At 32.0% G+C, this 72089-nt stretch overlaps 6 protein-coding genes and 1 long non-coding RNA gene across 39 annotated transcripts in view; 2 read left to right on the forward strand and 5 right to left on the reverse strand.

Annotated features, from left to right (window-relative positions):
• LOC112710613 (uncharacterized) overlaps positions 1-2778 on the forward strand; it is a 7600-nt gene extending 4822 nt beyond the window's left edge. For all 16 annotated transcript variants that reach the window (XM_072202684.1, XM_072202692.1, XM_072202696.1 and 13 more), the window contains 2 exons: positions 8-133; positions 208-2778. In XM_072202684.1, coding sequence (XP_072058785.1) covers positions 8-133; positions 208-1788 — 1707 coding nt within the window. In that variant the 3' untranslated portion in view covers positions 1789-2778. The remainder of the gene's footprint in view (positions 1-7; positions 134-207) is intronic.
• Positions 2779-10430: 7652 nt separating this feature from the next.
• LOC112710614 (L-cysteine desulfhydrase-like) lies at positions 10431-12229 on the reverse strand. Its single transcript, XM_025762899.3, has one exon. It carries the CDS (start codon positions 11968-11970, stop codon positions 10549-10551), a length of 1422 nt encoding a protein of 473 aa, XP_025618684.1. The 5' UTR covers positions 11971-12229; the 3' UTR covers positions 10431-10548.
• A 1778-nt stretch (positions 12230-14007) lies between these two features.
• LOC112710616 (uncharacterized) lies at positions 14008-17252 on the forward strand. 2 transcript variants are annotated; one of them, XM_025762901.3, is made up of 7 exons: positions 14008-14101; positions 14648-14713; positions 14913-14960; positions 15353-15413; positions 15496-15630; positions 16473-16640; positions 16758-17252. In XM_025762901.3, the coding sequence occupies exons 2-7, from the start codon at positions 14685-14687 to the stop codon at positions 16800-16802; spliced, it is 486 nt and encodes a 161-aa protein (XP_025618686.1). In that variant the 5' UTR covers positions 14008-14101; positions 14648-14684; the 3' UTR covers positions 16803-17252. The 2 variants fall into 2 exon arrangements, with proteins under 2 accessions (XP_025618686.1, XP_025618687.1); XM_025762902.3 differs by having other exon boundaries at positions 14013-14101; positions 14613-14713.
• Positions 16814-32632, reverse strand: LOC112710615 (protein translocase subunit SecA, chloroplastic). Its single transcript, XM_025762900.2, has 20 exons — positions 31968-32632; positions 31543-31615; positions 31230-31436; positions 30817-30920; positions 30532-30711; positions 29349-29567; positions 23164-23277; positions 22967-23080; positions 21907-22074; positions 21487-21662; positions 20848-20914; positions 19527-19673; positions 19265-19360; positions 19118-19186; positions 18858-18959; positions 18528-18779; positions 18375-18442; positions 17689-17806; positions 17314-17553; positions 16814-17215 (listed from the first exon to the last, which is right to left on the reverse strand). The coding sequence occupies exons 1-20, from the start codon at positions 32385-32387 to the stop codon at positions 17078-17080; spliced, it is 3072 nt and encodes a 1023-aa protein (XP_025618685.1). The 5' UTR covers positions 32388-32632; the 3' UTR covers positions 16814-17077.
• Positions 32633-36520: 3888 nt separating this feature from the next.
• LOC112710617 (uncharacterized) lies at positions 36521-42952 on the reverse strand. Of its 16 annotated transcripts, none has more exons than XM_072202702.1 (6): positions 42522-42952; positions 42011-42076; positions 39863-40018; positions 38771-39032; positions 38453-38521; positions 36521-38315 (listed from the first exon to the last, which is right to left on the reverse strand). In XM_072202702.1, exon 6 carries the CDS (start codon positions 38267-38269, stop codon positions 36827-36829), a length of 1443 nt encoding a protein of 480 aa, XP_072058803.1. In that variant the 5' UTR covers positions 38270-38315; positions 38453-38521; positions 38771-39032; positions 39863-40018; positions 42011-42076; positions 42522-42952; the 3' UTR covers positions 36521-36826. The 16 variants fall into 16 exon arrangements, with proteins under 16 accessions (XP_072058803.1, XP_072058807.1, XP_029144774.1 ...); XM_072202706.1 differs by having other exon boundaries at positions 39957-40018; positions 42522-42942; XM_029288941.2 differs by having other exon boundaries at positions 41987-42076; positions 42522-42942.
• A 7254-nt stretch (positions 42953-50206) lies between these two features.
• LOC140175079 (uncharacterized) lies at positions 50207-50533 on the reverse strand. The gene has a single exon (XM_072201990.1). The coding sequence runs from the start codon at positions 50531-50533 to the stop codon at positions 50207-50209; it is 327 nt and encodes a 108-aa protein (XP_072058091.1).
• Positions 50534-53955: 3422 nt separating this feature from the next.
• LOC112710619 (uncharacterized) lies at positions 53956-56599 on the reverse strand. 2 transcript variants are annotated; one of them, XR_003811659.2, is made up of 4 exons: positions 56210-56599; positions 55304-55337; positions 55000-55184; positions 53956-54908 (listed from the first exon to the last, which is right to left on the reverse strand). It is a non-coding gene; the product is annotated as an uncharacterized lncRNA (long non-coding RNA). The 2 variants fall into 2 exon arrangements; XR_003811658.2 differs by having other exon boundaries at positions 55304-55579; positions 56210-56592.
• Between the last annotated feature and the right edge of the window lie 15490 nt (positions 56600-72089).

Raw genomic sequence — 72089 nt, forward strand, 5'->3', positions numbered from 1 at the left:
TTGGTAGACCCAAGAGTTGTTAGTTCTTGGAAAGCAGCCTTTAACTGATTTAAGGGAGAAGATCCATTGCTCAATGGACCAGGTGATGCAAAAAGCTGGGCAGTATGATCCTTCTGGATATTTTCTCATTGAAGTAAGCATCTCTTTTACACTGGTATTAAGGTGATTTTTTATTCATTACATGACAAAAAGGTCACTTTTTTGTAGGATGTATTTTACACTGATTTGAGAGACCCATCTGCTATTAATTATGCCAAACCTATACTGGATTGGCTCCGAAACTCAAAGGAGGAGGTGCAAAAAAAATGGGAATATATTATAAGTGGCAGACTACACCAGAAACATAAAGCAATTATGGGTGAAGTATCTGCATCAAACTTGCCTCGCTTTGCATCGATTGAGATGCAAAAGATACGTTTTTGTGACTTACTATTTCGACTTGGTGCTGGATACCTCAATAGGTCAAAGAAGATGCCTGATGAGTGGAGAAAGAGCACCTTGGTACCTATCTACAAGAATAAGGGGGATATACAAAGTTGCGGAAATTATAGAGGGATTAAGCTTATGAGTCATACTATGAAGTTATGGGAAAGGGTGATAGAACGGAGGTTGAGAAAAGAGACACAAGTAACAGAGAACCAATTTGGATTTATGCCAGGCAGATCTACCACTGAAGCGATATACCTATTAAGAAGGATGATGGAGAGGTATCGTAGTAATAAAAGGGATCTACACATGGTGTTTATTGATTTGGAAAAAGCGTATGATAGGGTACCAAGGGAGGTCTTATGGAAGGTTTTAGAAAAGAGGAGAGTAAGAATCGCATATATTCGGGCAATTAAAGACATGTATGATGGGGCCACAACTAGTGTGAAGACTCAAGGTGGTGTGACAGAGGAATTCCCTATTGGTATAGGATTACACCAGGGATCATCCTTAAGTCCATACCTTTTCACATTAGTCTTGGAAGTACTCACAGAGCACATCCAAGAGCCTGTGCCATGGTGCATGCTTTTTGCCGATGATATCGTCCTTATGGGAGAGTCAAGGGAAGACCTAAATAAGAAGTTGGAGTTATGGAGAGAAGCTCTAGAAGTGTATGGTCTGCGCATAAGCCGTAGCAAGACGGAATATATGGAATGTAAGTTCAGTCTGAGAAGGGAAAACTCCAATATAGAGGTGAAAATTGGAGAGAACACCCTACGAAAAGTTAAAAGTTTTAAGTATCTCGGGTGCATCATACAGGATAATGGAGAGATTGAACATGATGTAAATCATAGGATCCAAGCAGGTTGGTCAAAATGGCGGAGTGCATCTAGTTTTATATGCGACAAAAAAGTGCCTTTAAAACTTAAAGGTAAATTCTATCGCACCGCTATAAGACCGGCGATGCTGTATGGTACGGAGTGTTGGGCGGCTAAAGGGGAGCACGAACATAAGCTGAGTGTGGCAGAGGTGAAGATGTTGAGATGGATGAGTGGTCATACGCGATTGGATAAAATAAGGAATGAAGATATAAGGGAGAGAGTTGGAGTAGCACCCATTGTGGAAAAGATGGTTGAATCGCGTCTCAGGTGGTTTGGACATGTGAGAAGAAGACCGATAGAACATCCAGTCAGGAGGGTGGATGAGATGGAAGATGGACAAAGGGCGAAAGGCAGAGGAAGACCTAAGAAGACCATCCATGAGGTGGTCAGACGAGATCTACATGTAAACGGTCTCACTGTAGACATGATACATGACAGAGCACAATGGCGTCGTTTGATTCATGTAGCCGACCCCACTTAGTGGGACAAGGCTTTGTTGTTGTTGTTGTTGTCGTCTCGGAATTAATGTTTGGTTATTACCTTCTTCCCATAGACACGTATGGTAAATCAAAGGGAAGTGTAGCTTAGGTTTTGCAATTTTAAATCAGAGAGGGTAAAAGGGCTAACTACAGATACTTGAATACCATGATTTTTCTTATGCATAGAATGTTAGATGTGCATCTAATTTTTGCTCAAAATATATTAGAAGAAATCACGACACAGTTGCTTTCTTTTTTGTACGAGCAATACTATGTGACCAACAAAATTTATCATTTTTGGCCAACACTAAAATCCTAAGTACTATATTCTAAATCATAAACTTTAAACCCTAGTTAAAAATAAGGTGTCGGCTAATATTAACAAAAGATGTTGGCCTCCCTGACATTTCTCTTTTTGTATATCTGCAGGGCGATTGCACGCATACCTTAGTGATTCGAGATATGAGGTTATTTCATACGGATGATGTGCATAATCGGACGGTTTATCCAATAGTCACCTTTCAACTGAAAATGGTTTTCAAGAAATGCAGTGCTTGCAAAATATTCAGAGCTACAAAGGTAACAGCTGATGACAAATGGACACCACAAAACCCTTGTTACTTTTGTGATGGATGTTTTTCGCTCCTCCACTTCAACGACGATGGCTTGCCATATTATAACAGCTTCCTAGAATATGATTATAATCACGATTAGTTCCTTTTGGTTTGAAGAACACTTTCACGAGGATGTTATCAAAAAACAAAAATTGCATTTGGTGGTGCATTTAGTTTGGTATCTACGGAAGCGCTAAAATCTCCGGAGCCAAGAGGATAATATAGAGCGTAGTGTTAGATTAGATGGGCACTTGCATCTTTTAGAGACTTGTTTGCAAATTTTATGAACTAGATTTAGAGTCCCACAATGTACGAAAAATGAACGGTATAAATTTTTTGTACAAAATTTTTTAGATAACTAAAATATTACTGGAGAAATTTTGTATTTTATAGTTATAACATAATTAACCAATAGAAAAGAGACACAAGTAACAGAGAACCAATTTGGATTTATGCTAGACAGATCTACCACTGAAGCGATATACCTATTAAGAAGGATGATGGGGAGGTATCGTATTAATAAAAGGGATCTACATATGGTGTTTATTGATTTGGAAAAAGCGTATGATAGGGTACCAAGAAAGGTCTTATGGAAGGTTTTAGAAAAGAGGAGAATAAGGATCGCATATATTCGGGCAATTAAAGACATGTATGATGGGGCCACAACTAGTGTGAAGACTTAAGGTGGTGTGACAGAGGAATTTCCTATTGGTATAGGATTGCACCAGGGATCATCCTTAAGTCTATACCTTTTCACATTAGTCTTGGAAGTACTTACAGAGCACATCCAAGAGCCTGTGCTATGGTGCATGCTTTTTGCTGATGATATCGTCCTTATGAGATAGTCAAGGGAAGATCTAAATAAGAAGTTGGAGTTATGGAGAGAAGCTTTAAAAGTGTATGGTCTGCGCATAAGCCGTAGCAAAACGGAATATATGGAATGTAAGTTCAGTCTGAGAAGGGAAAACCCCAATATAGAGGTGAAGATTGGAGAAAACATCCTACGAAAAGTTAAAAGTTTTAAGTATATTGGGTGCATCATACAGGATAATGGAGAAATTGAACAGGATGTAAATCATAGGATCCAAGCAGGTTGGTCAAAATGGCGGAGTGCATCTGATTTTATATGCGACAAAAAAGTGCCTCTAAAACTTAAAGGTAAATTCTATCGCACAGCTATAAGACCGGCTATGCTGTATGGTACGAAGTGTTGGGCGGCTAAAGGGGAGCACGAACATAAGATGAGTGTGACAGAGATAAAGATGTTGAGATGGATGAGTGGTCATACGCAATTGGATAAAATAAGGAATGAAGATATAAGAGAGAGAGTTGGAGTAGCACTCATTGTGGAAAAGATGGTTGAATCGCGTCTCAGGTGATTTGGACATGTGAGAAGAAGACCGATAGAACATCCAATCAGGAAGGTGGATGAGATGGAAGATTGTCAAAGGGCGAAAGACAGAGCAAGACCTAAGAAGACCATCCATGAGGTGGTTAAACGAGATCTACATGTAAACGGTCTCTCTGTAGACATGATACATGACAGAGCACAATGACGTCGTTTGATTCATGTAGCCGACCCCACTTAGTGGAACAAGGCTTTGTTGTTGTTGTTTGTTGTTGAAGTATTTGCTTAAATAAAAAATTATATCATAATTTTATAGTATAATAAAATTTAATTATGTAAATCTATGTCGTATATATAATGAAGTATTTGTTTAAATATAGTTTTTTGATAAAGTGTAATGAAAAGAAAACTGAAAAGCTTAATTCTTTTCTCTATTTGGTTTTGACAAGTCCAAGTATTTTTGTAAAATTTTTTTAATATCATTGAATATCTATTGGCTTTTGCAATTTATAATTTTATTTTATAAATTAAAAAATTTATAAAATATAATAAATAAAGTGATAAATGTTCAAAAGGATTTTAATTAAGTTATTTTTAGGAGATTTAAATTTAAATTAGATATATAAAAAAATTGACTTATTTTTAAACTGAAGAGATAAATATATCTTTAATTATTTTTTATTTATTTTTTATAATTTTTATATTAACAATTTTTTTCCTAAAATTTTAGTAGTTTATTTATTTTTTTACTTTTATGATCTTTTGTCTTTTTTTTCGTTGGGTAAATATCACAAAAATAAAAAATAAATAAATAATTAATTAAAATTACTAAAATTTTAAGAGAAATAAATTTATCAACATAAAGATTATTATAAAAAATAAATAAAAAATAATTAAAGATATATTTGTTTTTTTATAAAAAAATTTAATTCTTTTTTTTAAATATTATAAAAAAATTTGGTCCTTCTTAATAATTTTAATATTAAAGGTCATTTTTAATAATTAAATCTTTCTAACGATTCTTTACAATAATTTTTCCTAAAAGTTAATTATGAATGCAAACACGAGTGACCTAATCTAAATATCATCATCATACATCATAAGAAATCAGTGTGTGTTATTATTATACCACGAGTTTCTTGAAAAGTTTCGTCAGTTGACACAAGATTCAAGATCAGTAAAAAAATATCACAAAGAGTTATTGTATTTGATGTGCAAGGCTAACGTTGAAAAGAGTCCTAAAATTCTTATATAAATTTTTTTTTATTGGATTAAACAAAAAAATTGCAGATAAGGTCGAATTTTATCATTATGCAACAATGGAGGATTTAATCCATTTGACAATTAAGGTGGAGGCACAACAATAATTTATGGCAATTTGATGCTCTTCAAACTCCAATTCCCCATAGTATTCTAAAGGAGCAAAGTTTGAGGATACAACAAAATTTACTGTTGTAAATTTTAAAAGAGTGAGTGTTTGAGTGAAAAGAGTCAATATTTGAGTGAAAGAGAGAATTTCGAGAAACAGTCAGAGAATAATGAGAGAGAGAAGTCATTGAGAAAAAAAACGAAAAGAAATAAACACACTTGTGAGAGAAATCTTGAAAGTTATAGTTTAGACAACAGTGCATTAGTGTCTATGATATCCAAAAAGTCTTCAGTGTCTCATATATCTAGCCATGCCTTACCTAGTATTTACATGTCCGATTTTAAAGGTATTACTGATCTATTGGTGAATTTTGAAGGAATTAATATGGATGAAAGGAGTGAAAGACAACTAATTCTATTTTATAGTGAGCGGCAACATAGAACATGTCTTAAGTATTCAACATATGACAAAGTGCATTTTATTTTGTATTGATAGTTTAGACGATCTTGAACAAAAGGCATGCATAGTAGACTCCGTTGCTAGATTATTTTTCAAAAGTGATTGATCAAGATTCGAGAATGAATATTTTTGCAGAGGGAGAGAATGATACGTGTTTATTGTTTAAAAGGATTTTTTAGTGTATTTTAGTTTGTTTTGTTGTTAGGGTTTGTTAAAAGATTTGATTTAGTTCTGATTTGCTTAATAGTATTTTTAAAAAATTTAAATTAAAATCAAATCTGATCTAATCTAATAAAGATCAAATTTGATTAAATTAAGTTATTTTTAGGAGATTTAAATTCAAATTAGATATTTAAAAAATTTGGTCCATTTTTGGACTAATCTACTATAGATTTATTTAAAGATTCTTTGTTATTCTCTCTTAATCAATTTTTATTAATGAAATTTTTTTGAATTTCTTTAAAAGAAATTTGGGTGTGAACAGAAAAGATAGAATGATTTCTTTAACGGGTGCATCACAAAATTAAATTGAGGTAGAGAAATTCTTTTCTTTAATTTTTCATATTATTTTAAATTTCATTCCATATCATAAAGTGTTTGGTCTATAATATAATAAAAATAGACTAATATTTTAATTCATAGAATTAATGATAAATAAATAATATGATAATTTTTTTAGAAAATAGCCTAATAATAAATTTTAATGATAGTAAACACTATTAAATAAGAAGAGATATCAGAAAAAACAAATTCAAAAATCTATAAAAATTATAAACTTCGCAAAAAAATTAATGCAGCAATAGATAAGATGAGATGACAATTTTTAGTTTAATTTATTTTATATCTCACAAAATGTACATCAATATTTGTGAGATTATATATTATAGAAAATATTTTAATTTATTAAATTTGTAGAAGATGACAAAATTTAATTGATTATCCATAAAAATAAAATTGTCTCTAAAAAATGAGAGCGATTTTATTGAGAAGTGAAATTTGGAACTATTTTACTTTATGTAATGTCATATTTAAAATTCTAAACAACACTTCATTACAATTGCTTTAAGAAAACATGATATTTATTTTTATATATATAAAATAGATTTATCTGTTTACTCCTTTGTAAAAAACGTCTAAAGTATACCTACAATAAATTTCTTGAAAGATGCACGTGTAAGTTAATATCACAATAGTTTTTGATATCGAATATAATGTTTTTCTTACATATGTAGTATTGAATAATGAATAGTGAATATTCAATAGGAAAAGTATTAGGAGTCAATAAAATATTTATATAACGTGAATAATGGAGATTTATGGAGTATTAGAGATATAATCATTAGTGTTACATTTTCCCATTAGCTAAAGTTTTTGGGATGAATGATATCATGACATAGTATTAAAGCGCTAGATTCGAAAGGTCAAGAGTTCGATTCTTGGTGAACCCAAAAATTAAACTAATTTTTCGAGAAGATGTTTATTATCCCTTGTACTCGGATGGTTATTCTAAATAGTATAGGTGGTGTGTATTTCATAACTCAATAGCCATTGTACACATTGTACAAATAGTCCATTGTCTCCGGATCCTATTCAATAAAGTTTGAAAAATTCTTAAATTTTTATTTACTCCAGGATATAAAATTATTTTTTTCCCATCAGTTGCATTTATTTGAAATGAATGAATGAGAATATTCTATGGAGCAAAATAAAATTTATTCCATGGAGTATGAAAGAACATTAACATATAGTTTTTCTGAGTTACATTCTGCAAGAAAAAATGATACATTGAGGTTTTAAAAATAAAATGCTAGACATGTCAAATTTATCAACTACTATTTATATCATGTTATATCCATGAAAGTTAAAAACGCTAATATATCTATCTATAGAAGATAGAAACTACTATTTATACCTATAAAAAATAAATTTTTGCAGGTAAAATTATTTAAATCCTAAAAAATTAAATAAAATTTTTAAACTACTATTCTTTCCACCACTAATACCATCATCTATCCATTCTCTCTCTCTCTAAATATTCTTAGCACTACAATTCCAAACTCTGCCATCACTCATTCCCAACTACCACCATCACTACCTCCATTACCATCACCACCACCACCATCACCACCCTTCCTCTTCCTTTTACCTCTTCGACTCCGATCTCAACCGCAGGTTCCACTTTCTCCTCACCTTCCGAAACTCCAACCCCGTCGCCTCCCCCTCTATTGTTTCATCCATCAAATTCAGCAACACAATAAACTACACAAAAAGATTCAAACACACTCTTACACTCAAAACAACACAACAAATTTCAAAATTTTCTTTTTTTCACAAAAAAGGCTTTCTCCCACCTGTCTAAATTACTAATGTTCCAGCTAATCATATGCTTCGTTCATCTAATGTTAATTTGATTTAAATAAATCTATGAAAATGATAACATAATAATGAAAAGAGGAATCTTTATTTACTTAAGGAGGCAAAGATCTGAGAGGGTGCGTGGGAGCTTGATGCGGTCGAACTCGGAGGCGGGCATGGTGAGGTAGATGTAGAAAAGGCCGGTTGATGACTTTAAAACAAATTGCAAATCATGTATATTCAATTTCTTAATCCACATTTCCCCTAGACGTGCTAAGAGAGTTATGTCAGGCAGGCCGCAAGGAAGAATAGATTTATGGTCTTTATTATTTCTATTAGGGAGAAGTACTATTTTGGTCTCTAAGGTTTAGAGTTAAAAACAAATTCGTCCCCAACGTTATTTTGGATTAAAAATCACCCCCAACGTTTCATTTGGTATTAAAATCGTCCTTTTGACTTTTTACGGACAAAAATACCCTCCACCACCACCTCCCTTACTCCCAGCAAATACCAATAATCAAATTCAAGAACACAATATTCAACACTAACAATAATACATTATTCAAATTCAGAAAAACATCAAATTCAACAACAAAATCAATACACAACAACAATGAAATCAGAAAAATAACACATTAAAATCAGAATCAGAAACAAAAGTAGAAGCAGATGCAGAAGCAGAAGCGGAAGAAGCAGAAGCAGGAGCCGAATCGGAAGAAGCCGAATTGGAAGCAGAAGCCGATGCAGAAGCAGAATCGGAAGAAGAATTAGAAGCAAAAGCCGAAGCAGAAGCAGAAGCAGAATCGGCAAGGTGCAGTGGCAGCGAGGTCAGTAGCAGCGGCGGCAGTGGCGGAGCACGACGGCAAACTCTCTCCCTGGCAATGGTAGTGGCCGGCGCCGTCCCCCTTCCCCCTCTTCTTCTTTCAGAATCGGCGAGGTGTAGCGGCGGCGAGGTCAATAGCAGCGGCGGCAGCGGCGGAGCGCGACGGCGAGCTCTCTCCCTGGCAGTGGCAGTGGCCGGCACCATCCCCCCTCCCCCTCTTCTCTTTCCCCTCATCTTCCCTTCCCCCCTTCCCCCTCTTCCTCCCCCCACCCCTTTGGCGTTCTTTCCTTTTTTATTTTATAATTTTTTTTATTAGGGAAATTTAGTAATAAAATTAAAAATTTTATTAAAAAAGACGATTTTAATACCAAATGAAACGTTGGGAACGACTTTAAATCCAAAATGACTTTAAATCCAAAATAACGTTGGGGACGAATTTGATTTTGACCCTAAACCTTAGGCACCAAAACAATACTTAAAAAACCATCTATTATGAAGCATGTTATATAATTTTAATGGTCTTTGTTGTTGAGATTATACCATGAGAAAAAATGAATTATCCTAGTGCATCCACCAAATAAAAAATTTTGCATGAAGTATTGAAAAAGGTATTTTGCACACATGTTGCTCTTCTTGATAGAAAGTCATGATCATTCTACAAGGGAACATATCATCAACAAGCAAGCAAGTTGCATTAAACAAGTAATCATCAACATACAAACCCACCATGTGAATGTGGGTGCAACAACAGGAACCACTTATAGACTGTAATTCATTCCACCATGGTAACTATTTCTTCCATTTAAAAACACATATTCTCATAGTCCTAGAAACAGACACTAATTTAAACATTTCTATTTTAAACGCAGATACATGATGTCTAAAGAAAGTAGATAAATGCAAATTTATATAATAACTAGGTAAACACCAATTCATATGTTTCTTTATTTCTCGATTTACAATGTAAATGCAGTTCACCTGTAGCACAGAGGACCCATATCCAAAAAATTTTGAGCTTCAATGAACTATAAAGTAGCCAAAGTGAATGCATCCATCAAAATTTTGAGTCATAAATCGACATCGTATATTGCTATCGTTGTTGCTGTGGCTAAATTTATGAGCTCCAATGAACTATAAAGTAGTCAAAGTGAATACATCCATAATTTTGAGTCATAAATTGTGGCCGTGGCTCTCACTGTGGCTATGGCTCTCGCTTTCTCTATCGCTATTGCTATCATTATCACTATCCCTATCCCTATCACTATTACTATTATGTAGTTATGTGGCAATTTTATCACAATTCTATTCCTTATACTAATGGTTCATTAGAAAGACCAAATTCAACTGAATTTAAACTGAAATTTTGGTTCAGTTTCTTAAAATAAAATTGCTTGAAGACAACCAAACTAGTTCTGAACTGGTTAAAAACCCAATGGCCAGTGGATCCTTGAATGCAAATGGTTCTTTGACGGGAAAGTTTCTCAAACAGCACATGATCATTAAAGGATGTTGATCATTTGTACACTCCAACAACAGCTTGGTTTAATGGTTTCTTTTAACAATTTCAATCATAGGTACAATCAATTATAGACATACAGAGATCAGAAGCTATCAAGCTATGCTACATGTTAAATTGCAAAGCAACTAGGTGGAATAAATGTTTAACTCCAAGCACAACAGGAAAATTGGGTATACTCATAAAATGTGCTCTTCAAGCATATGTTAGTTTAAAATCGAACAATTCAAAAGCGGGTGAAGTTGTCATGGAAAAAATACCTATTCGCTCTTTTTGGATCACTCAACAGGAAGCATGCTGCAAATTTTCCCATCCTCCAAAATCTGATTAATTGCATTCTTAAGCCTATGATAATCCTCATCTGTGTTATAAATTTGACGAGATATCCTAACATAACCAGTTATAAATCCGTCCTTGTCCTTGGGATCCCTATCTTCATTCCTCAAAGCCTGGTAATATGTAGGAACTTCAATCCTGTGATACACCCTCAGGTGCGTCCTTAAACTCATGGCATCATCATCACTCGTCACACATAGCCTAGAAGGCAATCCAACCATGATCATGCTTGCGCACATCTCTGGCGGCGACCCCAGCATTGTTCCCCATGATTCAGCCAGCATAGTCCCCATCTTCACAACCCCATCATGGTTCCTCTTCATGATCCCCTTAATACCACCTTCGAACCGGTTCACAAACTCCAAAATCGACGGCACCACGAGCTGGGGAGTATAGTCTCTGTTCCCAACCCAGGAGCTCTCTAACGCCAACCCCTTCCCATACTCTTGGGACACGACTGGGTGGTGCAAATCCACCAAACCTTTCGAATTCTTGCAGTGTAAGAAAGCCACAGCAGGCGGTGCAAAGAACCATTTATACAAATTGCTCACGTAGAAATCAGCATCAATTTCCTTCACGTCGACAGGCACGCTCCCTATGGAGTGGGCGCCATCGACGAAGACCTGGTCCACACCTTCCTCCCTGCAAACCCTAATCAATTCCCGAACGGGAAGAACAACCGAAGGCATCGAAGTTATGTGATCAATCATCGCAAACCTAACCCTTCCGCCATTAATCTTACCTCGCTCAAGCCCCTTCTTGAACTCCGCAATAATCTCCTCATCGCTGCGAACTGGAAAGGGAAGCCGAACCTCCACGACGGAGCCACCAGCGGGGCCGATGTATGCGCCGATGGATTTCTTCACCGCCGGGAACGCGCAGTGGAACATGATGACGGCGTCGTTCTTGCGGAAGCTTCCGTCAGCGAACTGGCGGCCGACCTGCTGGAGGACGATAGCGGCGGCGGTTGTAGCATTGTCGACGAGTGACACGTCATCAACGTCGTCGGCGTTGATTAAAGCCTTCACGGCGGCGCGTGACTCGAGGATCCCCTTTCGGAGCGAGTTGAAGAAAAACTCATCGGGTTGCTGCAGGAATCGGAGATGCCACGTATTCTGGGCAGAGAGAACTGACCGCGGGCAGCTCCCAAAGCTGCCGTTGTTAATTCTGGCAAAGCCCTGTTGGTGGTGGGAGAACTCTTGCAGAATGTCGGGTTCAGAAATGGGTCGGGTCAGTCTGGGCTTCTTTAAGGGGCTTTGGTGGGCGTGGTCGTTTGCCTCTACGGCGCCGTTTCGAGGGTCTTCATCGTCGTCCTGAGGCATTGGTACTGGGTTTAAGGTAGGGTTATTGGAAAGTGTGATCATCGGTGATATTTTTAAAGCTAGGGCTTTTTATGTAAAGAAGTGAGTGTCCAAAAGCAAGAGCTGGAAAAATAAAATAGTGGCGAGAACTGAGATGGGAAGTTATCAGCCTAGTGTTTGTCATTATTCTGTAATCCGTATGAATTGACGACTATGACCGTATCGGATGAAACACCTGTATTTTTTGTTTTTTGGACTTGAACACGTGTATTTTCCGGTTTACTTTTTTATTGGCAAATGAATCTTGGGCCAAAAACAGAAAAAAAACCCGGAAAAAGTAATTATACCTGACCAAAAAAACTACAAAAAAAAGAGGAAAGAGGAAACTAGGGTAGGGTTCATTTTCTGGCCTTAAGGACTTATTCGATAGCCAATCATAAAGGTGCACATGGATCGGGTAAAACTAGGTTTAATGGAATTCAGATCCGACTTGAAATATACACCAGGTCTATTTATTAAACCCGAACCCGACTTTAGACCCGATGAAACTAATACACTTTCGGGCCACAATTATATCGGGTGAAAATCCGGTGAAAACCGGACGGTTAACATTACATTACATTGATACCTTCTTGTAAGCTAGCATGTAAAAATATCCAAATTTTCAAGACTCCAACCATTATTTAACATGGTAAAATTCACTTAGAAAAATATAACAAGAACCAACCCTTCTTTAAAATTAAAGTATAACCACAATTGTCTAATAATACCAAATATTTAAATCAATACAAATAACACAATATTATGCATTAGTCTAAAGTCTTATGCATTCTAAAGATAAAACATTAACTTATAGTCTTATAATGACTAATAACACAAAATATTAAGGTTTACAATACTTAAATTCCATATAAGAATAGTCATGATATATCACTAATAACACAAAATATTAATTGTGTATGATGACCGGGCCATCAGGCCGATTTCAGGTGACCCGAACTATGACCCGGACCCGACCCGAAATAATGACCGGGTCTATTTTTGAGACCCTTATCCGGCCTTAAACCCAATAAAATCACACCAAATTAGCCCATAAAGTGTTCGAAACCGGGCCGGACCTTCGAACCGGATCGGGTCTATGCACTCCTAGAGTCAATCATACATGTCTTGCAATAAGTACATTTATATTCGAAATTTGACTAAATCAACTTATGGTAACTCTTTAGAGCGACTTTAATAGAATTAATTTTAGGTATTATTTTTTATTTTAAAATATTATTACATCAAAATTAGCCACTAAAATCAGTCACTATTATATTTGTATATAAATACATGTATAATTTATTTTATTTTCAATATTTATTTGTATTCTATCATATATTTTATACTGATGACTAATTTTAGTGGCTAATTTTAATTTCTACGTAACATAACTTTTTTATTTTTATTGTAATTAAAATAATTTAAAATTAAAACATATACCATCTTTAAAATTATAAAAGAAAGATGAGTAAAATAGTACTACTTATATAATTTATTAAACCTCCGTTAAATAAACATTATAACTTTATAACAAAAAATCTCACATTGAATTTTCAGGTTAAAATGAGACAAAACATTAGAGTAATATAATTATTGGAGATACTCTTAAGCATCGTATGTTTATATAATATCCGACCTAAATTTGAGAATTATCCCATTCATGTGACAAAAATGAAATTATATAGGCCTTTTTGGTGAGTTTTTAAAAAAAAAAATTTTTTTTTGAATTATCTTTTTTAAAAATTAAAAGATCTTATGAAAAATAAAAATAATTTTATATTTAGATATTTTATAAAAAAAAATTTTTATTTATTAATTATGTTTAAATATAATTATATAAAAATATTTTTTATTTATTACATAAAAAATATTTTTTTAATAAAAAAGATTTTTTAAAAAAAATATAATTTACAGTTTTTTTAAAAAAATATTTTTTTGTTTTTTTAATATTTTTATTTTTTATTAAAAATTTTTTTTTATCAAAATAATGGCGCACAAACAAACTTTATATTAGCAATTAATGTTATTAATTAAGGAAAATTATATAAATATTACTCTGCCCAGTGCTTTGTGCCTCACTATCTCTGTTGTTCATATTGTCGCTGCTCTCTCAACCTTGGCTTCGGCCGATTGCTGTTGTCGCGTAGTTCAGGTAGGCTCCTCCATCTCAGCCTAGTCTTCGGTGGATTGAATCTGTTTTGAATGAATGAATCTGTTCGAAGCTCTTTCTTTCTCTGCGCTGCTCATGTAGTCATGGCTGTTTCTGTCTTATGAACTTGTGACTTGTGACTGGGGTGGCTTTTGAGTTAGACTTGTTATGATTCAACATCATTTATGTGTTAATTGGTTTATTTGAGACTTATGAAAATACGAGTATATTTACTTTCCTTCTACACCAGCTTTCTGAATCTGAGGTAGAAACTACGAGTTTACAACCTTGCACTCTTGCTTCCTTCTTTATTTTCTTTCCAGCGTATTTGTACAGTTTTAATTAAGATATTTATATTTTCAGATCTTTCCCCCTGTTTTGCTTCTTCTCTTCGTGTTTATTTCGTTAATATTATTGAGGAATTTACCCGCATTGGTGTGTTATTGGAAAGCAATGAAAATTCTTTTAGCTATTTACACGTTTTGTGAATTGATTAATTTTTCTTTGTTGTTAGTTTCCTTTTCTGAATATAGTTTCCTGTTACTGAAGGCACTCAATTTGAGTCTGAAAATTCTGAGAGTAGAAAATGCCCAGTAAAGCCAGTACCGAAAATATGTATGCAGCACTCCTTTTTCTTGGTATATTATATTATATTATATAAGTATCATTTTCCTATTGTATATGTTCAGCCTGTAAGTTGTAAAAAAATTATAGCTAGTATATTTTAACTCATAATTCTATTATTGTTAAATGTCCTTATGCATCAACGTTTTCTTGGACTAAACTGTAATTTAATCTTTGTTGTAATCTGCAGCTGCTATGAAGGAGAGCAACTTGCCAGTCTGCTGAAATCAACTAAGAGGTAGAATTCATCGATTTTCTAGTGCTTTGATTTAAAATTTCTGTCCATCTTTGTGTTCTGTGGATTAAGGAGAATGTCTAATGGTAAGAAAGCAATCAGTACAAAGTCACTCACAAAAACACATACAAAACTGGTACAGGCGCTATGTGGTTTTATCCTTACTGCTTTATTCGTCTATTTAGTCTTTGTACTTTGTATTTAAATAGCAAAGCTTTCTTCCAGCATGATTTGCTCGACAATACTGTTTAGTGAAGCCAAGGTTATAAAACCACCGATGATTTAATGTTATAATGTGTGAAGTACTGAATTGCTTCCTGCTTATCGCGGAACTAATCAATAATAGTACATATATTCTCTCAGCTATTCTGACATGTGGTTACTCCAATGAGCAGGGGGATCAAATTAGCGAGACGCACGGATGGAAATTCGTTGCCAGAAAAGATATGGCTAAAGGTTTGTCTTTAAATTTGTCAATGGGACCTTGAAATGTATGACAAATTTAGCATGAAGGTTACATGCCTATGGTTCCTTGCAGCAACAGTTTTCTATTGGGGTTAATGACGTAACCCGGGTCCTTGAACGAATGAGACCATGCACTGAGCTGGAAAAGTCTGCTCAACTTCCCCCTTTAATCAGCAGCACTCATAAATCACCTTCGGTTAAACTTCAGGTTGAGTTTCTGTATTCTGCTATGTAGATCATATGAATGGTTAACTTTTTCTTTTGGGAAACGAAAGTTGAAGCAAAACCCATAGGAGCTGTATCCCAATTGATGATCGGTTTGACATGATGTCACCCTTTCTCTATGTTAGATTTACTCCACAAAAAGACTTGGTAGCTTTATCAACCTCATCACAAATTGATCTAGGCACCGAGTGAATAGGAAGGCATGACATAAATTGGAAGAGATGATACAAGATATTTAGCAAGAGTCAATTTTCCAGCCTTGTTAAGTAATTTGCCTTTCCAAATGATTAATCTTTAATTTTGTCAACAATGAAAGAAAAATTACTTTTATTAGGCCTCCTGGTTAATGAAGGGAATCCAAGATGGTCTGTTGCAAAGAGAATTGAAGAGATAGATATAAACAATCTTTTTCTGTGCCTGGAAACGACAGCAGAGCACATGCTCTAGAGTTCTGCAATTGAATTCTAAGTCCTGCTGTTTTGCAAAATAAATCTCAAAAGCATCATCCACAACCTTCACTTGATTAGCAGAAGCACCCAAAAAACCAAAATATGTTAATCATTTATTAATGATGATAACCACTTAGTGACTAATGCACATATGGAAGTGGCAACCTTGTTTTCCATATTCAAATTCGATTAGTTCTTATTTTAAATAAAATAGAATATCGAATGAGATAATTGTAATACATAATGTTTAGCATGAATGAATGCTGTGGTTTGTATTGTGTACCTCCTGGTTCCTTGAGGGTGTGGTTAAGTACTTCAGTAGTTTTGTTTTGTTTCCCTGAATTGACATTATTTACATTCTTGGTTACTTATGCAGGCTGTCCTTGTAGCTTCCGATACTAAGCCAAATTGGTTGACTAAGCATCTGCCAGGTTTGGCTTCATCAAGAGGGGTGCCCTTAATCTTTGTTAAAGATAACAAAGGTGGTTCTTTGAGATTAGGTGAACTTGTTAAATTGAAAACTGCCATTGCTATTGGAATTAAGGTGAGGTCTTTTTCTCGCAATAGATTGCAGAGTTTTGTTCTTATGTTCACATAGTTTCTCGCAATAGATTCCATATTTTGAGGCTTGATTCACTTATTGATCTTTCAACGATTTCAGGAAAAAGGGAACCCTATCAATAAAATTTATGAAGATATACTTTAAAAGGCACTGAATTTAAACATGGAAAAGACAGGCCAGATTTCACTGCTACATTTGGCGAACAAATTGAGGAGAGTGACATGCCCCAGCCATCTAAATGAATGGCTATAAGTTTATAACCCATTCTTGAACTTGTATTCTAATGTAGTTCTTTATATCTAGACTAGATACATGTTACATCTTTGTCATTTTCAGTCATGGTCTATTGTACATTAAACTTTACATGCAAGCAAATCAGCGCCAGATCTTTAGTTATATAACTTTGTGGCGTGCTGGAATTATGCGCTAGCACTTGATGTTGAAGGTTCAACACTACCAACTGGATCGGCATTGGTATTAGCTTTCCGTGCATTTGGTTTCTCTGATTTCTGATTCCCCTTTTTGTCCTGATCTTGTTTTACCCGCACGGGTTGGAACTGCCAAATGCAATAATATAAATAACGGTTTAAATCATGTATATTTCAAATGCTGCAACTAAAACAAAGAATGTATATGATGGAGGTCTGATGCAAACCTGATATATGGAATAGATAACATTTCTTCTAATCTGTGCCATCATCTCCAAGAAAAGGTTATATCCTTCAAGCTTATATTCAATAAGTGGATCCCTCTGTGCATACCCTCGCAAGCCTACAGCTTGCTGAACAAATTTTAGTGCTTGAAGATGTTCTTTCCACAAGCGATCAATATTGCTCAGAATCAAGAATCTCTCAGCTTCTTTCATCAAACCGGGTTCTTGTTGCTCCACAATATCCTACGGCAACATTTGTAATAATGAGATGCAAAATGAAAAAATAAAAAAAGAATTATGTCTCATCCAAATTGAATCCTATGTATGATGATAGACATCTTTGGACTAGTCAGGAAGATTTAATGTTAAGTAGCTGACCCTTTTCTGCAAATATGCTTCACGACCACGGAGACGGAGATAATTTTTCAGCTCTTCATAATCTGAGCAATTGTTCCTCAGCAAATCAGGGGTTAGATCACTCAGAAAGTAGCAATACCTGAGAGAGAGAGAGAGAGAGAGGATCATCCAAATGTCTATTGTCAGCAAAATGAATAGATCTGGACTACACAAAGTCATGCACAGGTTATGAAACATATCAAAGATAACCCATGATATCCCCCCCCCCCTTCTCTCTCTCTCTCCCCCCTTTTCTCTCTCTCTTCCCCCCCCCCCCCCCTCCTCTTTCCTCCTCCCACCACAAGTAAAAGGGATCTTCTAAGTTTTGCATGCACTTGCGAAAATTTAATCCTTTATATGCATCAACACACTGAATGATATGCTCCATAACCTTGAAAAGATGTTGCATCATTAAGCTAGGTAGTCATAGTACAATTACCCTGCAATTGCTAATCCAGTGCAATTCAATTGAGCACTATACGATCATAATATACCAGGCAGAATGAAACAAATGACAGGTAAGTTGCTTTTGGCAGTACCAGGTTCTAGAAACATACTAGTAAAAAACAAAGATATTTCATGAATGCGCTATATGAACAAGATTAAATTCCAGCTCATGACTTAACCAAACACCGCATCAAGCAAGAGGATTAGATTATTTCACTTACTGCTGAATTTTTGCAATTAAGCTTTCAAGATCCCAGCTGTCTCTTGGAGTATCAGAACCAATATTTGCCTAATTCAAAATTCAATTCATCATCATATTGCCCAAGAAGGCAAGAGGTCACAATATAAATGAAATTGTTATTAATTAAACTTACCTCTATAATATCATCCATTGTCAATTCAGCATATTCAATAAGAAGAGACTGAAGATTCTCAGATTCAAGTGCTCGTCTTCTCTCTGTATAAACACGATCTCTTTGGCTGTTGAGCACTTCATCATACTCAAACAACTGTTTCCGAATGTCAAAGAAGTAGTTCTCCACTTTCCTTTGGGCTTCATCTAATGCTTTAGTCAACATCTTTGACTCAATAGGTAGGTCCTCAACTCTGAAAGCTCGCATGAGACCCTACACATTCACACTGTTACTAATAATATTTCTGGTGATCAATGACCCTGCACAGCAGCTGCACATCAAATAGATTACCTGAATTCGGTCTCCACCAAATATACGAAAAATGTTATCTTCAAGACTTAAGAAAAAGCGTGAGCCTCCTGGATCTCCTTGTCTGCCACTTCGACCACGCAACTTAACAAATAGAAATTGAAGTTTCAAGTATAACTACTTATTCAACAATATATCCATGAAAGGAGTTGTGAATAGGGGCTATGATAGCTGAGAATTATAAAAGGCATTTGGCTGTGTAATGCCAGAAGCTATTCCCAAGAAAGGGAAAGAATGCAAACCTGATTATCAATTCTCCGGGACTCATGACGCTCTGTGCCAACTACATGCAGTCCACCAGCTGCCACAACCTAAAGTCACAATTATTATTAAAACTTTGCTAAGGGCAATAGATTTAGTATAGAGGTAGTCAAGTGTAAAACATTAACCTTCTTCCTCTCCTCCTCAGTAAAGACTTTATATTCCTTAACAATTTCCAGAAATGCATTTCTCAGCTCAGCAATGACTTCATCTTGAGCAGGCCCCTACATAACATACATGATTTAATGACACAAGATTAAAACTTTGCTCAAGTGATATCAAGAAAGAAGAAAACACCACTTAAGATATTCTTTTGGGAAAATTCATTAATAACGCATTCTCAATTATAGTGTTAATTCGATAAAAGCATGATCATCATCATCGTGTCACCTTCTCACATGAATAGGATAGGCGCTCCTCTGCTTCAAGCTCAGTTAATGATCTCTGTCCCCACGTTTTAACTGCTAACTGCACCGCCTTCTCAGCCAACTCAGTATTTTTAGTTGATAGTTGACATGGAAACAACTTTTCATTCACCTGGATATTGATATGTTCATGGGTTTCAGACCAGTTATTGCTGGATAAAATATAAGAAAAATAAAATTCAAACAAACCCTTTTAACTTCGAGTGTTTTTGAACCTTCACCCTCTCAACTTATGAAAGTAGGTATTAAATACTCAACTTTAAAAGTTACAATTTTCATCCAATATATTTGACTGTAATTGGTGAATATGCATGTGGAACTTTAACATTTTATTTATATATTCATATAAATCCTCAACTAAAATATTTCGAATAAAAACTTTCTAATTTGAAAATAAATTAACTGATCCTTTTACAAATTTGGGAATAGAGCTGACCAAAAATTGGATCTCTTTCCCCACCGTATATATTTCGCCTTCATCATTCAAACTTCATCAGCAATTGCTTTGTTTGATTTGTTAGTAACAACTTTTCTCTAGGTTCCCCTCATTGAATTTCACTGCACATGGAGAGACAGAGAGTGGCACACTGCAGTAGGTTATAAACCTAAGCTGAGCTGGCTGTTTCGATCATAGATAGATTTAATAAGCTAACCTTAAAGTTCTGATTAAATTCCACCAGAAATGAAATTGCCTAACTGCAGTTGCATTTGATTTGCCTAAAGATTCTCAGTGATGATTACTCTTTTGGGGCACTAACAGATGGAAGTGTTGACAATAATCTCAATCACATTTCAGTCCAATTTCTTTCATTTGTACTAGGGTTGTGATTTCCTATTGACGATGAGTTTTAGTACATCTTTTATTTGATTATTCAAGAACATGTTATTTTCAGTTATAACATACAAAAGAATTAAAATGCACATGCCTAACATATGAAAGTTAACAAAATATTGACTGGAAAGTTAACTGCAATAAATTTTAAGAGTTTGAGTATCTAATGGCCAATAACTGGAAAAGTGGGTGTTAATGCAATTCATTCGAAGTTGCAGGGTATGTTTGCATTTAGATCAAGCTCCTCTAAAGTGAAGAAGTTGGTAAAGTGAGAAAGTGAGAGCCTAATCACCCTTGAGTCAAGGGAGTGGGGTCACACGATAGAAATTACAAATTCAATAGTAATTAACCCCTTACTTTGTCACTTTACAATTTTCCTCACTAGAAGATCTTTTTCCTTGCATGTCACTCCTATATTACAATTCAATTTAGTCATAACAAGGACAGCACCTACCTTCCAAGTCTTTTTGGGAAGAGGTTTCTTTATTGATACATAGACTCCATCATCTGGCTTGACAACTCTGCAATCATATATTACGAAAAAGAATGAAATGCATGCTTGCAAGGACTTCCAGTTGTTTGAAGAGGAACTTTCAGTTCTAATGCATGATACGTTGATTCTTTCTAACTTGCTTGTTGGTTGTATCAATGCAATGTAAATACAAAATTCCGCAAAGTTTATGAGTCTAATGGATCTAACTTGGGAGAAACCAAGAGATGCCAAGAGAGTTAATGGTTGGTAGGCCACAGGGAAGACAAATTTAAGGTCTTTATAGTTATTATTCCTATTCCTATAATGGTAAGAACATCTACATAGACCATTTTATATAATTTTAATTGTCTTTGTCATTGAGATTGTACCTTGAGAAAGTTTAAATCATCCTAGAACATACATCAAATGAAATAGTTTTGCATGAAGCATTGATAAAAAAAGGTATTTTGCACAAGTGTTGCTCTTCTGGATCATTCTATGAACTTTTCATCAACTGGCATAAAATTGCATAGGACAAGTAATCAACATACAACCTTCCACCTAAAGACCCTAAGCCATTCCACTAAACTAATTCTTCTTTCATTTAGAAATAGAAAATACCTAGGCATCAGTATCTCACGAAGCTTTAATCTTGCCATAAATTCAGCATTACCGCCAAGAATTATATCTGTCCCACGACCAGCCATGTTGGTAGCAATTGTCACGGCCCCAAGCCGACCACTCTGAGCTACAATCTCTGCTTCTCTCTCAACATTTTCTGGTTTTGCATTAAGAACCTTAAACAATACAGGGACAGGGTTCATTATATTATATCCAAAAAACTATCGGATTAAAAAGAACAGTTTCTATCATTATGTATAACTCTACTCTTTCAACTAGAAGAACAATTATTAATAGCGGCATCCGATCGGGCAAAGAATACACTACCCTTCTCCATTAAAGACATTCAACACAGGTAAGATTAAGAAAATAATGTGCGCTCACATCTTCCAACATCCCCATTAAAACGAAAAAGACTACCTCATGTGGAATTCCAGCTTCTTTCAATTGCTCTGACAAAGAATCGCTCTGCTCCACACTGGTGGTGCCAACAAGTACTGGACGACCAGTTTTATGCATTCTAGAGATTTCCACTACAACTGCTCGCCATTTCCCACTAGTTGCCCTAAAAACTACATCAGATTCATCCTGAGAAGAAAATAAAGGCTCATTAGACATGATTAAACTCTTCAAGTTTTTTTATCAAGAAATATATTGCTAACATGAAGAGAAGAATGGCAGTACATGGGAGGGTAAGTGATACTCCCTACAAAAGGGGAAAACAAGCATACTATCAAATAAACAGTTGAGAGGACAAGATACTCCTTAAATAAGCAAAAAGCAAGCAAACAAAAAATACTATCAATGAAGCATAACTTTTGAATTACTAATGAAGGGAATGATGATTAAAGACGAGAGGACAAGATATACACCTTATAGAAGCAAAAACAAACAAAATAAAATACTACCATTGAAGCATAACTTTCCGATCTCTAAGCATTTAAGGGAAATGCCTCTAAATATATCATGGGCTTTACACCAAATAGAGACAAAAATCTACAGTACACCTATCCTGCAAAGTTGTTTGTCTGAAAAATCTATCAACGACAGTGCAGAAGTTAGACACCAATTAAATACTCCAAACAACGGCTTATATAGCACATTGTAACAAAGAGCCTCCTCGCTTTCCCCGAAACCAGAAAAACTAGTAAATGGGAACTAATCTAGAATAGCAACGCACACCTAACACTCACCAAAGATATCAAAACACAATATTCAAACAAAAGCATCATATTCAATGTGTGTAGTAATAATAAATGTGGGATTGGTCAAGATAGTAAGTACATTGGTTTCTTATCCAATGGTCTTGAATTCAAGTCTTAGGAAAGGCAAAAATATTTTATGGTATTTTAATATATAAAAAACAGTATCTTGACAACTACTTCATCTTGCGAAACTCTAATAAGTAAAAGCCAATACTCCATGTTTCACATTGCAAAAGCCATGATAGTGGTCTATGATTGACAAGCAAGATTTAAACCTTTCTTATCATAGGTTTATTTGTTGGAACGATTGTAACTTTAAGCTTGTAAATGCTCTCAAATTCTGTGCTTTCTGTTGCTGCTGTACCAGTCATACCACAAAGCTTAGGAAACTGCAAAAACACAGATTAAAAAGCATCAAGGTAGTTTCTTAGGTAAATGAATTCCTGATTTCTGAAAATGAAACATTTCCAACCTGCAGAAAGAAATTCTGATAACTAATGGAAGCCAGTGTAACTGTTTCATTTTGAATTGGTAGCCCTTCCTTTGCTTCAACTGCTTGGTGAAGTCCATCACTCCACCTTCTCCCCTATCAATAAAGAAAAATTGAATTTACAGAAGAAAAAAATGTAAATAAAAATTACTTAATGCTTGAGATGTCAACAAAATTTACTACTAAAAATTTTGAAGATAAGATATTGTGTCTTCATATTAGTTTCGTTCTTTGTTTAAATAGTGACGTCCATTGAAATAGTACATTTGATTTGCTATTAGCAAGAGAGAACATATAACAATCATGTTGACTAGATCAAATCAAAATCAGATTCCTAATTCCTTTCATGTAAATAGAATTAGTTATAAATCTTTTCCTTTTTTGGTTTAGCTTAATTTTAGAGATTTTATGATTAGAAATCTTTCTTTTATTTTAGACAAGTATTTTTTCCTTTTTTCCCATTTTCTAGTTATTTCTATTTCTGTAATTCCTCAATAAAGAGGATGATTCCCTGTACATTTGAAATAACATTATATTCAAACACTTCAACTTGGTATCAGAGCAGAATCTCCGCACTGTGCCTCTAATTTATAACTATGGCTTACAGTTCCTCAGTCATTAATCTTGAACAGAAGGAGAACACCACTCTTACTCCATCAAATTTAAAATCTAAGCAACGGGTACTAGTTAGTGGTGACTCCCATTCAGTTCAGATCACCACATTTCGACTCAATGGGTCAAACTATCTTAGGTGGTCTCAATCGGTTCAGATGAACATCCGTGAAAGATGGAAGATTAGATATCTCACCGGTGAATGAAGCCAGCCTAATATCACTGACCCACAATATAATGTGTGGGATACCAAAAATTCCATGGTGATGACATGGCTGGTGAACTCAATGGAGGAGGGTATCAGTAGTAACTATAAAGAATTGTGGGATAGTGTCAAGGAAATGTATTTTGATGTTGGGAATAAAACTTAGATTTATGAACTTACTCTAAAAGCTACAGAAATTCAACAAGGGAGTGACATTAAATATTTTCACACATTGGAGCGGGTGTGACACAGTGGCAGGATCTTGACTACTTCAATAACTATAAGTGGAATTCAGCCGCTGATGCTAAACACCACCAACAAACAGTGGAAGAAGGGAGGATATTCCAATTTCTTGCAGGCCTCAACGTGGAACTAGATGAAGTTCGTGGCAGAATTATTGGAAGAGCAATCCTACCCTCAATTGGAGAAGTATTTACTGAAGTTAGAAGAGAGAAAACTCGTAGAGCTGTGATGATGGAAAAAGACAAGACTGAACAGACTTCTTTAGAGTCTAATGCACTCTTAGTGACACTTGCTACACTTAAAAATTCATCAAATCAGAAGCACCCCTCCAATCTTTGGTGTGACCACTATAATAAACCTCGTCACATCCGAAAAACCTGCTGGAAGATTCATGGAAAACCAGCACATCTTAAAGGCAGCAAACCTGGTCTCAAAATACGTTCTACCCCAACTGCTCATGAGGCTGAAAAATCATCATTGAGTAAGGAACAGGTTGAGCAGCTTATAAGGCTATTGAATTCCAGTTTTGTGTCTAGTACTCTGAGTGGTTCTTTGGCTCAAACAGGTAATTTTAGTATTCCTATGTCCCTTAACTTCACCTCAAACTTGAATGCACCATGGATTGTCGATTCAGGTGCATCTGACCATATCTGACCATATGACCAGTCTCTCTCCTTTATTTAAAACTTATTCTCCTTGCTTTGAAAATGGCGGAGTGCATCTGGTTTTATATGCGACAAAAAAGTACCTTTAAAACTTAAAGGTAAATTCTATCGCACCGCTATAAGACCGGCTATGCTTTATGATACGGAGTGTTGGACGGCCAAAAGGGAGCACGAATATAAACTGAGTGTGACAGAGATGAAGATGTTGAGATGGATGAGTGGTCATACACGATTGGATAAAATAAGGAACGAAGATATAAGGGAGAGAGTTGAAATAGCACCCATTGTGGAAAAGACGGTTGAATCGTATCTCAGGTGATTTGGACATGTGAGAAGAAAACCGATAGAACACCCAGTTAGGAGGGTGGATGAAATGGAAGATGGACAAGGGGCGAAAGACAGAGGAAAACCTAAGAAGACCATCCATGAGGTGGTCAAACGAGATCTATATGTAAACAGTCTCTCTGTAGACATGATACATGACAGAGCACAATGGCAACGTTTGATTCATGTAGCCAACCCTACCTAGTGAGACAAAGCTTTGTTGTTGTTGTATTTTCCTTGCTTTGAAAATGAGAAAATTAGAGTTGCTGATGGTAGTTTTTCATCTATTCCTGGAAAAAGTACAATTAAATTGTCCAAAAACATTAACCTAAGAAATGTTCTACATGTACCAAAGCTTTCTTGTAATCTTCTCTCTATTAGTAAAATCTGCAAGTATTCCAATTGTGCTGTGACATTCTTTGATACTCATGGTATTTTTCAGGAACGGACATCGAAGAAAATGATTGGCAGTGCTAAGATGATGGATGGACTCTATCATTTTGAGGATATTTCGGAGTATAAAATTTAGTGGTATAAGTTATATGCCTATAAAGGACCAAATAATGCTCTGACACAATAGACTAGGATACTCTAGTTTCCCATATCTCAAACATTTGTTTCTAAGTTTGTTTAATAATATTGATTCTTCCTTACTTAAATGTGAAAGTTGTATTCGTTCAAAGAGCCATAAAGTTTCTTATTATTCTCAACCTTATCATGCATCTAAATCTTTCCACTTGATTCATAATGATGTATAGGGTCCATCGAAAATAACAACTCAATCACACACGATTATGTTGGATCTATCTCATGCATGAAAAATTTGAGGTTTCTAAAATTTTTCAGTATTTTTCAACAATGGAAGAAACACAATTTGACACAAATTTCAATATTAAAAAGTGATAATGACACTAAATACTTTAATAAAAATCTTGGTGAATTTCTTCAAAAGAAAGGTATTCAACATCAATCTGCATGCCCCAATACACCCCAACAAAATGGCATTGCTGAAAGGAAGAATAAACATCTTGAAGTAGCACGTGCCATTATGTTTGAGGGTAATGTTCCAAAGTATTTATAGGGAGATGCTGTCCTAGCAATAGCCTATCTCATAAATCGAATGCCCACACGTGTTAAATTACTGCACACCGTTGGATGTTTTCAAAAAGAATTTTTTAGCATGTAAATTGCATTTTGACTTACCTTTAAAAGAATTTGGTCGCACTGTGTTTTTGCATACACCTTCATATCAAAGTAAACTTGATCCAAGGACAAAAAAAAAACATTTTTATTGGCTATTCCCCAAGTTAAAAGGGTTATAAATGTTTCAATCCACACAGAAATTTCATATAAGCATGGATGTTACTTTTTTGGAACATGAAACCTTTTTTCAGAAAAATTCTCTTCAGGAGAATAGTCTAAGTGAAAAAATTTTTTTGCATGAACCTTTACCCTCTCCTATCTTACATATTGAGGACAACTTTTACTGATCAAGTAAATTCTAAAACAATTGCAAAAAACAATGTGGAAACCAATTCTGAAATTGAGCCAGAATTAGCTGGAACCCAAACAAGAAAAGAAATACCAGAATCAGAAAAGGAGCTTTGATGTTATATTCGGAAATAAGAAGACTAGAGACCAACCCATCATATCTGTACCAACCCAATCTGAAAACCCGGAAGCCGACCCCACTGTAGTACTTTAGGAACTTCCAGGTAAATCTAAAATTGTCACTTCTAATAATAACTTGCCAATAACCCTTAGGAAAGAAACCAGAACCTACACCAAAAAGGTACTCAAAACCAACACCACCTATTTCGAATTATGTCTCTTACCAAAATCTCTCAAAAACATCGAGCTTTTACTTCTAAAATTACAAATCTGTTTGAGCCTAGGAACATAGAGGAAGCACTAGATGATAATTAGCAGTGATGGAAGAGTGACATGCACTCAAGAAAAATAAAAAACTTGGGAGATTGTAGATTTGCCACAGAATACAAAATTGGTTGGCTGCAGGTGGGTTTTTACCATCAAGTACAATGCTGCTGGAAGCATAGAGAGGTATAAAGCTAGGTTAGTAGCTAGGGGATTTACACAAATCTATGGAGTAGACTATCGAGAGACTTTTGCTCCAGTTGCTAAACTCAACTCTGTACAGATTCTCTTATCTCTTACTGCGAATTACAATTGACCTTTACATCAATTGGATGTAAAGAATGATTTCCTGAATGGGGAGCTAGAGGAAGAGCTGTTCATGAAACTTCCACCTGGATTTGAGACTGAACTAGAGAGGAATAAATTGTGCAAACTAAGAAATCTCTCTATGGATTTAAACAATCCCCAATAGCTTGGTTTGAACGACTTGGAATGGTGGTGAAGGGAATTGGTCATACTCAAAGTCAAGCTGACCATACACTTTTCTATAAACATTTAGCAGCTAATAAAACTACCATCTTAATTGTATATGTGGATGACATTATTCTGACAGGTGATGATATCTTGGAGCTAAAAGACTTGAAGGGAAAGCTTGCCAAAGCATTTGAAATCAAAGAACTTGGTTCATTAAAATACTTTCTTGGAATTGAATTTGCAAGGTCTAAGAAAGACATTTTTATAAACCAACGAAAGTACATCCTAGATCTTTTAAAAGAGACGGGATTACTTAGTTGTAAAGCTGCTAAAACACCTATAGAACCTAACTTAAAATTGAAGCCAGCTGAACCAAAAAATGTAATGGACAAAGGGAGATATCAGCGGTTGGTAGGAAGGCTAATCTATTTATCCCATACACGTTCGGATATAGCCTTTGCTGTGAGCATGGTAAGCCAGTTTATGCCTTCACCTGGTCGAGAACACATGGATGCTGTCTTTGGAATCCTAAGGTACTTGAAGAGGTCGCCTGGGAAAGGGTTACTCTACAAAAAGCATGGACATCTTCAAGTAGAAGCCTATACAGATGATAATTAGGCTGGAAATGTCATGGATAGGTGGTCAACATCTAGGTATTGTACTTTTGTTGGAGGAAACGTGACTAGTTGGAAGAGCAAAATACAGAGTGTTGTGGCACGAAGTAGTGCAGAAGCTTAGTTTAGAGCAGTGGCTCATGGAATATGTGAAGCATTGTGGGTAGAGAAAATCCTACAAGAACTAAAAGTTCCCATTTCTCCATCAATGAGGTTATATTGTGACAACAGATCTGCAATTTCTATTTCTCATAATCCAATTCTGCACGATAGAACTAAACATGTTGAAGTTGACAAACATTTTATCAGGGAAAAGATTGAGAGAGGACAGATTTGCATCTCATATATTCCAAGCACGGAACAATTAACAGATGTTCTAACTAAAGGATTACCCAAGAAGACCTTTGATAGCATAATAAATAAGCTGTCAATGAAAGATATCTTTAAGCCAGCTTGAGAAAGAGTGTTGACTAGATCAAATTAAAATCAGATTCCTAATTTCTTTCATGAATCTTTTATGTAAATAGAATTAGTTATAAATCTTTTCCTTTTTTGGTTTAGCTTAATTTTAGGGATTTTATGATTAGATTTCTTTTATTTTAGGCTAATATTTTTTCCTTTTTCCCTATTTTCTAGTTATTTCTATTTCTGTAATTCCTCATTCCTCTATAAAGAGGATGATTCCTTGTACGTTTGAAATAACATTTTATTCAAACACTTCAACTATCAGAATGTAATATAAATACCAAGCTCTTGGCATTATATTCACAAGCAAGTACGACATATTAAGAAGGAGGAAGCTCCATTATGGCATTACCAATTAATTTGAAGATATGGTAAAATATAAAATGTATCGAAACTCAGAAGGGAGGAAGCTCCATTAATAATTTGTATTTTAGAAAGGTATGGTGGATCGGTTTATAATGTAGACTAATATAAAATGTGTGTCAAAACTTCAACTCAGTCTCAAACTAGTTAATTTTCATAACAACTATTGTTACCACAACAAATAGTTCAAAACGAAGAGATAATAATTACCACGTGCAATAAATCAAATAATACTAAGAAAATGTTATAGGTGCTACTATGCTATTGTCTTTCCCTGGCAAATTATAGAATGTACTGTCATAAGAGAGTGTTAGAATGTCTGAATACCTGCATAACTCGACCAGTGAACTCATCGACAATTAGGACCTCTTTTCCACGAGTTATGTAATTTACATCTCGGAGAAATAGTTCTTTCGCTTTTATTGCATTTAGGATATATGAAGCCCACTGTTCTCGTGGATCGTATAAATCTTTGACGTTTAAAATTTCTTCAGCATCTTCATAACCTTGCTCAGAAAGTAGAACTGTCTTCTGTTTTTCGTCCACCTACAGTGACAGTTTTAGTAAAGATAAGATTAGAAGATTCACTTCTATTTTAATAAATTAAGCATCCACTCAAGCCATAATAGAAGTTGTCAGCATACAAATTAAAGGTTGAAGTTGAATCATTTACCAAAAGAAATAATTCCAGACTGACTTTTTTCCTGAAATAGTTTAATGTATGCTTTTTTAGTTGCATTTTCATGCTTATTGGAATCTACAAAATCCCATGAAAGTCAATACATTTATTCCCCATCCTATCTTGTTTACTGTGTCCACTGTCCACCCATTATACACCACATATAACAGTCTTATTTCCTTCTTGACTTTTTACCACGCTATATTTAGTCAGGAGGAGTACTAGGGGGCCAGCAACTTTTGTGATTTGTAGCCATCAAGTAGCCATCAATGATGATTTTAATGGTGTGAGATTGGTGTGAGATTTCATCCAATGGTTCACTTTTCTTTTGCTGGTTACATGCTGGCCAGAATTTAATAAAGTTGCTGGTCCCCTAGACTTTTCCTTTAGTCTAAATACAACATTGTCGTTATTATGGTTCTGCATTAAAAATTTCCCTTTTCCATTTACAAGTCACCACCAAAAGGGGGAAATATTAGTAAATGACAAAGCAATCCCTTCTATAATTTTCTAGCATAGGTAATATAGGATTATAGGCCCAAAAAGTAGACAGTCAGGCGATAAATAAATCTCTCTACTTTATACAAGATTGGCTGAACTTAAGTATGCCATATAACCTAGTTAATGCACATAGTTCCTAACTCCTGCAAACCTATACAGAATGCAGAATACAGACTCCTCTTTAGATGCTAAATTTTCTTGTCAGTGTCTATCTAACAATTAGTCAGTTAAGCACTGAGCCGGAGAGAAAGGCAGAAAAAGTATATGATGATAACGTAATACTTTGCTATAGTTCAAAAAACAAATATAGTTTAATTTTAGAAGACTTACAGTGTAGTGTATGTCTCGTTCAAAGGCAGCTGCTATCTTTGCAGCCTTATAATATCGATCACTAGGTTTTTCTGCAGGTCCTGATATAATGAGTGGAGTTCTAGCTTCGTCAATAAGGATGGAATCAACCTCATCAATGATACAGTAATTGAAACCTCTTACGACAAGCTCCTCAACACTCTGCAGATCCCATGATTTGAAGTTCAGTGTAATGTAATGGATAAAAACAACTATTTGCAAAGCATATAGTAAATGCAAGTGATAAGTACAGGAAGAATTACTTTCCGTGGCAAGATTGTCTCTTAAGTAATCAAAACCGAGCTCGCTGTTGGTGACATATGTTATGTCACATAAGTAATTTTCCTTTCTTTGCTCACTTGTCATATTCTCTGCCAATGAAATTCGTTGTAAGCTAGCAACAATGGCATAGATTTAAAGCGCGGTGTGCATTAAAAAAAATTAAAAATATAAAAGCTCAATAAATAAAGAGCTGAGTAACATGAAATGCAGCCAAAATGAAATCAATATAAAATACATCATGAAATGGCTTAAAATTAGAAATGATAAAGAGGTTGATAACAAGGAAGCAAGACAGAATCATCAAAACAACCAATGCTCCAACTGACCAAAAAAGGATAATATACAAAAACATAATCTGATATAAAGGGGAAAGCAAAGGATAAAAATATGAGACATACGCTGGATGAGGCCAACCTTCAACCCAAGAAAGCGAGGGACTTGACCAACCCACTCACAATCTCTTCTAGCCAGATAATCATTAACGGTCACAACATGAACGCCCTTTCCAGTTAAAGCATTCAAATATGCTGGCAAAATTGCAACCAATGTCTTCCCTTCTCCAGTCCTCATTTCTGCTATCTCTCCCTTATGAAGAACCATTCCACCTACAAAAACCAAGTCAATTTAACAGCTTTTCAGCTAGAGCTCCAGTATCCTACCTCTGCAGAAAAATCCAAAATATTTCAAACAAAGCACAACAAAAAGTTTCACCTATCAGTTGAACATCAAAAGGACGAAGACCGAGAACCCTTTTTGAAGCCTCTCTTACAACAGCAAAAGCCTCCTGGAATAATAAAACACCTGACTTCACCCATATCATTGCTTACAATAAATTTAAATATCAAGAAATTTAGAAGAAAAAAAATCAACAACAACAGCAGCAAAAATATTTCCTCGCTAGGTGCGGTCCAAAGTATGCTACAGTTTCTTATCACAAATTATGCATTAGTATAACAACAACAATACTTGCTACAATGTGCAACACTATTGAGGTAGTGAGTAGCAAGACAAACACTCTTGCTGTTAGATACTATGCGTGCACAAAAGCCATTTCCAATTTAAAAAGAAAAAATGCATATTTTAAGACGAAAAAAGAAACAAAGAAAGAAAGAAATGTCTTCAAATTTTGGACTAACAGGCAAGAGAGAATCGAGTGTTTGGCCCTGCTGCGCGCGTTCCCTGAGCGCAAAAGTCCTGTCCCTCAGTTCCGAATCTGACAGCGCAGAAATTTCGCGTTCCAAACCGTTTATGACATTAACAGTCGCAGCGTATTGCTGCCTCGTCGACTCTCCCGTATCAGTGCCCTTGAAGATGCCGCCCAGCAACCCTCCAAGGGACGCCACCGCACCCGATCGGCGCCTCCTGCCACGCCGCGCTCTGCTCCCGGAAGCAGGAAACGATGTCGTATGTAGAAGCTGAAAGTCTCCGCGAAGAAAATTGGAACCCGCTAGGGTTACGGTTTTGTGGTGGTTACGACGGCAACCACTACTACTACTACTCTGTGCGTTGCTCCATGCTTTGGTGGTGAAAGAGGAACAGAGTGACGACGCTGCCATGCTTCTGTTCGGCGAAATTTGAGCTTCGAATTTGTTGTTATTGCCGCGGAGGAACGGGAATTTAGTGAAGTTAGTTTCGTTCTATTTATTATTTATTATTGGGTGTTGGAAGTGAAGATAGAGTAACGGCAAAAGTGCTCTTTGCTCTCTGCTTCCGGGTTGGGATGGATAGCAGTGGCCACCGGTATCAGGGAGATAAGGTAAGGGGAATCTAGTGTGTGTGCAAGTCTATTTTGGAAACATGCACGTGACATGAGCTTTGTGGAGCTATCATAACACGTGGCATAACTAGTGAAAAGAGAAGATTAAGGATTAACTTTGCGCTAAATGTCCAAATTATTCCCAAAAAATTTCATAGATATTTTAATTTATAAGAGCAACTTTAATAGAATGTTTTTAAAATACAGAAAATAAAATATTTTTAAATTGAAATTTATATTAAAATTAATAAATAAAATAAAATTTGTCTCGTTATAAAGATAATATTATTTTAATAGAGAACTAATAAAAAATTATCATTTTATATAATTCTTTAAGTCACCAAAAAAAAATTTTTATATGATTCTTTTGTTTAGGTTTTTAATACAAATGTAGTTTAAATTGAACTGAGACAAACTATCGAAACGATAGATCTCATAAATACTAAAGTGATATTTTGTGAGACATAAAATATAATTACAATGAAAGTTAAGATGAGGAATGCTCTAAACAAACTTTTATTCACACAAATTGGTTTCTCTTATTTATATTTATAGTAGTTAGAATTTTGATTTAATTTTTAAAATTTTTAATATTATAATTTTAAATGAATTGACTAATTTTACAAATTTTTTATTAAATTTAGTAATTTCACGATTTAAATTTTGTTATAATTTTATATTTTGCGTGTTTAATTTTACATAAAATTTTAGTTTTCTCTACTTTACTTTTGCTGCTCATAATCAAATTTTTAATATGTATAATGAATAAATAAATTTTTAATAAATTTATTATAAGATAATTAAATCTAAAAAATATCACTGTAAAATAAATTATCTATTTTCAAAACAATAAAGAGGCTACTATATTTGACAAAATCACTTTTCGAAGACTGTTGAAGAATAAAATTTTTTTTAAGGCCAAAATGAATGAGATTTCTTAAAAAATAGTTTAAGTGTTTATTTGTTATTCGACTAAAAATGTTCTAAAATTATCAAGTTGGAGTTAAAAGTATTCTCTAAACTTGTTAATGATAAAAATACTCTGAAAATATTTTTTAATGAAATAAAAATATCCAAAAATATAATTTTTTTAATAAGTGGTAAATGATTTTTTGTATTTATTAAAATTCTTGTCCATTTTATTCGAAATTTTGTGAAAATGTTTAGATAATCATTTATAAAGTATGCATAAAAATTGATCAAAATTTAATCTTTAAATTTTTTTCATGTTAACCGCAAAAAACAGCCCAAAAATATTTTGATACTGACAAAATTAATATTTTTTATTATCAATAAAAATATCTTTAAATAATTTAAAAATATGTCAAAATTATTCATCCGTAAAGACAGACGTAGTTCGTTAATGTTTTAGTGTGTGTTTGGATTACAGTTTGCAAATTGAGATTTGTATAAAATTGATTTTGTAAAATTGATTTTGATCAAAAGTGAGTTAGTGTTAACGTGGTTTATGTTTGGCAATTTTTATTCAAAATGGATTATAGTAAACTAAATATTGTTTGGATTACATTATTCAAAATCACTTTTAGGAAAAGAACGTGAATTTAAATAATTATTTTATATTATTTTATAATTTTATTTTAAATATTTAAATAAATTTTAATATTTTTTTAGTATTTTCAATATTCTTTAGTACTCTAATAGGATTAATAGAATCATAATACAAAGTAAAAAAATATTCCATGTAAAAAAGAAATAACAATAACAATAAAAAAACTCATATAAATAAAAAAAACAAAAATTTTATAAAAAACAATAATATGCATAAGAGAGTATTAGAAAAAATATTATAAAAAAAACAAACATATGAATAATGAAGGATATAATTGGTACATACAACATAATTTTTAATCCAACGTGAAAAGCTACACGGAAAAGCTAGAATTTATAGCTTTTGGTAAACGTGGATTTAACATAGAAATCACTTCTGCGTTTAGAGGATAAAAATGTTGCCAAACACAAAGATAAAGCGTTCAAAAAGCTCAAACGCGCTTCTCTCTTCTCCAACGCAAATCCAAACACACCCTTAGTCTAATAAAAAAGTTAATGAACCGTTCTATTTATCACATGATACTAAAACTTTAATAAGCTACATTTATCCTCACATATGAACAATTTTGACACATTTTTAAATTATTTAAAAATATTTTTTAATAATAAAATGGAGATTATTTTTATTAGCATCAGAATATTTTGAGGATTTTTTTGTGGTTAATTTTTTATGGGAAGACATTTGTTGTTCTTTCTTCATCGGTAATAACAAGTCATGGTAAAGTGTATATTGTTTGTGGCAGAATGTCAAAATACAACATCTTTAAATAGATTGATGATGATAAAGATGCAACAAGTGACATCTTTAAATAGATTGATGATGATAAAGATGCAACAAGTGATGATAATAAAGATGCACCAAGTGACTGGTTTAAGCTATTAAAAAAAAGGGGTTCATTGCTTTTGCAGAGACACGTTTGTTTTCTAAAATTCTGGCACAATAAAGAAGTCAAATAGAAAATTTATTTCTTGCTTTAATAGGATATGCAAGTTTTTTGAATGAGTTGATAAAAGAGAAGACAAGACTGGTTCGAATCAACTCCAAGGTGCAATAAGAAAAAAAATATAACAAAAACGTTTTAGTTACGATAGATAGGACCTAATTACAAAATTTAAAATAGTTTAAAAATTCAATTAAAAAATATAAAATTTAATTATAATTTTGGTAAAATTATATAAATTTTGTCAATATTGCAAACCTTTATGGATAGAAATAATAATTTTTTTCTTTCATGAATATAAAATTTATTTCGTTTATTCATAGATAGTTTTATTAATATTTTGTACTTTTATAAATAAAAATAATAATTTATTTATTTTTAAATAAAGACAAATGAACCTTTAAACTTAGACTAGACAACGAAAAATGGCTCTTAATTATTAAATCACTTCTAAATTTGTTAACAATTTAAATATTTTAATTTTAACATGTCATAAAAATAATAAAAAAAACGCACTTATATGGAACAAATACTTATGTATTTGCCTTCTTGAGTATTTAATCTAAAATTTTATGGTTATATTTGAATAACTAATTAAAAAATATATGTAAAAACGACAACAAAATTTAATCTCTAATTTTTTAAAATTATATTTGACTATTTACAACAAAAAACTTGCAAAAAAATATTCAAAATTTTTAAATTTTAGAATAAAAATATTTTTTTTAGTCATTTTACAAAAAAAATATATTAAATTCTAATTTTTAAAGTCTTAATATATATTTAAAGATAAAGTACTCTTATTAATAATTTAGTAATTTAGATATCTTTAGTAATGTGCTCCTAAATTTATAAAAAGAGATACAAACTACCAAAACCTAAAAAGAAGCCACCATCTCTTTTCAGGCCTTTTTTTTAATATACGTTGAGACGAGAGAATGATGGGTACATTGGCTCAACAAAGAGTTTCACAAAATTATGGGCGGAGACAAATTGAAGGTCGTCAAGTTGGTTCCTCTGTCGTAGTATCCTATTAACAAATTTCGATTATTGTCCCGTGTGCAACCATCTTTTTGAGTTACTAGCTTAGTGTTCAGCTGTATGTAGAACGACATCATTGGTGTTGAGGTTGATGATGAAGAAGGTGGAAGTACGACATCATTGGTGGAGGTTGATGATGAAGAAGGTGGAAGTTTGGTCATTATGTTGAAGGTGACCAATAAGAAAAAGAAGGCATCCATACTAAGGCTGAAATTGGTGGTGGAAGAAGATGGTTGTAGGTTAGAAGAAGAAGGTGGTGCTCGATGGTTATAGACTTATAATTGTTGAAGCTGGTGAAAACAGAAAGAACCAAGATGAAGGAGAAAATGAATATTTCTATACAAAATTCTTTTTATAAATTATACAGATTTTTTTAAAATGGTTTGAAAAATGATAAATCTCTTTTTTACATATATTTTTTATTGAGAATAAGAATAAATTAACTTGCATTTCAGCTATTGATATATACATTGCAGAAAATAGAAAAAGAAAAGTCTAGGGGGCAACAACTTTATTAAATTCTGGCATGTAACCAGCAAAGAAAAGTGAGCTATTGGATAAAATCTCACACCAATCTCACACCATTAAAATCATCATTGATAGCTTAATAGCTACAAATCATAAAAGTTGCTAGCCCCCTAGCACTCTACGAAAAAGAAAAGTGAACTAGCTTCTAAAAGGATAACCTTCACTTATGTATTACTAAAGAATCCATTTCGTTCTGAAGATGGAGGGCCCTTATGCTGTAACCCTTCTGCCTATAGCCAGCAATCAACGTCTTGTATATAGTAACAGACGGGGTTAGCGGCTGACCCTTCATAATCCATAGATATTTATCCGCATCTTCGAGCTTTCCACAATGACATAAACACTGAATTATTGATGTAAAAACAGATAATCCAGGAGACATAGACCTGTACTCCATCTCATAATATAACTTTAAAACTTCCTGAATCTCGTCCTTCTTGGCATAACCCTCTATTAGATGAGTGTACGTGATATCACTTGGTGAGAATCCCTTATCTAACAATAAAGTCAACCTGGAGTTAGCTTGCTCCACATGCCCCTTTGCGCAGAGCTTTTCTACCATCGTGTTAAACGATAAACAACTAGGAATAAGCCCAATACTCAACATTTTATCGCAAGCACTCAAACACCCCTCCAACTGCTCCAAATTAGCATATCCAATTATAAGATGATCAAAAGTCTCACCATATGGTTTCAAGCCTCTTTCTTCCATTGCTTGCATCAAAACATTCGCTTGTTCAATTCGGCCCTCTCTACAGTATGCTCCTATAAATGATGTATATATAAAAGAGTTTGCTTGGAAACCTCTTCTCTCCATCTCTTCATACATCTCCCATCCGGAATCCAAACTTCCCAACCTAATCCTAGCATGAATAATCAGAGAATAAGCAACTGAGTGAGGAATCAAATTCTTCTGTAACAACCTTTTCAACAACACAACTACCATGCTTTCTTCCATTTTCCCCTGCTCTAAGACTCTGAAAATTAAGCTAGAATTTACAATCACTGAAGGACTAGAATTCCACTTCCCCATAATCCTATCTAATGCATCCACAATTTTCTGCAGCTGCCCATCCTTGCACAGTGCATTGATCATGATCCTCAAAGTTGCTAGATTAGGGTATGTCCGTTCTTGAATCATGTGCTCATAAACATCCCAAATTAGACCAAATTGATCTGATTTTTGCGCGACATGAAGCAAAGTGTTGAAACTTACGAGGCTGATGGAGAATCCATGTTTCTCCACATATAGGCAAACCTCAAAAGCAACATCAGTCAGCCTTAGCTTTGCGTAGGCCTGTATCAGCAAATCAAATACAATAGGATGTGAATCAGTAACCGGGTAGCAGCCAAGAAGTGTATCTGCGACCATAACCCTTGAGCTGCTTTCCTTGGTTTTGTTCAACAATGATTCGAGCAATGCACAAGCATCGTTAAGCAACCTAGCTCCAACCAAGATATGGATTGCTATGCAGTAACACCGAATTCCATGTTCAATATTTCTCCTCTTTGTGGACCAATGAAAGAAACCCAAGGCACACTTTGCATCACTGGGGTCCTTCAATTCCAGGAGCACTCGCTCAACCATCAAGTCATTCAACATAAACGTACCAAATTTGATGCTTATAGTATCCCAGTTCCAACCCCTTCTGAATGAGTTGCATATTGCAGTAACATCATCATTATTATGCTTTGACACGGCTTGTGTATGAAGAAGCCGTAAATGTTGAAAGTGGTGTCTGGAAAAATTAATCCTAGTGAAGAGATTGAACGGTTTGGAACTTACTTGGTGAATAAAAGTCATTGTTCTGTGGCCAGCAACCCAAGTAAAGCCTCCACTTTGCTTCTCAATTTTCTGTACATCAAAGACATTGTGGGTTCAATTAAGATGACAGTCAAGAAAATTGCTTCACTCTTTCTCATAAACTCAATACAACCAAAAAACTCAAATTAAAAGAGACTAAATGAAGTTTGGAACACAAAAAGGTTTGGACTATAGTTTGGAAGAACAAGAGTAAAGGAGTGTATAAAGTGCTGAGTCTACTCCATATTCCAGTTTAAAATGAACAAAGGCAACAATCAATCATAAAGAAAATGCCTCTACCAGGTAATGGTCAAAATTAGGGCCTCAATTTGTGGGGTTTTGAATCAGATACATGTACCCAGCTCTCAAAGATTAAGCCTCTTGAAAGGCAGAATTTTCTTATGTGACCAAGTGCACTGCTTGTGAAAGGGCCGGATGACCACCAAAACATTATGTATTTTGTACATTTTGACACTTCCAAAGCTTGTTCCGTCCAACTACTGTCGTCAGACACGGGAGTGTCTGTGTGTTCTTCTTAAGTACAGATTTAGGCAGAAGAATCCTGTTCGAACAAAGCCAATCAGTTACTGCACATTAACATCCATATTCAGCTTTAATAGGCAAACCAACAAAAACAAACTAAACAGAAATTTGTGTTCAGCGCTCAGTTGTGGTTTTATATAGTAACAGTATATACTATATTCTTGCCAAAAAAACGGATCTTAATATTATTGAAATTCTCCGGTAGTTACAAAAGTGTAGAGGATACCCATTGACTAAATTAAATCTGATCAGACTCCCTGATTTATTTCATTAACCTGTTCTATAAAAGTAGGGTTGTACATGGTTATGGTTAATCCAAAAACCAAACCTGTTTTTGGTTAACCAAAAGCTTAGTTTAGGTTAATTAACCAAATTGGTTTTACATGACAAAACCGGTTAGGAAATTTAAAAACCGATTTTTAACCGGTTATTAAAATAAAAACCACTTTTTAAAAAATAACCTGTTTCTGTATAGAAAAACCGGTTTTATACTGAAAAACCAATTTTTACACTAAAAAACCAGTTTTTACAACGAAAAACCGATTTTAACACAAAAATTAATTTTTTTGCATACAAAAACCGGTTTTGCAATCAATTTTTTTACATACAAAAACGGTTTTTGCACAATCTGTGTGATAAAGAAGCAGTACCACACATGTAACCTGCACAGCAACATAAAGAGAGTTTGTATACTGAAATAAAGATATAAAGCTAATAAAATGAAAGTTTCTGCGCTTAAACATATCACAATCATCACATAGTAGTGGGATTTTCATAAATATATAAATTTTAAGTTTGCATATCTGCCTTTTCTACATTTTTTGAAACCTGTGGAATCTAAACACCTACCTATACATTGGGCATACAGAGATTGCATAAAGAAGGTGAGGTTGGTAGAAGGACCAGATGCATAAATGTAGGAGAACTTCTTAGAAAGCCATACCCTCTTCATATCGAATGCTCTGCAAACTCTGACATGGGTACATCACGATCGGCTACCTCATTCTGAATAAGAAGCCATAAAATATAATTATGAAAGTCAGAGTTTCAAACAATGCTAAACATTAATAGAAAAATATAACCAAAAAATTCTATCTCCAAGCTTAACATCAATAGAAAAATCAGAGTTTCAAACAATGCAATGGAATTCATGGCAGAAATTTGCATGCATACACAAGAAAATACATCTAAATTTTCAAATACAAAATGTAAAACAATTTGAACCAGAAATTATAATAACCAATAACATGCTTGCAAAACGCTAACACCAAAGCATATTAATTAAAGACATAAAATTCACGTGTAAATTAATTAAATGTAATCAATTAATCAACTCTCAAAATGTAGTGTGCCCACCATTGAGACAAAAAACAGCAAAGTATTAAAAACAGAACCTTCCTAGTCTACAAATACAGTAACAAGATCTTTCATGGAAGAAGCACACAAAGGAGCAGTGCTGGGCCGAAGAGCAAAATATCTGGAATGGTCGAAGTGAAATCAGCATAATCAAGTGTGTGTTATTGGGACTCTACTATCATTTCATTCATAAGCATTTAAGTTAAAAGAAAATTTGGACTGAAGAGTGAAGACACTTGTTTAAGCTCAAGTATAGGATATTTGGATTAGCAAGTGATAAAATGACCAACAGAAGAGAACACAATTATAGAATGCTCATAACAAATTCTGCTAAATTGTACACGATAGCAAATAGGAGTTAATCAAGCAGTGAATTCTTCCTATCCGAAAAATAAAAATCAGTGAATTCCAGCAAAACCTCTTGAGCATAGAAAAATATCTAGTGCACCCATCATACTTCTCTAATGCTTTACTTTGTTTGCCATATCTGCTCCATCCCACTGAACTAACCGTGTTTCTTCGTCTCTAGCTTGACATTACTCAACCCACTCAAAGCCCCATTTTTCACTTTATCTCCTTTCTACATCAATTAATCATTTTCATGTGTTGTTTGTAATATATTGTTCTTCCATCAAACAACAAAAAACAGCAAAGTACAAAGGAAGGGCCTTAATGCATACACAAGCATATGATCCAATCATTTCACAAATTGTGGAATAAAACAAAGAGAGGAGTTGAAACAATCACAGTTTATTTTTTATCATATGCACCCAAAATAACCCTCTCTCCCACATACATTATCTATATGAACAAACAAGAATAATCACCAATCACAGTTTATTTTCCTAACGAATTTTGTCTTAGGATCATAAAAATGGGGAAAATAATCACCAAAATTTCTATATGAACAAACAAGAATAAACGAAAACAACAAACAAAATAAGATAAGGACTACTTTGATCCGAATTCTTATAGTCACCGATGAACTTTGTTGGGATTATTTTACCAAAAATCACCAATCCTGCGAACCAAACCAGTCATCGAACCGTTCTGGTTACTGATTTACTAGTTTATTGATTTAACCAGTTCAACCATAATTCAACCGGAAAACTTTTATAATAAAATAATAAATAAAATATAAATAAAAATACACTAAAGTATAATTATAATCTAATATAAATTTTAAAATATCATCCAAATTAAAAGTACTACATATTCCACAATGTTATAATTTCATTCAAATACAAACTCAAAAACCAAATAACAAAGGAAAGAAGTGTCATATAAACTACAAAGGAGATAAGTGTCATATAAACTACAAAGAATATTAAATATTGTATAATGTATCTCAAGGGACATTATTGTATATATTTACAAATAAAACAATTGTATGTAACCCACAGCAACAATAATCAGATGGGGTAAAAATCAAGTACTAAACATTGAATTGAAAATTTAATAGCAATGAAATTTGTTATAGAATTTCATGAGACTACAGGGGACATGGGCTGCAGTATATTCTTGGCATCTAGTTGACTACAGAAGAAACTTATTTTAGTAACAAAGATATCAATAAAATGAATCTAATGCCACTGCAGAATTAAAATACTTTGGCACCTTATCCACATCCATGTGACTTACAAGAGCAGCGCCAGCAGTGGGACCAAAGGCTGATACCACATTCAAAACACCTTCAGGAAGTCCAGCCTGTTAAGCAGATTATAAATTCCGAAGAAAGATTGATCATCAAAGCTATTTCAATTTAAACTATGTCTCTTTATATCCTCCAACCCAGTAAATGAGCATGGTTCCATTAACAGAGAATATGTCCACCTCATGAAATAGTTTTGCTGCGTACAAAGCAGACAATGGTGTCTGCTCAGCGGTTTTGAGAACAATAGTATTGCCACAGGCCAATGCCGGTCGGTTCGTACAATGTTTGCACATGATATTGCCCATCAGCAATATTTTCAATGTTTGCAATGTTTTCAATAACAATATTGTAGGCTTACAACAACCCATTAATCTCAACATAGATAATTAGACACAGTGATACACAATAAAAAAAATTAACAGTAGCAAGGTTGAATCAAGAATATCAGAATTAAATCACAGATTAAATGATTAACTAACAAACTAAAACCACACTTACAGTTACAAAAAAAAAAACCTTCGAGGGAAGGGCTGCTCGATGGAACAGAGCTGACGCCGCTGAAGGGACAGGAACGCAGTGGAACAGAGCTGGCGCGGCGGGACAGTGGCTGCGGGATGGAGGCTTCGACGTTCGAACGATGGCTGCGCGATGGAGGGAAGGAAGTTTGCGACGTTTGCTGCGCGATGGAGGGGAAGTGAGGGAGCAAGCTGTGGCTGTTCGAAGTTGGAAGGTTGCGACGGTGGCTGTTTGAAGTTAGAAGTTACGACGGCGACGGTAGCAGGGTTGGCTGGACGGAAGTGAGGGAGGAGCAGGAGCTCAGAGGAGCTCTGGACAGTGGCTGAGTGTGAGAGAGGCAGAGAGTGCGTTTTGGTTAGGCTGGAATTAGGGTTCGGGTTCCTCTACACAGCCAAACGATGGCGTTTCAGCAAAATTAAAAAACCGACCGAATTATAGTTCCATTCGACCGATCCATTTCTGACCAGTTCAATGATTCAAAGACGGTTTTTAAAATCTACGATTTTTAACCTTTGATCGATTTGTTTTTTGCGTCGATTCATGATTCGGTCAATTCGAACCGATTTTTAGAACTTTGCTTAGAATTTAGAGATTTGACTTTTGAAAACAGGGTTTTTCTAAATTTGGTTAGCCGGTTCAAAATTAGTTTTTTAAATTTGGTTTTAATTAACTAATTTTAAATAATAAGAATATAATTTTTAAAATCATTTTATTAAATTAATTAATTAAAATGTGATTATAATTTTTTAATCGATTAATTATATTTTGATTTTTTAATGTACATTCCTATCTAAAGGATATGCATATTTTATTTTTTTAATAAATTTATCATATTAAAATCGCATAGTATAGTTTTGTTTTTTTAAATAATTAAATATTTCTTTAAGGTACTCCAATTTAAACATTAAAAATTTTAAATTTTAATTTAATACAAATTTAACACTATAATTTCAATTCTTCTTAAATTTTACTGCACCAAATCGAATGATTTAATTTTTGCTCAAACTATTTTACATTTAGGTATATATACACTTATACTTTTAATTTTTTATACTGAATTTTTTTTAAGTCAATAAAACTTAGACTTTAAATCTTTAAGTCATAAAAATTTTAATATTATATCATAATTAAAAATTTAAATTAATAAATAAAAATACATAAATAATTATATCTTAAGACTGATTAATTATTTGCCAAAATTAGCCGATTTTCTAAAAGTTTTTGTTATCAATTTAATTTTTGGATTTGGACGAGCTCCAATTCACGAGGAATTAGTCATTGACTTATTGGGTTAAAGGATATTGTGGGCAACAAAAAAAAATATGTGATGAAAAATAATGTCCTAAAAAAAATTTGATAACATGAAAAAATTGAGACTTAAATAACTATCGAGTTTATAATTTTTATAATGTATGAGTTTTATTATTCTAATTTAAAGGTAATTAGATCTTTATTATTTTACTTTATTATTTTTTTACTTTAGAAAAGATTAATCTAATATTGGATTAGCTCAATTCAATTTGCAATTATGTTTAATTATTTAATTGAAATGTTATTTATACAGTAAATTAAAAGTAGTTCAAAATTATTTATATTAGACAATTTTTAATTAGTAATATATGTAAATATTATGTAAATTTAATTTTAAATTTAGTTTTTTTTATTTTAGAGAAAAATGAGATAATTAAAATAAAATTAAAAAAAATGAAGAAAGAAAAACATATGGAGAAAAAAGAAGGAAAAAATATTAGGAAAAAAAAGATGAGAGATAAAAAAAAGGAGCTGACAAAGAAAAAGAAAAAATATAAAAAAACAGTAATAGAAAAAAAAGAAGAAAAAAAAAAGCCAAACATTAGAAGAAGAGAAATAAAAAAATTAATTTAAAACATAAATAAAAAATAACTTATTATTCATCTAAAAGCAGAAGAGAAATTTATATTATAATAATAGACAATAGTTTTAAATTTAATATAATAAAATATAATCCTTTCCCACTTAAAAACAAAAATTCGATAATAAAGTACAAAATTGATTAATATATATTATAAATTATAGTATTAGCGATCCAATAGTTTTTGTCAACAAACATAGCCATTTTCCGTTAATAACTTGTGTACAACAAACTTATAATTATTTAAAATTAATATTTAATATATTATTTAAATTTATTTTTTATATAGCAATAATATCATATATATTTATATATCACTTTTTTAAACTCATTTTTATAAATATTGGCATATAATTAATATAGATAACATATATACTTAATAAATATCTTTATTAAATTAATTATAACGATTAATACAAGATAATCTCATAAGTATAACCTAATTATAGCAAGAATTTTCATAAAAATAATTGACTACTAATTTGAATATAATTGATATAGTTAAATTGATACAACCGATAAGATTGAGAATATGTAACAATTATAGCAATTATTATATCAATTATAATAATAATTCACGTGATTTTATATATAGTAACTTTTTTAATTATAATTGTCACATAATTATACTTGAATATTATTTAATTTTAGATGTTTTATAGGTAATATTCATTATCACATGAATTATCGTCATTACTCAATAATAATAATAATAATAATAATAATAATAATAATAATAATAATAATAATTTTGAATTTATATAATTAATATAATTGATATAGTTCTAATTCTCATTCTTATGTAATAATTTTATTAGTATGTATTCACAGTTTTAATCAATATATAATAATAATAATATTATATGGACATAAAATTAATTAGTTAACAAATTGAATTTAGCTTATGAATTTTTATTTTCTACTCAAATTTTTAATCATTAGTGATTTTATTTTTTATATTTACAGTAAATTTTGACTATAAAAAAATTAGTTTTGATTGTTTCCTATTTTATTTATTTACTGTCATAATTAAATTTGATATAATTATAGTAATATAAAGCTGCTTCATATATAGCAATAATATTATAAAAAATATTATTGCACGATTGTAAAATAAAAAAATCATATATATAATAAAACGAAATAATTATAACAAAAAAAATTAATACATGTGATTTAAATATTTTTAATGACTAGTAACATGGAGTTTAAAAAAATATAATTCATATATTTTTTATTTATGTATATGTATATAATTATATATATATAATTATTTAATAAAATTAATATATACGTATATATAAATAAAAAATTATTATAATTTCTGAAAAGTATATATGAATTTTTTTTAAATAAATTTATTTTAATTATATTATAATTAGCTCATAAATAATGCATGATTATATTAATTTAAGAAAATATCTTCATTATAATTATATCAAATTAATATTTAATGCATTATTAAACTACTTATAAATCATCGATATTTTTAATCATTCTAATTATATCAATTGATATAGTTCTAATTCTCATTCAAGTGTAATAATTTTATTAGGAGATAATTGATGTACACATTAATAGTGACCCATTTAATTTGATATCAATTAGTGGATAATAATAATAATAATAATAATAATAATAATAATAATAATAATAATAATAATAATAATAATAATAATAATAAAAAAATAAAGTCTACACGGTACATGCATTATATTTTAAAAAGGTAAAATATATTTTAAAAAATTAAAGTATTAATAATCAATTATGATTAATATCAATATCAATAATTAATTTTTATAAATATTTTTTGTACTACTAAAGGCTACATATAGTATTTTTCTTTTTCGTAGAATAAAAAAGGTTGCGATTCATAACATTTTTATAAAGTTATATAGTATGGACACAAGATTAATTAGATAACAAATTGAATTTTAATTAATATGTTTTATTTTCTACTCATATTTTTCATTAATTATTTTACTTTTTATATTTATAGTAATATTGAATGTAAAAAAGAAAAAAATAATATTGAATGTTATCTATGTTATTTATTTAAATTCATAATTAAATTTGATATAATTATAGCAAGTATCTAAAATTAATAATAATATGATAGTATAATTTTAAGTTGTATAAGATAATAAAAAAAATGTAGCAATTTATGTATGCTTCCTATATATATTTATATATCTCCTCTTTTAGCTCTTTCCTAAAAATATTGGCATATAATTAATGTCGATAACAAATATATTGAGTAAGTATCTCCATTGAAAATATTTGTTAACTATTACCGTGTATAATTAGTGTGTGTATATATATATATATATAAGGATTAATAGTGAATTGTTATAATTATTTATCATCTAAAAAATTCGTACCTCAGACATAGAACTTCTTCTGTTTATTATTTTTCATACATAAATGATATTAACTACGATTCTATCAATAATATTACCTATGATAGATTATGTAATGAAAAGGTTTGAAAAATAAAGGCAAGCATTATAAGGTTATGAAAAGTCTCATCCAAATTTGACAAGAACAACACGACTTACATAGGAATGGTTCTTATTACATAGAAATGGTTCTTATGGATGATAAGGGAAGTTGATTATTTTCCATGATTCTTTCAAGTGATGCTAGGTCCATTTTATAAATATTTTTTGTTTATATTTTAAGTTTATTTGATAAATAAACCCTTGCACGAATTAAAGACAGTGCGATTTTATAGATTTATAAGTGCGTGCTAATAGCATTTATATTTAATTTGTTTTAGAATGTGATAATAGCCAATATATTTGTTGGTAGATTTAACTATTACTATATTATTTATGATCACATTCAGTATATATGTCTGATTTATTAAAGAAAGTAGATTATTAAAATCGATTAATAACTATTTTAGAGTTAATCCAATTAATACTAAATTTAAAAAAAAACAATGCATAACATATTAATTTTTTATTAATCAAATTATTATAATTTAAATTAATTTTAAAAAATAATTTAAAATTATAATTTCAATCATATCACATACATGACACGGGTAATTACACTTGTATATATTACAAATTATAGTATTAGCGATCCAATAGTTTTTGTTAACAAACATAGCCATCTTCCGTTAATAACTTGTGTACACAAATATTTCAGCCAAATACTAAATTTAACCTTCTGCCAAATCTTGTAGGGAATAACAAAGAGAATCGAATAAAGTAGGGGTTAAATCCAGACTCAATGCTATATGAGTTAGCTGATAGACTATATAAATATTTGGGAAAAAGATAAATATGTCTCTGACTTTTCAAACTTTTGATAAATACATCTCTGACAAAATTTAAATACAAAAAAGTTTCTGACTTTAACAAACGGAGGATAATTTAGTCCTTTCGTCTATTTGCCTCTCATACACCTAATGGAACTGGCTGACGTGGTTGAAACGGTATCCAGGTGTCCATTACGGTGCCACGTTGGAAGGAGAAAAAAGTTCGAAGGACAAATAAGTCCTTGACGTCATTTTACAAAAAAAATTCGAAGGACAAATAAGTTATTGAGAATTTTTTTTCAAAATTAATAAACCCATTTCCTAAATTCTCTCATCTACCTCTCTCCATTTTTATATTTCTCTCTACTATTTTTACTCTATATATAATTATATTTTATATTAGTAATTTGACAAATCAAAATATGTCATTCGATATTTTTTTACAATTAAAATATTTTAAATGTAAAATTATACACATTAAATTATTTTAAATTTTAGATAACGAATGTTAAAATTAATTACTAATAAAAAATTAGACTTTTTCATATAAAAATAATAACTAAAAATCTTATTATTTAATTTTTTATCTGCAGATATCTTGGTCTTCTTAGTCAGAAACTTTTGTCAACTTACGACTTTTTTGTAAAAGTAGTTTGATTTTATAAATCTTTTGTGTCATGCATAATTTATACTGTTAGAACAAAGTGAACTATAATTTAAAAAAAATATTCTCGTAATGTTATTATGCATAAAAATACTAGTTCTAATATAATACACAAATGCACTAATGCTAACTTAATACATGAATGATGCACAAATGAACTAATGCTAACTTGATGCATAAATGAATTGATGCTAACTAATGCCACTGGTATGATAAAAACTGAACTAATGCAATTTAACAAATTCTAATATAATACACAAATGCACTAAAACCAAACTAATGCAATTTAAGAAAAATAGTAGAAACATAACAAGCCCAATTTCTACAATTTTAATACAAATAATTTAAATTATAGAATAAAACAAGTTAACTAGATTTCAAAATACAAGCATAATTTTATCATAAATTATTTTTAATATGGAAAGAAAATTGGTGTTTTGGTTGAATATTGACATTTGAAGTGTATTACAGTATTGTGGAAATTATTCAACACGCCCCGACGTGTTGGCTAAGATGCTGCTACGTGTTCAACACGCCTCCACGTGTTGGCCAGAATGATGCCACGTGTTCACCACGCCCCCCACGTGTTGCACCACGCCCCCCACGTGTTGCACCACGCCCCCCACGTGTTGACTTCCCACAAAAAAAATCTACCCATCTATAATTACACCACATTCTCCCATTTTCAACAAAAACACCAATATTTTTTTCATACAAAAAAAATTAGCCTAATTTTATAAACTAAATTCTCATAATAAAAGTATAATAGAAGTATAATGAAAAAAAATTCTCAATGACCTATTTGTCCTTCGAACTTTATTTGTAAAATGACGTCAAAGACTTATTTGTCCTTCGAACTTTTTTCCCCTTCCAACGTGGCACCGTAACGGATACCTGTACACCGTTTCAGCCACGTCAGTCAGTTCCGTTAGGTGTATGAGATGCAAATAGACGGAAGGACTAAATTGTCCTCCATTTGTTAAAGTCAGGGACTTTTTTGTATTTAAATTTTGTCAGAGATATATTTGTCAAAAGTTTGAAAAGTCAGAGACCTATCTGTCTTTTTCCCTAAATATTTTTATGCAAGAGCTCAGACTTTTGTGTCAGATTTGGAAGAAGCTCTTAACATCATCTCCACTAAGAAACTCATCCCAATTCTTATTTATAGTCCACCTGTCAAAAAAAATAATTCCACATCAGCTTTTGCGTCATAAATAGTAAATAGGAACTTAAAACATCTCTCTCTTTCCTATTAGGAAGAACTAGCTTTAGTCCATATTGCGGTCTCACTTAATTAATTAATTAATTAATTAAAATAATTAAAATTAATATAATTACTATTTCTTACAATAATATTTTTTAAATTTATAAATTCAAAAATAATTCACTGTTACAAAATATTAATATTAAAAAAATCATATAGAAAAATAATACACAATATATAATTCGACATTATACTAATTTGTAAAATTATTTAATATAAAAAAAATAGTTAAGCACTATAGTTAATGACATGTATTGTAAAATTATCATATGTGTTCAATCAAGTCCTCTTTCAACTGTCTATGTTGCTGTTTATTTCAAAGTTGGGCATTTCTTTGGAGAAATTGATGGTATGGTGCAAAATCTTCCTCTCCCAGTTGAGGTTGTGATAACCCATTTTCGACATTTTCATATTCTAAGTTTTGAGCAAAATTTCCTGCATAAGTGTCTCTTTCATTCTCAACAATCATTTATGCAATATAATACAAGCTTGCATTATGTTTGCAAGTTTCTTCTTTTTCCAAAAGCGCGCTTGACCACGTATAATTGCAAAGCGTGCTTGCAACACTCCGAATGCTCACTCAACATCTTTTCTTTGCCCTTCTTGGTATTGTGCAAATAACTTGCGTTTCTTCCCCTTGTGATTTTGAGATTGATTTGACAAATGTGGCCCATTCATGATAAATATCATCTGCTAAATAGTATCTCATAGTATAGTTATTACCATTAATAGTAAAGTTTACGTCTGAAACACGGTCATTTAGAATATCATTGAACACTGGTGAACGATCTAACATGTTGATATCATTATTTGAACCAGAAATCCCAAAGAACACATGCCATATCCAAAGGTTTGAAGATGCTACAACCTCAAGTACTATACTTGCAACTCCACGATAACCACTCATGTACGTATCTTTTCACGCCTTTGGACAATTCTTCCATTGCCAATGCATGCAGTCAATGCTACCCAACATGCCAGGAAAGCCACGATCTTACGCCATTTGTAGCAGGCATCATACATCATTTGAATTTGGTTTTTACAAGTATTCATCCTCGAACACCGAAATGACACCTTCAACAAATTTTTCCAAGCATTCAATTGTAGTGCTCTCGCCTATGCACACATAATCATCTACGGTATCAGCAGCTACGCCATATGCTAACATCCGTATCGCAGCAGTGCATTTTTGGAGTGGTGACAAGCCCCTTCTCCCAGTTGCATCGACCCTGTATTGGAAATACGGATAGGCATTTGAGAGAGCATCTACGAAGGAACACATGTCTTCTTATTCGAAATCTCCGTTGAAAAATGTCAGCATTATACACCGGCACATCTGTAAAGTAATCTTGGAAAAGGCAATCATGTCCTACTTCTCGATCTCTGTTGATCCATCTACGAGGAGTTGGGATAGAGCTTCTATCAGTATCTTCTTCTTCTGAATCATCAAGTAAACACTCATTAATCCAATTATCTATGAGTGTGTTATCTCGCCGTTTTCTTTTACCATACAAAGCCTCATTAAACATATCATCAAAATTTCTAGCCATAGCTTGAGGTATGTTTTAGTATTCCTTTAAGGTGAGAAACTAGATTTGGAATGAAGTTGCTGAATTATTGATAGTTGATATTTATAAGTGTGTCCGCAACAGGGAGCTACTTCTCAACGACTAGTTTTGCAATGGCTAGTTCTTTCTTGTCTTAGTTTAAAACGGCTAGTTAACGGCTAGTTTTTTCTTGTCTAAGTTTAAAACGTCTAGTTTTACAACGATCACTTTCATAAACAATAACGACACAATAATATTGACTAATTTAAAATGTTACATCAGAAATGAATAAAACAGACTACATCACATACCAGTAATACGCAATAAAAATAAAAACATACTACTTAACTCTTCGAATACAAGGAACCATTAAGTAAACCACTTATTGATTATTTTCTCACATGCAATCTCATAAAGAGCTCGTCGTTTTTCACTCATTGTAGATGTGTCCACATTAAGTATTTGCATATCAATTTTTCTTTCCCTTTTCTTAGCCATCATTTCCATTTCCCTTTCCTTTGCATTTATCTCCATTTCTTTAATATACCTCTGAGTTTGTAATTCTTGTTCTTTCATTGCAGCTTGAATCTGTAACTCCTTTTCTTTGATTGACATAATCTTTTTTCTATGTTCCCTCTCCTCTTCTCTTTCTTTTTCCCTATCCATTAGTTCCTTTTCTCTAACATTTTTAATATCTTCCAAGAGAGATAGTTTCTTAGCAACCGATGATTTCTTCTTGCTAAGATTTTCAGACATTTGTGCTTTTTTTACCCTTTCTTTTGCTCTTCTTTGATCCTTGTGGGTGAACGGGAGAGTCCACACCGGTTTCATCACACAACAGTATTTTTGGATTTGATGATGATGAGTATGCTCCAGTTGTACCAACTTTGGTTCTCTTTGAGCCTCCACTCTGTGAAGGTAGTTGGCTTCTTCATTTTTCTCCAAACAAAGCATATTCCAATGCCTTTCGAAAGTAAATTTCTAATCATAATGTGTGAAATAAAGTTTATAGGCCAACTCTTTCATATCATCAGTATTCGAATCACTTCTTATGTTTCGACTAGCTTGTTCGTAGCAACTAACGAATTGTGCAACTACTTTGTTGATCTTATATCATCGTTTCTTACATGCAACTGCCTCCTTTCTTATGTCGGAGTTGAATTCCACATAATAAATGTGAATTCGACTCCAAAATATTTTGCACTTTTGGTTGGTACCAACTATAGGATCGATTGAAATATTTAACCATGCACTGATCAATATCTCATTCTCTTCCCATTGCCAGTGTTGAATACTATCTTACCTACAATTTTCAAAGTCATCTTCATTGAGGTCGATTGCATCTAATCCACGAGGGTTAGAAAAATCTGAATATTGTGAATTTGGACTACATTGTATCGAGTCTGAGGGGATGGGTTAGAAGAGCCACGAACACCAAATGAGCTATGTCTCGATGCACTGAATTGAGTTGAAAATGACAAAGATGTTGGAGTAACATTTCCGATAGAATGATTAAATACAGATGAAAATGAAAAATGTGGTGTTTGTGAATTTTAATTGTGGTTGGAACATAAGAAATTGATTATTATAAGGAGTTTGAAATTTGAAATTAGGAAGATTTTGTAAATTTGGATTTTGAAATGTATTCGGTAGTGTGAAGTTTTGATTTGGAATTTAAGAGTTTGAGGTTTGAGATTGTTAGGTATTTAGAGTTTGAGAAAAGTTTTGTAAGTAATTGAAAAAAGAGTTGAGTTGGTTTGGATCCATTTTTCCCAATAAAAATAGTAGTAGTAGAACTTTGATTTTGCAAGATTTGAAAGAAGATGAAGAAGAGTAGAAGAAAGTGTGAGAATAGAAGTGTATATGTATATATAGAGTAACAAAATATTAATTTATTAATAAGAACGGTAATATAGTAACCACTGGTTTTGCAAGGGCTAGTTCTGTAATATAATTAGTATTTCAAATTTCATACAGAAAAATGACCCACTAACCAAAAAATTATTTTATAATATGTAAAAAATTAAAATTATTTTTTTATGTAAACAAAGTTAATTAATTATAATTTAATATAATAATATAAATAATATTCAATATTAATTTAATTATTTATATTAATTATGATTTAAATAATTAATATAAATTATTAATTAAATAAAATTATAATTAATTATTATAATTATTAATAAATTAAATATAATTTAATTATTTAATATAATTCTTTAAATAATTATATTAAATAAGTAAATCATATTTAATTTATAAATAATTATAACAATTAATTATATACGTAAAGAAAAAATATATATATATATATATATAGTTAACATATTATGTCATCTTCTATATGTATATAAAATAGGTTTAATTATTCTGTTGGTTTCTATAGTTTCGCGAAATTTTCAATTAGGTCCCTATACTTTTTTTCCTTTTAATTGGGTTCCTATACATTATTTTTTTTTCAATTTAGTCCCTCTTAACGTTAAACGTTAAAAAAATGTTAGTAAATTGTGAAATTACTTGTATACCCTTAGGAACCAAATTGAAAAGAAAAAAATATAAGGACCTAATTGAAAATCCGGTAAAACTATAAATATTCAATGAATTGATTCTACAACATGAAAGATATTCCTATAATTTCTTTTATTTTGTCACTCATTCTTTTGCTTATTTATATATAAATTGTATCAAAAATATCTTTTTTTATTTTTAAAATACCTTATCTTAAGAACATAAAAAAAAAAGAATGGATAAAATAAAATAGAAATAATAATAATAAATATATATAAAATTCAGTTTCATCCTTTAATTATTCATTATAATAATGTAATATTACATTTGGCTCAATATAAAAGAAAGGGAATACAGCTCCAAGACCATCTCTAGCCAAGTAGTTTACAAACCAATGAGCTTCTACTGCCTACTCAGGATTTAGTCGAAGGGTGTTCTGCGGACGAAGACCAATACAGGCACGTACTAAATTGAGCATGTCATTTACCGGTTGGATTAATGACCATAAAACATGTTCGAATACTTAACCTTACAAATATATAAGCAAAATCATCAAAAAACAGTTGCATCTTTAAAAATCTCATAAACAGGTATACAAACATCTTTCATTCTTAAGACACTGTTGAAAACTTCTGTATGGGAAGAACCACGCAAGGAACGCTTTAAAACTACAGCTTCCACAGCAGCATCACCTTCAACAAACTTATCATTCAAATCGGAGTGTAAGTACAAGAGTTTCTACCCACATCACCAACCCTGTCTGGTAAGAATGCAGCAGTATCTATAATTCCATATTGTTGGCATAGGTGTAAACAATGTTCCACACAATAGCTATCAAACTTTTCAAGAAACTTGAGAACTGAATCACCTTTATACTGGCATAGTAACTTCAAAATCAAACCAAGAAAACACTAAACTAAGTTCCCGCCACAACTAATCATTATAAGATAAGAAAAATTCAATTTATCTTGTCAAAGCAAAAACATCGGTACAAGAATTCACCTCTAGGTAACGCTCAATAAAATCATCAGATACACAAATGTATTTGAGAAATTAGATATATTCTCTATATAATCACTTAATTAGACAAGTCTAGGGTGCCAAACAAGTGAAGCTCAATGAGTGTCTTTTAATAAAGGAAACTTCTTGAATGAGAGTGAAGTTCAGTGATGATTCGAGAATTTTCATCATTAAAATGACTGAACCATATAAAATGTGCTCTCCCTGGATGCAAATAAATGTAAACAAGGAATATTTAGGCAACATAAATAGAAATAAATAAACCACAAATGTAGCATAAAGAAGGATCACCTACTTAGTTCAACCAACTCAGGAATTCGAGATACAATGACTGATCAAATAGTAGCATGGTCATTGTTAGTCAACCGTGAGAGCAATGTTAATAAAGGAGAAAGCATGAACAGGCTCATCAATATCTTTCTTGTAACTATTCAGTGCAACCACATACTCATGTCCAATGGAATTAATAAGTCCACAAACCTAAAACCCAACAAGAATAAAACGGTTAAATACTTAACCAAATAAAAGTTAATATATGGTACCCGTAAATTTTTGGGGCACCAATAGGTTAATATGATCAAAAGGGTCCATGTACTCACTTGGTGATACGAAGATGAATCAAATCTCCATAAACTATCCATAAAAACAGAAATCAGATAAGATAAAAACGGGTATAGTTATCCATCTATAGCATCGTCATCCATCTCCAAACTAGTCTACAATGATTGCCAAACTTTTAAAAGCTCAAGTATCAGGTAACCAGTTCTTGTATTGTATTATCTTTAACAGAATTGCACATAAATCCTCCTCTTCATAAAAAAAATAGAAAGGAAGAAGAACCCTCAATGGAACCAAGATAGAATACCTCTACTAAACTACAAAAAAAAAACAATGTACTGAATTTCAATTATACACCAATACAGAATAAGTAAAATAACTCTACTATCATGTGCATATTTGGGAGAAAAATTCTAAGAAACCATGAAGGAACAATAAATTGAAGCCAGTTGATTCCTTCTTAGATAAACTAATCAATTAATTATAGATAAAATGATCAATTAAACTCATAATCAATTAATTATAGATAAAATACATAATCAGAACTCATAATCAATTCAACTCTCTCAAAGGTATTTAATCAAACACCTTATCTCCAATCTCACCTCTTTCCTTATTTCTAACATAATTAATTAATTACAGATAAAAATTACAGAGTCCTAATAAAGCAGCATCATCCCAGCAACAACAAACAACAATCAACAATCAATAATAAACAAAATTCATCATCAGCAAAAAATTAATTTATATGTCAATTCACCAATTAACAAAATTTTTGTACATAAATATTCATATTGTAAATCCTAAATTACTATATCAAAACAATTCAGAAATCAATTCAAAAATTAGGTACTCAACCAATGCCATATTTTTTGAAAATTAAAATTAGCATGAACATGTTACATCAAATTTTAAAAGCTGGAAAAAAATTAAATGTTTTATGTTACCTGTTTTGTGACAGATCGAGTACAGGGAGATCGAGGAGAGGCGCGGCGCGGGGACGAGAGGCCAGACGGGAGGTCAGGAGCGGCGAGACTCGGTGCGGTGCGGTGCAGTGACGTCAGGCGAGGCAAAGCACCGGGAGGGACGGCGACGGCTTAGATGGAAAAATAGCGCAAAAGACCTCCGAACAGAATAACGTAGAACAAACCAACGTAGAGAGAAGGAGGCGACGGACGGCCGACCACCAAGCGTCCGCTGCAGACGACGCCACAGATGGATGAAGACGATGGACCGACGCAGGAGATGATAGTGAATGCGATCTCCACAGAGCAACTGAGGGCTAGCTAGGTTTTTTATTCTAAGTGTGGGAGGGTTATTTTGGTATTTCAGAAAATAAGTGTGAAAGAGAATTAGAGATTTAGGAAAAAGTTAGAGAATCTTTAATTTAGGAACGGAATATTCCGTTAAATCTAACTGTTTGGTCACGGTAGGGACTTAATTGAAAAAAAAATTAGTGCAGGGACCCAATTAAAAGGAAAAAAAGTATAGGGACTTAATTAAAAATTTCGTGAAACTATAGGGACCAACAGAGTAATTAAACCTATAAAATATTGTTAATTTTATTAACAAAATATTATTTAATTTTTTAATTTAATTAACATATATTTATTTATCATTGGTTATAATTGAAAGAAGTCAAATCCCTCTGAGCAGGGCTTCATTTGCTTGGAAAATTGTGATGGAACTCGCTTTCATTTTCTTCTAACAATTAGTCTCCACTTTTTATCAGACAAATAGTAAATGGGGCTTTCATTTTATCACCATTGGACATGCTCTAATGGCATCATCATTACAAGAGTCATGCAGCAACTTAAAACGGGTATGTATGATATGTCAAGGAAAATAGTAGAGAAAACATAAATTGTTTCGTTGGTACAAAGGGTTTAGAAAAGAAAAGAAGAATAATTTAGAAAAGTATCATATTCATTTCTTCACTTGATTACAAGGTTCTTACCAATATATAGACCAAGAATACGCTAATGAGTACGCTAATTATAGAATAATATCCTAATAAATTACATTGATATTTTTCTGATTCTCTTTGATATTTTTCTGATTTTGTTCCCTAATTATGATATTCTAATACTCCCCCTCAAGGTGAGTAGTGGGATCACCAATACTCAGGTTGGTTAGAACTTTAGCAAAGACTTGTCTTGAAACTGCTTTAGTAAAAATATCAGCCAACTGATCTTCTGAACTCACAAATGGAAGCTCAATAATACCATTCTCAATTTTTTCTTTAATAAAGTGTCGATCCACCTCAGCATATTTTGTTCTATCATGTTGTACAAATGTTGATTGCGGTTTTGTTGTCACATTTAAACTGGCTTGGCAATTGTGGTGAAAACCCAATCTCAGTCATCAATTTTTTTATCCACAATACTTTAATTATACCTTTAACGATCCCTCGAAATTCTACCTTTGCGCTTGAAAGTGCTACAACTTTATGCTTCTTGCATTTCCAAGTTATCAGGTTCCTTCCAACAAGTGTAAAGTAACCAGCTGTTGATCTTCTATCGCTTGGGTTGCTCGTCCAATCTGCATCAGGGTATGCCTCAACCTTCAAATGACCATTCCTTTTGAATATGATTCCACTTCCTATAGCTCCTTTCAAATATCGAACTATCCTCATAGCGACTTCCATACGATATTCTTGTGACTTATGCATAAACTGACTTATAATTTCCACATCATAAGCTATGTCAGGCCAGTATGTGATAAGTAAATTAGTTTTCCAACTAGTCGCTAGTACCTTTCCTTATCTGGTAGGGTGGCACCTTCTACTATCTTCAACTTGTGATTAACTTGCATGGGCGTATCTATTGGTTTGTAATCCACCATTCCTGTTTCTGCCAGAAGGTCCAAAATGTACTTTCTTTGGGAGATAAAGATTCTTTTGCTAGATCGTAGAATCTCTATTCCTAAGAAATATTTTAGTCTTCACAAATCTTTCATTTCAAAATATGTAAATAGGTTCTTTTTCAATTTTGCAATTTCTTCAGCATCACTTCCCGTTATGATCATATCATCCACATAGATTATTAAGCAAGTGATTAAATCTCCCCATTTTTTCAAATAAAAAAGGGTATGATCAGAGTTACTTTGTTTGTACCCATACCTTTTCATGGCCACTGTGAATCTTCCAAATCAGGTACGTGGAGATTGTTTAACCCCATAAAGAGCCTTCTTTAATCGACAAACTTCATGTTTTCTAAATCCCGTTGAGAAACCTGGAAGAGCATCCATGTACACTTCTTCTTTCAACTCTCAATGCAAGAAAGTATTCTTGATGTCAAATTGATAGAATGGTCAATCTTTATCTACTGTTATTGAAAACAACACCCTGATGGTGTTAATCTTTGCAACCGGTAAAAAAGTTTCAGTGTAGTCGATACCATGGGTCTGTGTATAACCTTTGGCCACCAACATCACCTTGTACCGTTCAATGGTGCCATCTGCCTTGTATTTAATGGTAAAAATCCATTTGCACCCGACTAACTTTTTTTCTATCGGTAGGATACACTTATCCCAAATTCCATTCTTCTCTAGAGCTTCCATTTCGGTATTCATGGCTTTACGCCATTCAACTTTCTCATTGGCTTCTCGGATAGTTCTTGGAATGTCTTCTGTCAAGAATATGGTGAAAAAATTCTTTGCAACAATTGCTATTCCTTCTCTAGCCACCCTTATCGGGTATCTTGAGTTATGAGAAACATGTTCTGGTGAGTATTAATTAGGAAGAATTCCTCTGTTTCTTCTTGGAGGAAGAATAAAGGTATTGGGCTCTGGTTCTTCATGTTTCAGTGCTATATTGTTATTGTTAGTGGCCTCATTAAAAATAGAAAGTAAATTACTAGATTGACAATTACTTACCTCTTGTCTGGCATTCTCAAAAGGACTTTCATTGGTTGTATGTATCAAGTTGTTTCCTACGTTGAGTGAAGTATGCTCGATGGCTCCATCTACTTACTCTGTTTGAACTGTTTCTGGGCAACAAAGGTTATTTAGCCAACTTGGTGGTTCATTATTGTTCTCCCCCTGAATGCCATGTTGGGGGCTGAAGTAAAATTTAGATTCTAAAAAATCACAATTCATGGTCACATGAACATGATGAATGATTGGATTGTAGCACCTATACTCCCTTTTGGTGTTTAGTATACCCAACGATTTCTGCACAAGGATCAAGTTTAGTTCTATTGACTTTGGGGGTATAGACAAAGACTAAACATCCAAATACTCGAGGTGGTAAGGTTAGAATAGACGGGATTGCAGTATGAGTAGCCAAGACTTGTAAAGGTATTTTGTGGTGGAGAACTTGGGTAGGTATGCAATTCAATAAGTAGGCAGAGGTCGCTATAGCTTCAAGCTAAAAATTTTTTGAAACTTGTGCATAAAAAATTATTGCTCGAGTCATCTCAAGTAACTTACGATTTCGCCACTCAGTCACACCATTTTGTTGGGGTATATTTGGGCAGAAAGTTTGATGGATAAGGTCATTTTGCATAAAAAAATTACGCATTGATTGGTTTATAAATTTTCCACCATTATCTGAGCGAAGTACTTGGATTTTTTTGTTAAATTGAGTTTGAATCATTTGGTAGAACACAAAAAATTTATCAGATACTTCATATTTGTGTTTTAAAAAATATACCCAAGTCATGCGAGAGAAATCGTCCACAAATAACACAAAATATTAAAAATTATTATGGGGAATAGGGGCTGGGCCCCACACATCAGAGTGTATTAGAAAAACAATGGAATTGACTCTAGTGTTGGTAAGAGAAAAAGAAACTATATGATTTTACAAGTTTCGCATTTGAGAGGTTCAGTGCTACTTGTAAGAAGATTAGAAAATAAAAACTTGAGGTACCCAAATGAACGATGTCCGAGACGCTTGTGCCATAACCAAAGTTGTATAGTAACCGTTCCGTGAGCAAGCATGACATGACCTTGGTGTGCTACTTCATCAACGTAGTAAAGGCCTTCTCGCTCAGTACTGATGCGGTATTTTATAACCCACAAACTAACCGGCAAGTGCACCGGGTCGTACCAACTACCAAGTAATACCTTACGTGAGTAAGGGTCGATCTCACGAGGATTGATGGATCAAGTAACAATGATTGATCGATTGGCTTAGTTAGGCAAGCAGAAAAGGGTTTTGAGATATTCAAAAGGTTTAAGTTCGAACTCAGAATATCAAAAGGAAAAATAAATAAGTTGGGAATAAAATATTGAGAAAACAGTTAAGGCTTCAGAGTTATCTATTTTTCCGGATTGATTTTTCTTACTAAGTATTTTAATCATGTAAGATTTAATTCATGGCAAACTATGTGTGACTTGACCCTAAGTCCTTAGACCTTCCTAGTCTCCTCTAAAATTCATTAACTGCCAATTTCTTAGTCAATTAATTCCAATTAGAAAGTGATGATCAAATTCCAGTTTATGTACCACAAGAATCCTAATTATCCAAAAATAAGGGGATTATATGTCACGTATCCCGTTAAATACAAACAATTAGAAATTCAGGATAATATGTTTTCAAGTTGTTGTTCAATTAAAGAGCTTTTCCAAGTTTTACAAGAACTCAATTAGAACATGGGTCATACTTCCGTTCCACCCAAATTCATAAAATAAAGAACAAAAACAATTATTGAAATATAAATCAAAACATGAATTAAATTAGAAAGAGCAAATGAATCAATCCATACAAATAAACAGAGCTCCTAACCTTAACAGTGGAAGTTTAGTTGCTCATTGAATATGGAATGTAAATTTGTATAGAATTCCCTAATGGAATCCTCCTAATGGAACCTCTGAATAGAAGAGAAGTCTCTCCTTTTTATAACTAATCCTAATTAATTTAAAATCTAATATATAAAATTAAGATAATATCTTTTACTATTTTAAAATCAAATTTGAATTTAAATCAGAATTAACTAACTACTCCGCGTCTTGTAACGTGGGGACCACTTGACTTCACTGGATCCGCGCCTAACTTGGGTGTTAAAATGGGGCCCAGAAATCACCCCCAGCGGTTTCTGCGTTTTCTGCACGTGGCGCATGTCATGCGTACGCGTCAGTCACGCATACACGTCGATGGTCTTTTTCGCAAGTCACGCGTACGCGTCAATCACATGCACGCGTCGCCATGGAAAGGTCCAAATCACGCGTACGCGTAAGTCACGCGTACGCGTCGCTCCTCGCTGCCATCTCATTTTGTTCTTGTGCTGCAGAAACTCTATCAAATCCAGCCGAATGCTACCTAAAATAAATAAAATTGCAAATGACTCAAAGTAGCATCCATATTGGCTAAAAGATAATTAATTCTTTATTAAACTCAACAAATTATATGCAAATTCACTAGGAAAAGATAGGAAAGATGCTCACGCATCACAATACCAAACTTAAACTATTGCTTGTCCTCAAGCAACCAAAACTAATATAAGTTTAGGATGTGAATTTGCATGAGAATGAGAGTTCGATTAAGCTCATGTCTCTTCTTATAGTGGGGTTTATAACTGCAATTCTAAATAGTTTTGGCATTTCACTTTGTCCTTTGAAGTTCAGAATGGTTGGAATCCATAGGAACTCCGAATTCAGATAGTGTTATTGATTATCCTAGTTCAGTATGTTGATTCTTGAACACAACTACTTTATGAGTCTTGGGCGTGACCCTAAGTATTTTATTTTCCAATATTACCACCGGATACATAAATGCCACAGACACATAATTGGGTGAATCTTTTCTGTTTGTGACTCAGCTTTGCTAGAGTCCCCAGTTAGATGTGCCCAGTGTTTTTAAGCACACTCTTTTTGCTTTAGATCACGACTTTAACCGCTCAGTCTCAAGCTTTTGACTTGACACCTTCACGCCACAAGCACATGGTTAGAGACAGCTTAATTTAGCCGCTTAGGCCAGTGTTTTATTCCTTTGGGCCCTCCTATCCATTAATGCTCAAAGCCTTGGATCTTTTTTTTGCAAGCTTTGTGTTTTTCACTGTTTTTTCTTGCTTCAAGAATCAATTTTATGATTTTTCAGATTATCAATAACATTTCTCTTTTTTCATCATTCTTTCAAGAGCCAACAATTTTAACATTCATAAACTTCACTATAAAAAATATGCACTGTTCATGTCATGCATTCAGAATCACAGAAAATACCACCACATTTAAGTAAATAAGACTATTCTTCAATATAGACCCACTTTCTCATGCAATATATCACTCTTGTATTTTTTTATTTGGATTCAAGCTCAATGAATAATACATGAGACATCTTTTCAGAATTAAAGCATTTAAGAAAAAACTAAACTAGATCTAGAATTCTTACTAATGAAAGATCATACAACAAATAAAGCAAAATAGTAGAAATTTAACGTGTTCAACGAAAACAATTGTCAAAAACTTAAGCAATAATTTTGGTTCTTCAAAAATAGTTACATCCAACAACACAGTACATTTAGGACTAAATTACCATTTTACCTTTAATTTTATTTGTCGTTAATATTTTTTAAAATTATTTTTATAGTGGATTTTTAGATATCATTTTAATAGTTTGTTCTATTTTATTATTAAATAACGATAACATTGCAACAAAAGGCAAGTGGGAAAAAGTAGAGTTGAGTGAGTGTTTGACTTTGGTGCCGATCGAGAACTTTCTTATGTAGTTGCTTTAATTATTCTTATTCGTGATGTATGCGGTATATATCCGTAGTACGAGCCATTAGGTACAGAACATAGAACAATTCTGTTGACCATAGATTCTATCATTAGTTTAGTCCCCACATTCAAACACTAATTAAGTAATGCTATTTACTTTTCCGGGTGAAGCTTATGAGTTCTTTAATTGGTTAAAAATTTGACTAATGTAATTTCCGAAAATATATATTTTTCATTTTTAATAAATTCATAAAAATATAATATAAAAATTATGCGCAGAATATTGTTATTAAAAATAAAATTGGTAATATTATCTTATAATTTTATATATGGTAATAATTAAAAATAAAATTTAAGGCTTGTTTAATTTATATTTTTATATTTAATTTTTTCTGTTTTATAATTATATGAAAGAGATTAAAATATCTATCAATTTTAATCAATCAAACACTACTGATATATTTAAACATTAATCTTCACTAATGGTGTATATAGTTTAGATGAATAGTATTTGCCATTAATAATTACCGGAATTTTCAAAAAGTATACTTTCTAGTACTTGAGAGTTGAGACTCGGTTCATTTTTTTTTTCATTTGATTGGCAACTGCCCCAAAACAGGCTTTTTTCCTCCATAAATTAAAAAAAAAAAAGAGGAAGAAGTTGTTTTTTAAAGCTCAAGCTACCAAGTTGATTAAACAAAATGATATAAATAAATTATATTTTAAAATTAACAATTTTAGTCATTTTTATAATTGTAAGTAACATTATTTCAAGACAACTTAACCATGTACTACTGTTTTGAAAATCATTTTTATCAAAATATTCAAAAATAAACTTATTATTTTGATATTATCGATTACATAAAAAGTAACTATTAAAATTATAATTTAATTTTGATATGTTGTCAATATAAAATAATTTTATTTATATATATAATTAGTAAAAATAATTATCTTTTTTATTAATTATATGAATAATTAATAAAAAAATAAATATAATTAAATGATCGTGTAAAATATTTTATACTATCAGTATATCAAAATTAAATTCTTAAATTTAATGTTAATCATTTCAGTTATTTTTCTAAGGATGCATTTTTTTATACATACAATATGTAGTTTAATTTTTAGCTTTCCAAAACAGATTTTCAAGATAATTGAATAAACTGACTTTGTGAATTGTTAGCACCAAAAAGCTAAGGCACCTTATGTAAGTTAGATATTAACAAACTTTGGTGTATAATTTGCTAATCAATTTTGATGCCAAAATCAAATGTATTATTCCCAAATCATATATAGTGTACATCATGTTATATAAGATATTAAAATTCGTACCTAACTTTTTCCACCCAAACATCTTGTTTTGGATGAAGAGATCTTGATCACATGTTCATAAGTGTTAGATATCATTATTGGATCCTGCTATGGTGTTGAAGTAATTATTTTTTAGTATCTGCTGAAACGAGTTAGCGAGTAACTGCGTAAGACACGTGGTCTTGCTATGCGTAGATGTATAGATAGAAAACTGATGCAGCAACAGAAAGTACAGAATTTTGTCAATTCTCTACCTTGATTAATTGCTACATAAAGTAAACTAATTTCGAAGCTTGAAGAAATTATTAAGGGAGTTAATTTTTTTGTCCGTTTTTATTGTTGATGGGTATGAACATTTTTTCCTCTTTTTAGGTGGGCCGTTACATGATATTCATGAGGTTAGGCAAAAAAATATGTAAGTTGTGATGCTGATAATAGAATGCAAAGAGCACAATGGAGATCATTATGAAAATTGTCGCATTTGTACGTATTCAATTCTGTACACGTATTTAAAAGGAATTATGACAACCACTTTGCATCTATATATCAGGATTAGTCCAGAACCTTGTAAGTAGATTAGTTTATTTAATTTCACAGTTTAAAAGCAACATACACAAAGAGGGGATTCAGTGATGGTTTAAAGGCTAATAGAATTTTCTTTTCTCTCATCCAGAATATTGCTTGATTCAATTCAACTCACACGATTACCCTTCAAGTACAACTAACTACAGCCGGTTTAAGAAGGCAATATAAATTTGATGATCGATCGTAAGAGAAAGGGGAGGAATAAAGCAACAATGAACAATCGAATGAGCATCAAAGAATCCGTAAAATTAAATCAATCCAATGGTATTGACATACTTTTTTGTTTACTCAAATCACTCAACCTTGTTTCTCAGCTCCACACTCATCACACAAAGCGAAAAGTACTCTATATGTCTACACAATAAGAGAATGACTCAAGGGTGAGAGACAAACGATATTAACGTGAACCAATCAAGTCTCCATAATGAATATAAAAATTAACAGAAGAATTCATCATTGATGATCATAGACAGATGTATTATACTCTAATATTTGTTATCTTTTAGAAGATAAACTTGCAATCTGCTAATTAATCGTACAGAATGAAATTCCTAACTCGAAACTGCTTCAATTAGCCACAATTTATAAAAGATATAGACAAATACATGCTCAGAACTCTGAACCAATAATGAAAACCAGAAGAAAAGCTCAATGTGGAAGAACAAACCGGCGAAAGGGGGAGGCAGCGATAGCTAATATTCGCGCACGGTGGAGAACGGTGTCGGGATTTCACGCACTACCAATGAGATGCTCAACTTCGTCGCCAGTGATGAAACCACGGTTGGCCGCTGCGCGATTCGACGGCGAACACGGAAGCGCCGGGTGGAGCAAATGGTACGTGGCTCTGCTCCCGCTCGTGTTTGGTGCGCTACCAAAATGAAGTGACGGGTTTCTGCAAATTTGGGGGAGGGGTTTTCAATTAATGGCAGTAAAGTAAAATGGGGAATTGAATTAAGGAATTGAAACTCACCTAGCAGCGTTTCTGGGTGTAATCGCAGGTAGGTTGCGCTAGAGGGAGGTTGGGTGCTCTTCGCGCTTCTGCTCGTGCTTTCGTTCGCGCCAAGAGGTTAAGTGAAATCAGGAGGGTTAATTGAAGATATATACACCAAATTCGAAGCGGTTCGAACTGCACGGCCAATATCCAAGAACGTTTAGCAGTACCTGTCAGACTGCCGTTGACCTCTGCCGGGATCTTCTAAACTAACGACGTTTTTTGCTAAGGCTGTTGTTTTTCTGTCGCTAGGCTCTGCATCTCCTGTAGTGATGTAGTATAATTAAAAATTTTAATTTTTTTTATTATTTAAGTTTTTCAAATGATATTCTAGGTTAAAAAGTATAGAATATCTTATATTAAAAAATAATATTAATAGATATTTATTACCTTTAAGTAAGCTTCAAAGTTATAAAATGGAAACGGAAAAAAAAATAATACATCATATATTAAAAGATGTTAGTAATAAATATTTATCTCCCTTAAGTAAGCTTCAAAATTAGAAGAAAAAGAAATCAAAAGAAAAAGTATGTATAGGATAGGAAAATAAATATTAAAAGGGTGTCATGCTACCAAAAGAAATTGATTTACTAAATTTCGTGCATCAATTTTTTTTTAAAAGTTATATCATATCATTATAAAAACAATAATTTTCTATTATTTAATTTAATAGTAATTTTAATGGTATTTATGAACAGTGAAATTGTAAAGAATATAAATGATTTTATGAGTATTAAATGATAGAAAAAAATTAGGTTAACTTTAATATTATTTGATAAATCCTTTAAAATAAAATTATCCTCGCATAAAATAATAGAAATTCGTTTACTCATTTCATTATTAGATTTGAAATTTGAAAATTTCATTATTAGATTTGAAATTTGAAAATTTTAGATTTTATAGTAGAAATTTTTTAATTTAATTGTATAAAATGAGTGTTAAAGTTTTAGTGTTATAAAAGTGATATAAAATATCTTTCTTAATACTTTATGGTTAAATTATACAATTGGTCCTTATACTTTTAGTAAAATTGTAAATTGATCTCTACACTTTAAAAATTTATAATTGATCCTTAAAGAAAATTAAAATTTGTAATTTAGTCTGCATCATTCAAAAAGTGTTTGATTTAACAGAATATTTTCGATATATTCTCCATTTTAATAGAATATTCTCAGCATATGCTGAGAATATTCTATTAAATCAACACTTTTTTAACGGTAAGAACTAAATTGCAAATTTCAATTTTCTTTAGGGATCTAATTACAAACTTTTAAAGTGTAGGGACCAATTTGCAATTTCACTAAAAGTGTAGAGACTAATTGTATAATTTAACCATACTTTATTGTGTATGATATTATTTAGAGTTTAGGGTTAAAAAATTAGTATTTATTATTGATAAATTAAGAAATGTAATTTATGATTTAGAATTTATGAATTAGTGTTTATGATTAAGAATTATTTATTTAGTATTTTTTATGGTATAAAATTTAGGTTAGGGTTCAAGAATTTTGGATTAAGAGTTAAGGTTTAGAATTTGTTATTGTGGGATAGGATTTAGAATTTAGTAGTTATGATTTAGAGTTTAGAAATTTTCAAACACATTTTTTTAATTTTTTATTCTTTTAGTTATTAACTTCATTTCTTTTATTTTAGACTTTTATATATATGCTTAAATTATGTGATTTATTTTTTGAAATAAAGATGATTTTGTTGGTAAATATTATTTTTAATAATTCTATTAAATTAAAAATTTAGAAAAAAATAGTGAAAAAAAATTGTATTGTAATTTCAATACTTTGATTATTTTTTATTTGTATTTAATTTTTAATTATTAATATTTTTTCTTAATTTTAATTAAATTTATTAAATCTTTTAAAAATTTTAAAATTAATGATTATTAATTTAAAATTGAAAAAAATTGAGTATAAATTATATTGTTAAAATTTGCTTATATTGTTAAAATTTACTTAAATTATTATCTTTTATAAGTTTTTTTTAGATCTGATTCGATCTATTTAAAAGTCGGATAAACTTACGAACCTATTTAAAAAGCTTATTTTGTGAAATATAACTCAAAACTATATAGGAGAAGAATTATTAACTTTATTTAACTCAAAACATACTTATAATCCATAATAAAAAAAATCATAAACATTTTATTTGAATAAAATAAAACTACAATAACAAAGTAATATCAGATAAGTACCTCTATTTATAGTTTTACTAGTTTGTACGGTAACCCTGCAATGTTAACACATTTTTACAGCTCTTACAATTATTATTAAGAGAATTATATGGTACAGATCTAAATTTGTACAGATTTAAAGATTTAAAGATGTGGCAAAATCTAAACCATACATCCTAAAGCTACACTTTTCACTCAAAACCGTAACTCTTCACAAAGAAAAGCGTCACCTAATAGAAAAAAGTAAATTAGAAGATTTAAGAGAAGAAATAATTAAGTTATCAAAATTAATAGATCAAAAATTAATGATTTTAACTAATGTTAATTGTAATGACACCGAATTCTTAAAATCAATACAAAATGATTTTTCTCAAAATCTTTATTTTACTATAAGTTTTATTGAAGGACTTCAAAAACCTGAAAAAACTTATTTTTCACACGGAATTTCTAAAAAATGTTACCATGAAATGATTCCCCACATCTTTATCATACCTTCAATCCACAATTAAATTCTATAGTAGATATGCTTGAAGAAATATTAGTATCCATAAAATTTCAAAGAAATAAGAAAAAAGAGAATCTCAAAGAAGAAAAATTTCAAAATATAATCAACATAACAGACTTAAAAGTAAAACCACTATTGAAATTATGAATATTGAAGAAAAATTAGAAGAAGTTACAATGCTTTTTAAAAATTAAAAATGGCTCAAGAAAATAATATTATGGAACATGGTTTTCAAATAGAAGAAGAATTAGTAAATTCTGAAAACATAGAAAATGAAGAACACATTCTAGATTATTCAAGTGACGAAGAACCAGCAATTCCAATACAAGTAAAAAATGAAGCTGGAACATCTAAGGATAATCAATCTCAATTTAAATGGGAAACAGGTTTTAATAATTATGCCTTTAAAAAAGGTTTTTTAAATAAAGATTCAAAATATACAAAAATACCATCAAAATACATCCCTAAAATCCAGGAAATAGAAGGAGATAGAATGCTCGATTTAGACTGTAAAAAGAATGAAAAAGAAATTTTCGAAAATTGGTTGAATTCCTTCTTATTAGAAGCCTTTACTAATCCAAAACTTAGTGAATTGTCTGGAAGAGACATTTGGAATTACATAGGGTTTCATACTAAAGGAACTATAAGAGATTATATGACATCAATAGAAAACCAAATAATAGAAGAATTAGAAACAAAAACATCAGCTTATGATAAGATATTATATATAATGATGATTCTATATAAAGAATTTTTTGGAAAAAATATTATAGATCATAGACAAGAAGTCTATAATAAAGAATATCAAGAAGCAAAAAATCATTTAGCTAATATTCAGATATATGATTTATGTAATGTGGAGTCTTATATATGTGAATATAGAATACATTATTACAAATTAAAAGAAGAAGATAAAAATCATTATCTTAGTATGTATATAACAAAACTTCCATATCCTGCTAATGAATTTATAATGGGAAGATTTATAAGAGAAATAAATAGAGGAACAATTGAAAATAATTTTGGTGGAGCAACCTCTGCAATAAGATAGGAAATAAAAGAACGTTGTATGCAAGAAGCAACTCAAAAAAGATTTGCAAATATAATTAAAATTTGCTGTCAGGATAATGAGGAGATACCTCAAAAATATGGTCTTAATAAAAATTTTCAAAGAAAAAGAAAATATCAATTTAGAAAAAGAAAATACTATCCAAACTGGAGAAAAAAGAGATATTTTAGAAAGGAAAATAACAATAAAAATAAAAGACAAAGAAATAACTATTGCCCGAATAAAAAAGAAAATTGTAAATGTTGGTATTGCCAAGAAGAAGGACACTATGCAAATGAATGCCCGAAAAAGAAGGATAAAAGGATCTTACTAAACAAATAGAAATTGCTAAGTCTTGTTTCATGGAACCATTAGAAAAATCTGATGACAACTTAGACTATATTTTTGAATATGTCTCGGAAACAGACTCAGAGACTGAGTAATAATGCTACATTTATTACTATAAAAATAACAGAAAAGTTTATAAATGCTTTCATAGATTCTGGAGCAACACAATGCTTTGCTAGTTCAAATATAAAACTTGATTGGAAAAAATTAAAGAAACCATTAAGAGTTAGAATAGTTGACAAATCAATACATAAAATTGACCAAAAAGCAGAGATGGTTGAAATTTTTATTCAAAATTATAGGTTCATTGTTCCATCAATATATATGTTAGATTCTGGAATGGATTTTATCATAGGAAATAACTTTTTAAAGCTATATCATCTATTCATTCAAGAATTAACATATATAGTTTTAAAAGCTCCACACGATTCTTCAATAAATCAAAAATCAAAACGAATAAAAATACCGACTACTACTATAGATAAGATCTTAAAATTTAAAATATTCTCTATATTAGAGACATGTTATTTAAATCTATACTTTCAGATAAATATCCCAAAAAATAATCTTGAAATAAAGATAGAAGAACTTTTGGATGAAATTTGTGCTGAAAATCCTTTAGATATTAAAAATACAAATAACGAATTAGTAAGTATTAAATTAAAAGATCCTACAAAAGAGATAAATGTTCCAAATAAAATTCCTTATTCCGCAAAAGATAGAGAAGAATTTTCATTAGAATGTAGAGATCTTTTGGAAAAAGGAATTATAAGATTAAGTAAAAGTCCTCATGCGGCTCCAGCCTTTTATGTCGAAAACAATAATGAAATTTAAAGGGGAAAACGAAGAATGGTTATTAACTATAAGAAGATGAATGAAGCAACTATTGGTGATGCTCACAAACTTCCAAGAAAAGATTCTATTTTAGAAAAAATCAAAGGAGCAACGTGGTTTTCATCTCTTGATGCAAAATCAGGGTATTGGCAACTTCGTTTAGACGAAGAAACAAAGAAATTAACTGCTTTTACTTGCCCAACAAAAGAATCAACAAGTGTGTTGCTCTATGAATGGAATGTATTACCATTCGGATTAAAACAAGCCCCAGGTATTTATCAAAGATTTATGGAAGAAAATCTAAAAGAGTTAAATGAATTTGTTTTAGTGTACATTGATGATATACTAATTTTTACAAAACAGGAGAAAGAAGATCATCTTCAAAAATTATTAATAGTTTTAGAAAGATGTAAAGAAAAAGCATTAGTTCTTAGCAAAAAGAAAGCAAGAATAGCAAAACAAGAAATAGAGTTTCTTGGGTTAATTCTATCCACTCAAGGAAAGCTAAAACTGCAGCCAAATGTCTTAGAAAAGATAAATTTATTTCCTAATAAAATAGAAGATAGAAAACAATTACAAAAATTTTTAGGGTGTATAAATTATATTTCTGATCAAGGATTTTTAAAGAACATAACAGAATACACTAAAAGCTTATTTCCAAAAATAAGTACTAAAAAAGAATGAAAATGGGATGAAAAAGACAGTATGCAAATTCAAAGGATTAAAGAATTATGTGAAAAACTTTCAGAACTTTATATTCCAGAAGAAAATGACTACTTAATAGTAGAAACAGATGCTTCAGACATAACTTGGTCAGGATGTCTAAAAGTTAAGAAAGCTATAAAAAGTTTGGAACAAGAAAAAGAATCACTAGATTCTAAATATTCCTCAAAGGAATTACTTTGCAGGTATATTTCAGGAACTTTTACTCCAACAGAACAGAGATATACCACTCATGAAAAGGAAACTCTAGCAGCCATTAAATTTTTTAAGAAATGAAAAATCGATTTACTACCCAGAGAATTTACATTAAGGACAGATTCAAGTTACCTAACAGGTTTCATACGATATAATTTAAAGGTTGATTATAATCATGGACGTTTGGTAAGATGGCAATTATTTTTGTTACAATATCCAATAAAAATTGAATATATTAATGGTGACAAAAATGTTATTGCAGATACATTAACAAGAGAATGGAGTTCGTCTACAACGCATTAGATCAAGAAATTCAGAAATACGAACAAGAACTCGAAAAATGCAAGCATTGTCAGCAAATAAGGACACAGATCCAATCCCTCAAGAAGGCCATCGAAGCAATGAAATCAACACAACATCCAAAACCATCAGAGTTC

This window comes from Arachis hypogaea, chromosome 9, assembly GCF_003086295.3.
Source record: "Arachis hypogaea cultivar Tifrunner chromosome 9, arahy.Tifrunner.gnm2.J5K5, whole genome shotgun sequence".
Taxonomy (NCBI): domain Eukaryota; kingdom Viridiplantae; phylum Streptophyta; class Magnoliopsida; order Fabales; family Fabaceae; genus Arachis; species Arachis hypogaea.

Coding starts and splice junctions, on each gene's coding strand:
- LOC112710614 (XM_025762899.3), bottom strand. CDS start 11,970: ATGATCACACTTTCCAATAACCCTACCTTAAACCCAGTACCAATGCCT.
- LOC112710617 (XM_029288936.2), bottom strand. CDS start 38,470: ATGACTTTTATTCACCAAGTAAGTTCCAAACCGTTCAATCTCTTCACT.
- LOC112710616 (XM_025762901.3), top strand. CDS start 14,685: ATGCCCAGTAAAGCCAGTACCGAAAATAT. Junction 15,414..15,495: donor CAGAAAAGATATGGCTAAAG/GTTTGTCTTTAA, acceptor GGTTCCTTGCAG/CAACAGTTTTCTATTGGGGT. Junction 15,631..16,472: donor CACCTTCGGTTAAACTTCAG/GTTGAGTTTCTG, acceptor TTACTTATGCAG/GCTGTCCTTGTAGCTTCCGA.
- LOC112710615 (XM_025762900.2), bottom strand. CDS start 32,387: ATGGCAGCGTCGTCACTCTGTTCCTCTTTCACCACCAAAGCATGGAGC. Junction 30,921..31,229: donor GAAGGTTGGCCTCATCCAGC/GTATGTCTCATA, acceptor TTTCATTGGCAG/AGAATATGACAAGTGAGCAA. Junction 17,554..17,688: donor AAGCATATTTGCAGAAAAGG/GTCAGCTACTTA, acceptor ATGTTGCCGTAG/GATATTGTGGAGCAACAAGA.
- LOC140175079 (XM_072201990.1), bottom strand. CDS start 50,533: ATGAGTGGTTATCGTGGAGTTGCAAGTATAGTACTTGAGGTTGTAGCA.